The following is a 72,089-nucleotide window of genomic DNA, read 5'->3' as shown; positions in this document are numbered from 1 at the left end:
ATAATGATAATAGGATTATCTCAATTAAGTCATTAAAGTTGGACCTAATGTATGCCTCTCACTTAAAGATCATTATATGTAGTGGAACTTGTATCATAGTGCATGGAAGAGTTTATGTTAATAAAGATGATATGGAACCGCCATGACTCCTACAAGTTTTCTACATATTAATGATAACTAATGCATGCGCATTATGTTTATATGATCAACTACGTTAAGTAATTTCACTTGAGGCAAGTGGGAGAATGTAAGACATTAATCGTCTCAAATAAAATTAAATTATGATCATATTTATTGATGTAATATGAAAGGTCTTTAATATTAAATATATAATGTTATCATAATTTACAATAATGATATCTCGGAATATGAGAAGTCTATAGTTATGATAAATTATGTATATTAATTAATCATTTGATGGAAATGATTAATATATAAAGGAGGTTTGGGGCTGGTCCTATCTCAACCCAGAAAGGTTGTGCTAAGATTTCCATCAAATTAAGAAAAAGCATAAAGAAGCATAAGGTTGTAAGACAGAAACACAGTTTAAGGATATACGCTTGGAGGCTATGGATCAAGGTATGATGTTCTTTTAACGAAGGTCCTTAAAATTAAAATGTATAAATCATATTTATGTTTAAACTAACACGATATGCTTCCTGAATTTGTTCAGCAACTGCATGTGTTTATTTGTACATTCTTAGCAAATTAAGACATTCATTCCATAAAATCAGTAGCCCACAATTGTTTGGGAGAAAGACCATGTCCGGTGCCATATAGCCGAGGCACAGATGGGAGGTATATAAACTAAATTATATATATAGTTTATGATTTTCTCAAATGAAATGGACTGACTTTGTGTGTATAACCCCCAAAAGAGGCAATGTCAGCAATTGTTATATTTAGTAGAAGTTAAATTGTGTTTGATAAATTTTTAATAAGTGTGCAGAAGCTATCTTAATTCCAGTTTAATTAATTAGGGTTATGGTGGAGCAGTGTATACGTTGGATTGGGCATTGATTAATCATCAAACATACAATATATATTCCATACATGTGTGTGTGTGTGTGTAATGTATGTATAGTGTAGGTTTAAGCTAGCTAGGTTAATTTGTTTTCGTATTATAATTAATTAGGTTCCCATATAAATATAAACCCTGTTTATCTAAAGTACTGCATGTATGTAGCTAGAGGATGGAGATCATAGAAATCTGGCCGGAGATACACTCAAGCTAGTCTGATATTATATATATACATATATGTATTGCATTTATATATATATATATATATATATATATATATATATATATATATATATAAAACTTTAAAAGATTATATTAACTTGTTTGGTAGACAAGAATGTCATGGAATGGAATGGAATGGAATTAGTCATTTTTACAATTTTATAAATTCCCCATATAATTTTTCATTCCATTCCAATCTCAATCCATTCCATTCTAATGTATACCAGGATTAGTCTTTTTACATCCCCATCTCTTCTAAATATATAAACATTTTTTGATTTGGCAACAAAGCGCCTATGGTTCTTAATTAATTAAGTTTGTGTTTCACTTGTGAAATGTCTATTCTGATGACAAAATGGAATAAGATGGAAATTGAATGAAATAAAAATTGTATAGAATGAAAAGTCTTGTGTTAGTACATTGAATATTGAATAAGTTAGGTAGAAATAGACATTTCCTTAGCGATGGAAATTGGGGATTATCATTCCATTCCTATTTCATGTATGTATTTTGGATTTATAAATTTTTTGACCTTATGTTTGAATAGACCTTAGATTTGGAGTTGTATTGGATTTGGATAAAATGTATTGTGAACTTGTATTGAAATTTATCCAAATCCACCCAAGTCCAAATTCAAGGTCCGAATCCATGCTCCCAAACGCAGCGTCAATTCTCATTTGTTTCATCACGGCAAAACACAACTTTTTAATTTGCATTATAACTCACTTGCTCCTAAAAATAGATACTTTAGCATGGAAATGATTAAGTTTAGTATCCAAGGAGACTCTAAGCAATGACCAAAACTTTAGAATTTTTTGTTCTTAGATTTGAATGAGGGTGGAAAAGGGTACGTATGGAATGTGAGAGACAGACAATCTCCAATTGATAAAAGCAGGCAATGATTAAGCATATGATAATCAACTCATGTTTAACTTGGTGGACAATAGAAGAGATTGAGTGCAATTTTTTAAAGGTAGTGTTTAGGAGTATGGATTTCGGACATTTAATTTGGATTTGAGTGAATTTAGACAAATTTTAGTATAATCTTGTATTATATCGAATTCAAATCTAATACAACTCCAAGTCTAAGATCTATCCAAATATAGGGTAAAAGTATTGTCATTTGCATGATATAGAGATTCTCAATCTTTGAAATGTTTATATGTACAAAGGTATGCTTTGTGAGATGCTTCTTGTTAATGTGCTATATATTTTTGTGCCTTAGTTTAGTGAGAGATAGGAATTGGAGAATAGTTATGATCATGAAATTTTCTATATGCTATTAGACCTATAATGATACATGCAAATGCATAAGGGAAATTTTTTTTATCTTATCATCGTTCTTCTTAAATGTTTTGTTTAAAATTAAATCATTATGATGAAAATTTTTCACCTTGTCTATCTTGTTCCAGGAATGCATTACTACTTAAGATTGCAATCTTACTTGAGAAATTTAAATTAATTTTGCAGCAACACTAGGCTTCTTGAAAAAAGTATTTTTCAAGAGATATTTTTTAAACACTACAAGCAGAATGCACCTAAATCCTCAAATTTGGAAGGCCAGAAGAGCTTGAGTTGAGAGATGATATACTCTTGTTGTGTTACTAGCTAGCCTGAATTGAGTGAGTCTCCAACGAAAAAAAAAACCAAGTATGATCATCATACATCATGATTTTGTTGTTGACCTTTGATTACATATTATGATTAGAGTTTTTCACTTTATGTTGAAAGTTTGAGATTCTAATTTTAGAAAAAGGTGGGAAGGGACCTAATATTTTTGCCCACCTCTCAAAAAAGAAATGTTTTTTTTTAGGGGGGAGTGATTGGGCTTATGGCCTTTTAAAAGGACCTTACAAAAATTATTTGGTCCTCCTCATAAAAAAAAAAGTTATTAGAAAGAAAAAAAATAGTTTTGAGTCATTCCTAAAAAAAATTATTAAATGCTTAGAAGTGTTTTAAATAACTAAAATGAATATATATGTTTAGGAATTAATACTGTAGACGCCCCATTTCATCTGGGATTTTATATGGCAAAACTTAGATTTTTTTATTTTAATTTTGATGCCCTTTAGGGTCTTCTCCTAGGAGTGGTCCCTCATTTTGCTTGTCCTCACCACCCAAGTCATGCATGCATATAAGCTTATTTTATAATAAGTTTTCATCAGTGCAATCAATAATAATAATAATAATAATAATAATAATAAATACATCATAAAATAAAAAATAAAAAAAAACAGCTCTATTCTGGTGGACTATCTTCCCTATGTTTATACGTGCACACATATAAAAAGGTTTGTAATTGGTGAATAAACATAAACAAATCAAAATAAAAATCAACTCAATTTTATAAAATAAAAAAAAATTGATCGGTGGTTCTACCTTTGGCCTATAAATAGAGCTCTTCAAAGAAATGGAGAAAAAGAATAATTGATGATAAGAAAAGGGAGATAAAAGTGAGGCAAAGAAATTGGAGGAAGGACTTTGCCAAGAAGAACGGAAGGAGAAGAAGCAAGGAAGTCACATAGATGAAAGGTAGAGCAAGGAGTTTAAGGAAGAAGAGATTTAGGCTGGAGGAGTAAAATAAGAGCAAAAATGGATGAACTAAAGGTAAGTACTTGTTCTCAATTTCTCTAAATTTTGATTAATGTTTGACTAGGTTAATTAGGGTATTTTATTTTTGTGAAGGGATTTATGGGCTGCCCTAATTTCTTTTCAAATTCCCCTAGCTCCCAATCAGTACTCCAAAATTCAAAAAAGCCCAAATAGAGCCAAAATCAGCATTTAAGAAAAAAAAAAAAAAAAACTATAGAAATCCCTAACACTAGACCCAAGTGTTTGACCCGAATTCGAAAAAACAGATCCAAAAATCATACCGCTCAAAGGCTTGGATCCATAAGACCCCAAACTTGAGTTAGGGACTCAGGTGAGTCAAGGACTCAGGCTAATTTGACTTAGGTCTAAGTCAACTAATCCGAGAACCTAACTCAAGTCCAAGGACCCGGGTTTAACCCATTTACCCAAGACCCAACTCAACCTCAACTTGGGTCAATTGACCCATTAACCCAATAACCCCTTTAAACCTAAGACCCAGCTCAACCAGCCTACTTGACAGCCCAACCTTGAGTTAGGCCGAACTACCCAAACCCCAAAGTCCCAACTTGAAACCAAAAGCTACTTTGCCCAATTTGATTAAAATGAACCATGTCCCACAACCTTAGTCAAACCCTAATAGGCGCTTGGCCCAATTCAATGAACCTTGGCCTAATAGGCTTGGCCCAATTCAATGAACCCTAGTCTAATTAGATTGACCTGGCCTGACCCTTGATTAGTCAAACCCTAATTTAACCAAATTTATTCTAGCTAAACCTAGACTTCACCCAATCCCTCAAACCAGGTTAAGTTAACTTAACCTGAGCATCCATCAACCCTGTTTGGTGTGTAAGAGACACCAAGAAAATAAAAAAGAACATCAAGAAAAAGATAGGGGAACAATTGAGAAAATCACAAATGAAAATAAAGAAAAAAAGAAATTGAAAGGAGAAGGATTGGGCTTCACCTCTATTTGACTCGAGCCTAGATCTGACAGATTAGGCAAAGAGCTTGCAACTCTCTGCCATGACATGCTTTGTCCAAATTAACCTGCAAAATAGTGAAAGAGAAAGAGAGAAATACGAAGAAAACAAGATGAAAGGTAAGTTAGAGATAGTGATAGTGAAATGAGAGAGTCATAAGAAAGAAATAGATCTAAGGATGAAAAAAGAGATTAACAGAGAGAGAACAAGATAAGAAAGTCAGAGAGAGAGAGAGAGAGAGAGAGAGAGAGAGAGAGAGAGAATGAGAGAGGTTGGGGGAAGAGAAAAGAAAAAATAAAGAAAAAAAAAAAAAAAAACACACACACACACACACACACATATATATATATATATATAATTTTCAACAAAAAAAAAAAAAAGGCAACACATGTGTCACCACATGGATGGTGACATGTGGCACCACCAAGAGCATGCACTTAGAGAGTAATGTGATGCGATCTTGATAGTCCAAATTGTGTTTTCTTTAGAGTACGATCGGATCATTACCACGTCAACAATCCATTTCAAACCTCTCGCACTTGTTATCTTCTGCCACGTACATGGTGGGTGACGTCATGCTAACATCACCCTACGATGTGTCACCTCTTAATTTCAAAATAAAAAATAAAAAATATCACCCCATGTGTCATAGATGCTTACACGTGGCAACCCACCATCTCCTGCCTCTACCTCTTCCCTAAACTGGGTCAACTTAGGTTGAATCGTTGACTTGGTTCAAACCGGTTAAATCAACTTGACTTCCCTAGATCACCAATTTGTTTATTATTTAATTTTTAATGCATTTTTAATTTAACAATTGGAAAAATAGTAAAAAAATCAGGAAAAATAGAAAAAAAATAGCAAAAATAAAATAAAAAAAATCTTTGAGTCATTTTTGACTCGGGAAATTAAAAAAAAATGAAAAAATAGAATATCAAAAATAAATCAAATGGAGAAATTTCATTAAAATTATTATAAAATTGAAGAAAAATTCAAAAAAAATTCAGAAAATTCAAGATACTTTTTGGAAATTTAAGAATGCTTTAAATATCTTTTTTACTTGAATTTAGTGCATTTGCATGATCACTTTGCATGTTTAATATGTGCATGTATCATATTTTGTACGCATGTGCATGTGTGCGTCTCGATAATAAAACAAAAGGTAAAAACGTGTTTCAGACCTATAAGGGGTTTATCTAATAAGATTCCTCCTTTAGAGGTCTTATTAATTAGACATTTCTAAATCGCACTTGATATTGTATTGTCTCTTGAAATTTCAATTTTTGTTGGATTGTTTAGGAGTCAATTAAGGATTATCTAAGTCAATTTAGGACAGTTCATGGTTAATTAAGTACTGTCGTAGAACGGGTGTATAGTGAGTGCTAATACTTTCCCCTTACATAATTGTACTCCTAATCTCAGTTTTGGTAAAAGCAGACCGAAACTATTGGTTTTTGACCTTAGGATTAGCCTAAAGATCAATCAATAAGTAGTAATTAGGTGAACTAATTGTACTTAGGAAAATAACAAGTTAGTATAGTGACTCCATTATTATTGCCCTTTGCCATTCCGAACCCATTTTCGGAACGTTGCGACAAATACATTAATAATTTAGTAATATTTGAAAACAAAGCCCAAAAACAATAGTTGAATAGAATAATTTGCGAGAAAAATGTTAGCTTTTAACTTTTAAAAGTTTCAAATTCATAACTTTAAAAGTTCCCCAAAAATTTAAATTGTTGACTTTTTAAAAGTTGGAAAAGCTCATTATCAAATGCATTTACTTTTAGGAAGGTGATGTTGAAGGAAAAGTGGAGACTAAACACACCGTACGACTTAATTTGGCTCTCCTATGGATTTTTAGAGGAATTTTTAAAAAGAAATTGACGAAAAGAAGCTAATTGATATTTTTGTAAAAATTATTTGGTCCTCTTGTAAAAAATGAGTTGTTAGAAAGAAAAAATTGACTTTGACTCTATGTTTGGAGCAGTCTTGAATTTAAATTTGTGTTGGATTTGGATAAAATATAATATAAAATTGTTTGAAATTTATCCAAATTCATTCAAATCTAAATCCAACGTCTGAAATATATGCTCTCAAATGTAGCATGTGTTTGAAAAAAAGTTGTAAGATGCGTAAAAGTATTTAAAACAACTAAAATGAATATATATATATATATATATATATATATTTCTCAGAAAATGCGATTAATGATTGGAAAGTTTTTAAGGGGAGATTTCTGTCTTTTTGGAAAACCTCAGGGGAAGTTTCTAATATATTTGAAACCTCAGGGAAAGTTTGAGACATTTTTGAAACCTCAAGGGAGGTCTCTGTCTTTTTGGCAAATTTTAGGGGAGATGAGTGTCTTTTACCTTAAAAAAATATTATAATAAAATAAAAATATTATAATTATTTTTATTAATTGTTATACTTTCAAATTTTGCTTCACAATAAACATTTTATTTGACATAACAATTGAAAAATAATAAAAATATATTATAATTGACTTTGTTTTTATTTTTCAAAGTTAAGAATATTTTTATTTTAATTATATTAAAATTCATATAATCATTTTATTGTTATTTTTATTTTAAAGTGTATAAAATGAATGATTTAATTCGACAGAACTATTATTCTGAATATTAAAATTTCTAACGACAAGTTGTCAAAACAATAAAAAACCATAAAATATGATTTTCATTTTTTTAGCAAATAGTTGAAAACTAACAACGGAAACAAAAGACTAGTAACATGAACAAACAAATTTTTATAATCAGTTCTGTCACTATACAAAAATAGAAATAAAAAATTGATGACTACAAAAAAAAAACAAAAATAAATGAAAATGAAAATTTTATTGAATTCTGTTGGCTACATTTTGCATTGACACAACTGCAATTTATATACATAAACCATAATATTCTTTGTAACAAATTTCATTAGCAGCAAATGGAAGCTTTACACGCGTATAATTGAAAATTATTCTTGAGCATTCTAGCTTAGCACATCTTTAGTATTTCCCGATGAGGTGGCGGTGGAGAGCTGATCCTGTGTGGTAAAAGTAGTGTTGATACGCCCCTGCGAGCCAAGCATGTTTGGAAGAACAGTGAGACTCGATGTAAGTGTTGACAATCTGGAAATAGATAAGGGCTTGGTAAAAATATTAGCAATAAGTTGATCCTATGTGACAAAGGTAGTGTTGATACTGTAACGACCTGATTTATCATGTCATTTTTTTTTTTAATATCTAAATCTATATAACCATAAAATCTTACTGCTTTGATACATCCTAATATAAACCAGTCCATCATTTGAACCTAGAGACCACTAAAAAATGATTTCCCAATAACACTCACCCTACAGATAGGGTAGTACTGTAGTCCCCTCTATATGCAAGCCTGATCTGCTTGTCTAACTGGATCACCTGAAAAATGTTAAATCACTAGGATGAGACAACACTCAATAAGATGAAATATGCTATTGCTAGTGTGTGTCAAATGAGTTTATAGAAGTGTAAAATCTGATTTAGGAGTACCATAAATAACTGACTCTGAGAAAAATAAGTATAATATTACACAGTATAGCTCATACCTATGTTGCTTAACATAATATGATTTTCTGAATATTTTATTTATAATACTTCTAATATTTATAGGTATGTCTACAGTTTTTGTAAATCTAGATATATATATATATATATATATATATATATAATAACTGAGAAAATTTTCCTGGAAGGATAACTGAAAGTCATGATATAACCCTTCATGATAGGGTTGTGCAGCCCATAGGTGGGACCTATCACTGGCTAACTGACCAGAATAAGTCAACTGAACTCCAAAGGTCAGATCGGCCTCCTCAACCTTAACTGACGGGGAGCCTATCCACAACATAGGCATGATCGACTACTGATATCCACATACTATCTGAATTATGTGGTTGCACTCTGAACTGAAAATAGCTATGGTATCGTGCTCTACTGACTGAATCTAGTCCATCAGGGTCTGATACTATATATGTAACTAATATTTTTATATTACTGTACGTTTTACCATGATTTTGAAATAACCATAACATTGTAGAATTGATCTGAATAAATCTGAATAACTGACTGAATATTTAATATCTGAATATCTATCTGACTATCTGAGTATCTGGGTGTTATGGTTCTGAAATCATGGTATTCTGAAAATTCTGAAAATATATGTTTCTGTTAGTATACTGTAAATCATGGTATTTTGGAAATACTATAAATCATGTTTCTGAATAATCTCAAAATTTTCTATCTGTATGTATACTGAAAATCCATAATTATGTAGAACATGTATATTTCATGATATTTTCTGCTAATATATTGTAAAGCAAAGTATTTGTAAACTGTATAAATACTGTACTAATCTGTTACGAGCTTATGCCACACAATTAAATAATTAGATTCACATGCTCTAAAATCTGTATTTTTTTTGTTATACTAATATTTTATGATCTTAATAATAATCTGGTAAAACATATAATTTTTACAGATAAGAATACTAAAATTTCCTAGCATAGCATATTTTCCTTACATAACTATCTAAGTACTAACTACTATGTACAATCCCACGTGTGCGGCATTCATATTTTCAACATCCTGAGATAATACACGTATAATTTCTCAATCAACCAACTGAATTCACCTAAGTAATTATCACATACATATTCCCCAAATCCACATATGCACAATTCCTAAATTATAAACCATGTATCATTTTACCTGAGTTCCTAAAATATCACCCACTAGGGTTCTCAACCCTTGCCTACAGGGTCCCAAAACACTCTATTTTTGAAAATATAATACCTTAATTTTTACTTCACAAAACCACAACATACATATAATACAAAATCTGAGTTCAAATGAACTTGGTAATACTAACAATATCTCAATATTCTACTTATCCCAATTTTGGGATGGTTCCCAAATTTCTCAAATCAACATTTTGCCTCGGTTATGTTGTAGAGAATCTCTCCAGGATCACCATGGTAGCTTTTGATCGTCGATCCGGGGAGAGACGGATTCAAAAACCTAGAGAGAAGGCAGAGAATGCATTTTCTAGAGAGAGAAGGAAAACTAAGGTTGAATTTCCTACAGAAAAAAAATGATTTTCGAATTTATATAGAAAGCTTGTCCGCGTGGACTCGTTGACGAGACACGTCGCCTCGTTGACGAGTCAATAAAGGGATCTCATTGACGAACACTGTCTCCTCGTCGACGAGTTTCAGACCCTAGAACAATCCTCTCGGTAAGTCTCGTCAACAAGACGCACGTCCCCGTCAACGAGCCCAAGAGTCTGCTCGTTGACGAGAACTTCCACACTCGTCGATGAGGGCCTACTGCACCCTCTTATAAAAATTCCTTTTTATTTCATTTCTTTTATTATTTAATTACTATAATTCTTCGGGTCTCTACATTCTCCCCTTTTTATAAAAATTTTGTCCTCGAAATTTTCTATCTGTATTGCACACCATCCTTAGCATAAAATGGACTACTTATTTTATTACTAACCCTCACTTATGACGGAGGAATATCGTGGTTACATAAGCAGTTTTGGGAGATTACAAATATACTCATAAATAAAATTCTCCCAAAACCAAAAACACTATCTATCCTATATTCTAAATTACAATTACACATTCGTCATTCTATACTAAACAAAATAAAACTATCATTATTTGAACTATACAGACCACTATTGTATCCCACTAAAAGCATAAAATATGCTTAACACTCTGCCAATGAGATAAGCATGGGGCATGTATGAATTGACAAACATGGTTAACAGAGAAAGCAAGATCTGGCTTGGTGAAGAGCAAGTACTGCGAACTGCCAACGACAGTTCAATATAAAGTAGGATCTTCCACAGAGGTGGAGTCAAAAGAAGACAACTTAGTGGAAGGAGACATAGGGCTGCTAATTGGCTTATAGTTCAACATGTTCGTCTTCTTGAGCAAGTCCAAAATATATTTCCTTTAAGATATCATGAGTCTAGTAGAATCAAGATGACATTCAATGTAATGCCTCGAACCCTTAAACCTAGGTTCGGTGCGTTATACCTGATAATAATCCATAATCCATAACATATGCAGCGGAAAACATAAATATAATCTCCATATAACATCGTAATACCAGAGCCTACTACTACCATAGTCTCCATAAACATAATATCATACTACCCATTCATCACCTGTATTTCCAAATATACGCATATCTCCATATCATTTCAGTATTTTCACAACCATTTCATACTCAACAGACTTAAAACATAATGACATAAAACATAAATTATTACATTCCCCAAAGTATTATCAACATATACCCTTTCTTTTATAGTCCTCAAAATGCTAAAAATACCCTTGAGCTCCTAAGCCCGACCTCGAGGATATCCTGAAAAAGAAACGTTCATACTCAGGTGAGACACATCTCAGTAAGGGAAGAAATATACACATTAAAACAGCGTGTGACTAACATGAGGTATATAAATATCATTTTAAATACATTTTCAAATCATTAATGTATTATTGAAAACATTCTCTGAACCTAATCAAACACATGCAAAGGTTTAACCCACGAGATTACCTAAAGATAGGGGTGATTACCCGCTCGTACAAGTAGCACCCCTCTGCTCTGATACTTAGGCAACCCGAAGGTCACTACTGAAGCATACCAGGGCACTCACCTTACTCAGTAAGCTCTCAAGTGTTAAATTGATCTCGTACTCACACAGTTCAACAATAGTTTACCAGCAAAGGCCATAAGGGTAGGGAAATCTACCCGCCCATACAAGTAGGTTCCCTCTGCCCTAGCACGTTATGCAGCTACTGCCACATCTGAAGTTACAAGTGCACTCGCCTTACTTAGCAAGCCTTCAGGCGAAGAGTACACCCCACCCAATCACATCATGTTTTACGTACATAGGTACTTCTAATATCATAATGTATTATTCCTTCCTGTCATTATTCAATCATACACATCTGTTCATGTTCATAGCTTAAGCATTGCATTTCATTTCACTTTAAGTGACTCTTTCCTATTTACATCGTTCACATTTGTCATTTCATTCCGTGGTCATTCCATTGTCATTTCATTGCATAACGTTTTCATTTCATTCCTTTATACTACAGCTGGTCTTTAGCCATCATCAGTTAGTCCACATAGAAATGCGCTAGAATCTGCTAACACAGCTCCTTTTAGCTGTCATCAGTTAGTCCACTAGAAATGCGCTAAAATCTACTAACATGGCTGTCTTTCAGATATCTTATATTTACATGGTTGCATTTAACAAATACATGCAACATAGTCCATGTCATATTTTATTCATAATACTTTACTTACTTAACCTGCATCTTATACATTTAACATATATTTGCACAGAATCTTATGCCACACAGTTTAGCATTAAAATTCATACTTACTCCTGTAAAATAAGTCAACCCACATTTAACATTTATATGCTGAAAATACATTTCATTTCTTATATAATTCCTTAGAAATTACTTTTCACTTTCATCTATTTACTTTCACATATACATAACTATATAAGCATTCCTAGGCTCAGAAAACATAGTTTTCATGGTTGGCATTTCAAACCCACATAAAAACATATATACATAAATAACACATAATCCATTTTAATTGATGAAAACATGATTTAATACATAAATTTTCCCCTTACCTGAACTACGCTGGAAGGATCCCCAAACTGATATTCGTAGCGTTCACTTGGACCTTGAACCAAAAATCCTATTTTTAATTAGAATAAATTCCAATTAACTCAAATCTTAAGAAAACATTTATTTACTATTTCTTAGACTCCAAATAACAACATTCGTTAAGGAAATTCCAAAATAATTCACTTACCTTGATTTTGGGATGTTTCCCAAACCTCTCAAACCAACGATCAACTCCCACAGCCTTGTAGAAAATGATCCTACGAACCTCGTGGTGGTTCTGGATCGTCAAACTAGGTCAAAATCGGCCCAAAATCGAAGAGAGAAGGCTGGGAGACCGTTTTAGAGAGAGAGAAGAGAGAGTTCGTGAATTCTCGCTGAAAAATGAAGAATACTTTATTTATAGGCAGGGCTTCATCGACGAGACACGTGGATTCGTCGATGAGGCATTGTAGAGACTTTGTAGACGAGAACATACATTTGTCGACGAAATTCAGAGTTTCCAATAATGCTCTCTCGAGATTCCTTTATCGATGAGGAGTAGACTTCGTTGACGATCATAGAAGGACACTCGTCGATGAAGACAGAACATTCGTCGACGAGGCCTGCTTTTCCTTCTAAAAATCCTTCCTTTTCCCCTTATTACCCATTAATCCATTTCATTTATTATATTTTCTAATTATTTAAATTTTCAGGTCATTACATTCAAGACCCAAGAAATAATGTAAATCCCCCATATCCTTAAGGGGAACATTAGTGCTTAAAACAAAAATAAGATGAGCTGAAACACGTGGACTGGAGCTAGTAAGCACTATATCATCCACATAGACAAGGAAATATACCACCATAGATTGATGTCGATAAATGAATAGTGAGGGGTCTGATTTTGAAACAGTAAAACCCAACTATAGTAGTCGAGAGCTGAGTCACGCGTACCAGGCGCGTGGAGCTTGTTTAAAGCCATATAAAGCTCGATTGAGTTTGCAAACATAGTGGAAAAATTGAGGGTGTATAAACCCAAGTGGTTGAGTCATAAATACATCGTCATCAAGAGTGCCATGCAAAAATGCATTTTGGACATCCAACTGGTGAATCGGCCAACCAGAAGAGACTGCAATGGATAGAACTAACCTGATGGAAGTTGGCTTTATCATAGGGCTAAACGTTTCATTGCAGTCAAAACCTTCAAATTGACTGTAGCCTTTAGCAACCAGTCTCGCCTTTCGTCGTTTGATGGAACCATTGGAGAGTTGCTTGGTCTTAAAAATGCATCGATAGCCAATTATATTTTGATAAGGAGCAAGAGGTGTAACGCCCTAGAAAATTAATATGCATGGAAGTGTAAAAAAATAAATTAAATGAAATAAATAAATAATTATTATTAATTAAATAATATAATATAATATATTAATATAATATATTATATTATAATATAAGTAAGTTATATATACATATTAGTTACCTAAAGGATCTCAAATCCTTTAGGATTTTAGATTGAAATTGAACAACAAAGAGCATCCTCTTTATGTCTCTTCGTCTCTCTCGTCCGCCTTCCCTCTCTTTCTCTTCATTTTCCTGGCAAATACTCAGTCGATCGGAAAATGAAAAATATCGTTAGGTTCCATTCTCCGCCACCGACATTCCTATCGGAGTGGATTTTTCGTACGAGTGTTGTAGGCACCACACTTGGGGTAAAGTAAACCTACATTCTCTCCTCAATTCCTCTCAAATCTTCAGCCTAATTGACGATCTGAAACCATCACGTGGTTCTAGGAGCGTTTCTTTGCAAGTCTAGTGGAGTAGATTTTTGAATTGGGCTTTCTAGGAACCACTCCAAGGTTAGGTTAAGATTTAGAAAATTAAGCAAATTTGATGATTTTGGTAATTTAATTATTTATTTAGAATTTATGGACCTAGGAAATGCTAAAATAGTAATTTATTTGGGGTTTATTTGATTGAACTAGGGTTATTGAATCTGGGTTCGGGTGAGCACTGCAGGTATCATTTTGGGGTCCTTGTTGGCGTAGTTTCTGAAAACTAGGTAAGGGAAATAGATTAAGCCAGTAATTTTGTAATTCAACCGGTTAAAATGAAAATTATATTTGTATATATATATATATATATATATATATATATATATGATTATTATGTGGGTTTTGAAAAGCCAACCGTTTAAACTGTGATTTTTAGCCTAGGGTTGTGTTTTTAGTTATTATTTGCGAAAATAGAATGATTAAAGTAATGGATTTTCTGGATAAATTATGTAGATAATTTAACGTGTATTTTTAGTAAAACAGATGATGAACATGAGATGACTTATTATTTAAGATGATATAATTATGTGTACTATTCAAATCGTGTGGCATGAGTAAAATGAATATATTGTGTTAAATTATGATATATTTATGAGATGTGAGCAATATTGAAATGCGTTGAGAATATATATTGTATGTGATTGTTTAAAATAGAGCTAAATGTGAATGTTAAATTGCAAGTTATGGTTTGAGGACTCTGGTGGACCATAGTAGGCACATTACTGTTGCACGCGATTTACGAAGAGCTAGTGCACCCACACATCTTAGAGAGAGTGTGAAGACGGGATGGTCGATTGGGCTGAGAAGGGTAGAGTCCCCCTAGAGTCTAGACAGTATGGGAATAGCCAATCTGACTTATAGACTAAAGAGGTTGTTACTAATTTAACTATGGTGGGCCAACCAGGGTTAAGTCCAACCTACGGGCTGCACAATCCGTCATGGGGGGAAGCATGACCGTGTTTATCCATTTTTCAGTGAGTTTTAAATGCATAATTGTTTATTTAACTTGTGAATATTATATAATAGTGTATGTAAAATATTTGTGAATACTGAGTATGTGAATACAGAAGATGAGAAATATGATGTGGAATACAGAGAAATGTGAATAGTACAACATGAGAACAGTGAATGTGAATACAAATTATGTAATGTGAAATGTGACAACTGAGATCATGAAGAGATGATTATTACGAAGATAACAAATATAGGGTAAAGAATAAATGTATTACATATTGTAGTATTATATGTATTTGGGGCGAGATAAACTCTCCACCCGAGGGCTTGTTGAGAAAGGCGAGAGCCCTGATAGGTATCAAATGTAGTCATACCAGGCTGCATAACGTATTAGGGCAGATGGAAGCTACTTGTATGGGCAGGTAATCTTCCCTATCCTCGTGAACCTTCACTGATAAATAATTGTGTGAATGTGTGTGAATACGAGACAAACTATCCACCTAAAGGCTTACTGAGTAAGTTAAATGTCCTGATGAGCATCAGTTGTAGCCATATGCATAAGGTATTAGAGCAGAGAAGTGCTACTTGTATGAGCGGATAATCACCCCAATCCTTGTGAAACTCTCGTTAATAAAATACGTTGCATGTGTGTGAGTAGGGACATAGAATGATTTCATAATTGTGGATTAATTTGTAAATGATGATTATATTTTGTACACAAACCTCATGATAGCCACACACTGGTATTAATCTATTCCATCTTACTAAGATGTGTCTCACCCGATATGAATTTCATTTTTTTCTAGACCTCCTTGTGATCGAGCTCAATGAGCTCGGGGCTGGGTTTGTTGGTATAACATTTTTGTGAGAGGGTACAGATTTTGGTTGTATTTTTTTTTAGTTTATGTTTTTAATTTTCTAAGAAGTATATATGGATACTAGATGTTGAGAAATTATATTTTTGGGATGTTTATATAGTACTTTGGTATATTTTTTAGGATGTTTGTTTATTTTTCCGCTGCATGATTGAGGTTATGGTATTAGACACAGGTGATTGGATCACATCACACCCTAGGCCCCACTTGGCAGGTTTAGGGCGTGACAGGAGGAACCAGCGACCAAGTATTGGTGGATATAAGAGCGTCAAATTCAAGCTTGTTGGAATTGGTGTATTCTCAAGAAGGGGGAGGGGGGGAAATTGGGTATTTAAAACTTCGTAGGTTGATTCCAATTCCACAAACAATATTTCGCAACCTAAGGTTTGTCTATGCAATCCCAAATGCACAGATAAATATAAAATGTAGAAATTATTTCATGCGCAACATTCACAGACTATTGAAAGTAACATACACGTGCAGTAAATAATTTGCAGAAATATAAATTGCACACACGATATGTTTCGGGGTTCGGCCAATATTGCCTACGTCCTCGCCTCTAGCTCGCAAGCCTGAGGATTCCAGTTGTTGCTCACTTCACGGGAGGAGTGACACTGTTTACAATATCTTACCAGGATGGTGCACCTAGTTCTCTTAACCAGGTCTGAACCAGTCCGGGACTATTCACAGGGTTAGTCTCCTTCTTCCGACCATATGTTGGGAATACAACAGATAATCAAATAAAATATTTTGTATAACGATATGTGCTTCTAATACAAGCATATTATGTACCAATACGCACAACCAATAATCAACGCACGTCAAATGATAGAATTATAAGCTCAGTGCAGATATGTGCAATAACACTCAATCTAATGTCAATGAGTAGTCTAATGCAAGAATGTATTACCAATCTATCTTTGAAACAATATGTAAATATATTTCAACCGCAAGTAGGGTTTCAAATATTTTCAGAGAATATAATCAAAATATATCTAAGATGATTTTTTCAAAAATTCTAGCACAAGAGATATTTGAAATTAAGCTTGTTTGAAAAATATTTCACAAAGCACAAAAACAAGCCTTTGAATACTTGCAACAATAATGCAAGATTCACAAGCTCTAAAGAGTATTCTCACTAAAGACTTATGAATTAAATTACAAGGGGACTCTCAAGCTCACTCTCAAAAAATCAACATCAAACACGTACAATGAGAGTGTAAGCCAATATAAACAATCTCAATAATACTCTTACCAAAGGATTTTAGCAAGTAGGATGAGTAAGAGATGGATTTATGTCTTGTATATGATAAAACAAGGGTTTTGAAATTCATAGAGTTTTGGCTAATGATATTTGCTAATTCATGCTTAATCTTTCCAAATGAACTGGTATTTATAGACATTCATAAAAATATAACCGCCGGGGGAAATAGATGGAATTTTTGAAAAGATTAAGTATGGTTAATAAAAAATAACCCCGTTTTAACCTCGATAAAATTTGAGCAACCCGAGAGGTTCGGTCGACCACTTTTGAGGTTCGGTCGATCAAGTTGCTCAATTCGGTTGACCAAAGTGTTTTTGAACTGCAGTGATGGTTGACCAGACTTGTGGCGATTTCAGAACCTCCAAGGTTCAATCGATCGAGCTAAGTTCGGTTGATCGAAGATGAACATTCGGTCGACTGGGCCATTTTACAACTAGGAGCTCGGTCGACCAGAGCATTGGGATTTCTCACGTGCTAGTTCAGTCGACCAGGGCGTTGCAGTTCCTTTTAGAAATGGTTGACCAACTGGTCAACTTTTTGACCCTTCTGAGGTTCGGTCGACTGAAGGTCTTAGTATGTTTTGGTTCAGTCGACCAAATGGTCAATTATTGACCTGGGGAGGTTCGGTCGACCAAAATTGTTCTATATGTTAGGGTTTGGTCGACCGAATACACTAACTTTGTGCGTTCAATTCCTAACTCTCTTTTAAAGACACCACTGTTCACATAAATGTTAATTCTAAGTTATATGAGACTTTTCATGTGATAATTTGGGACCTAAAGCCAGTCTATGGTCATTGAGCTAATCCCTTAAAATCTAGCGTCAGTTAACCGAAGGGTGATCCCTAAGGTCATTTTATGGTCTTTGAGCTTATAGTCCCTACCATGCATGACATGCATTAATTATTACAAATCGATAGATAATTAATATTACAAACCCTGAATGAATCAATACAAAGAAAATAAACACTTTGGGTCTTCTTTTTCTTCAAGTCAATAGCCATATGATTTCGCCAATTTGATCCTGCACATAAAGTCGACAAACATTAATTACCTTATTTTTGTCATTATAAAAAACGAGATATGACTCAAAAAATCAACAAAGCTGCATCCCACGCCTCCATTCGGGAAATTTAATGGCTTGAGTAACAAAGGAGGGTTCCTCTAGAATAGCATTGGAAGTGACATGGGCACGAGGCAGAGGCCGTGAAACAGTGCCGTTAGTCCTTATTTTAGGGCAAGTTTTGTTGGATTTGGCTCTGATTTGCATGGGATGAATAAAGGTGGAAGGGATTGTAGAGGAGGGAGGGATCGCGGCCAGGAAAGAGGATGCTAGAGAGGATGATTTTAAGGGTGCCCTAGATGAGGTCATGGATGGGCTTGATGTATAGGAGGATTCGACTAAGACACATGGAATTAATGTGGGCTCGTGGGCTAGGAGTAAGAGAATGAGTTGGTGACGAAATGATGTGGGGATTAGGAGATGCACTGGGCTGAGTAGAGTGTTGGTCAGGAAAATAAGAAGGCCCATGAGATTGAGATGGAGAAAGGAAGGGTAAATGGACATGGGACGAGTTGGGTCGATATGGACATTCCGGAAAAGGAACTTGAATTAGAAGCAGAAAATAGAAAGGTTTTTTCATCAAATAAGACATCCCGTGATATATACATTCTGGAAATAGCAACATGGAAGCACATATAGCCATGGTGAGAAGAACTATATCCAAGAAATACACACAGGAGAGACCTGAAACTCATTTTGTGATGATTATATGGCCTAAGATTAGGTTAGCAGAGGCAACCAAAAGTTTTTAAAAACATGTAATTTGGTTTGTGATGAAATAAAATTTCAAATGGTGATTTGTGATTTAAAGTGAGAGTAGGAAGTCAGTTGATTAATAAAACAACAGTGACAAAGGCATCAAACTAGTAAGAATGAGGTAAAGAATAATGAGCTAGAAGTGCAAGATTTGTTTCCACAATATGTCCGTGTTTTCTTTCAATTGAGCCATTTTGTGAGTGAGCATAGGGATAAGAAATGCGATGATAAATTTTGAAAGATTGTAACACATTACTAAGGGATCTAGATTCGCCACCCCAATCTTATTGTAAGGAACGAATTTTTGTAATAAAGAAAGTTTCTACATGACGCTTGAAAGATAGAAAAACTGGGACTACATTGAATTTACATTTTAATGGAAAAAGCCAGGTAAACCGAATGTAGTCATCAACAAAAGAAAGGTAATATCTAAAACCACCACGAGAAAGTATCAGTGCAGGACCCTAGACATTTGAAAATAAAACGCATGTGATCGATAGGAGGATCAGTCATATGGGAGTTGGTGGAGTTTGGCCTTGCAACATGAGGAGCATAAACCTGAGGAGGTAGAAGACCTAATAGGCAGAGAGACTTGTGAAATTATTTTGTCAACTAGTTACATGGAGGGATGACCTAGTCGAATATGCCATTGAAATGAGGGGACACGTTCACCAACATTAGCTTGAGGAGATGGAGATGGTTGTGGAAACACATTCATTCCTTCTTTAGTAGGACCTTGGAGAAGAACTTGCTAGGTTCGAGAATCTTTCATATAGAAAAAGGAAGAGTGAAATTCAAAATAAACAGAATTTTCTTCACACAATTGTTGGACATAAATTAAATTCTTAGAAATTAAAGGCACATGATATAGTTTATAAAGAAGAAGATTGCCATAAGTGGAAGAGATGGAGGAACTGCCAACATGATGTATTGGAAGAGAAGTACCATCACCTACATGAACTTGTTCATCACCCTTGTACTCAGAAGGATTAAGAGTGTTGACCCTATGGGTCATATCCTGTTTTGATTATGACAAATACTCTAGTATTTAATGGTTTGATGAGTTTGTGTGCACGACCGATCGAACGTATTCTATGGTGCACGCACACGACACATGAAGTGAAAACCTGAAGACCCTATTTATGTTGTATTGTAATTTAATCATTTATTTGGGTCTGTAATAGTAATTAGGAGAATATGGTTTGTAATAATTAATGTCTTACCTGCATGGTAGGATCGATAAGCTCAAGACCATAAATGGACCTTAGGGAACACCCTTCGGTCAACCTGACACCGGACTTTTTTGATGTCTTCAAATTGGACTTCAAGTGCCCCTAGGACACACACACTTTCACATATATTTGTTAGGCACTTCAATAGGGCTTATATGTTTTGAAAAGTGACTGAAATGCACACACGATGCACTTTCGGTCGACCAGCCAAGTCAGTTCATTTTGGCCTAGTCGACCGAGACACCCTAGGTCAAAGTTTGACCATCCGGTCGACCAGCAAAGGTAGTTCAAAAGGCCCTAGTCGACCAAAACTCCCTTGGGTCAAAGTTTGACCACCCGATCGACCAACAAAGGTAGTTCAAAAGGCCCTGGTCGACTGAAACTCCCTGGGGTCAAAAGTTTGACCAACTGGTCGACCGAAACTGGTAGTTCAAAAGGCCCTGGTCGACCGAAACCCTCCTGGGTCAACAGTTGACCATTTGGTCGACCGAGAACATTTGTTCTCCAACTACCTGGTCGACCGAAGGGTCCTCGGGAGAATTCCCAGTGGTCTGGTCGACCGAACCAGGAAGTTCAAAATGCCCTGGTCGACGGAAACTCGGAAAATTAGGAAATCGCCCTCTCCTAGTCGACCAAGACCTTAGTTCAAAAGTCCCCTGGTCAACCGAACCATATGTGACTTGGTCGACCGAAACCTTTCTGATCAACCGGACCTCTCAAGTTACCCCTTAATTTTTACCGTGGTTAATATTTTTAAACGGGGTTAACTTGGTTAAAATATAATAAAACTTTCCTAATAATCCCATATATGTCCTTAACGGTTATATTTTAAGGGTAGTCTATATATACCCCCTCATTTGGAATAATTAGCAAGAGATTAGCAAATATAATTAGCCAAAATCCTCTCAATCTCAAAAAGCCCATATTTCATATTCAAGCTTTAAACTCCTACTCTTACTCATTTATATTGCAAATACCTCCTTGTAAGAGTATTCGTGTGCTTATCTCACCTAGCTTAAACTCGCTTTTGGTTGTTTTATTTGTGATCTATATTTCATAGAAAGTAAGCTACAAGTTCTCCTAGGGGGCTTCATAAATAAGCTTTCCATAGGAAAACTTCCTCGGGCTTCTGAGTTTTGCATTTTCATTGCGATACTCAAGAATTCATATTGAGTTTTGGTTGCGAAAAATATTTTACAAATCGTTTTTCAAATATCTCTTGTGATTTATCTTGAGAAAAATATTTTGAGATATTTGCTTGTGTGCTGAAGATCTTTGTTACTATACTTTTTGATTGAGAATATCTTCTTAATACAAAGATCAAATAATATTTTTGCAAACCATCTTTGAATATTTCTCGTGGTTTATATTGAGAAATATTATTTGTTGAGATATTTGAAGTGTGTTTGTGATCTTTGTTTGTGCATTGTGACTGAAATATTATTTTGACACAAAGATCATACCATTTACACTCTCACGCACTGATTGTTATATTTGCATAAATATTTGAGAGTAAACACTTAGACTACATCGAGCTTATCAAATCCTATCTTTCGGTAGTGTATTGATTATACTGTACGTAACTGGGTACATATCTGCTTTACACGAAAGCACAATCACTGTACCATTTGATTGTATTTCAAATCTATTGTATTTCCAGGCACGAGCCTGAAGAGGGAGACTAGCCCTGGAATAGTCCCGGATTGGCTTAGACCCGATTAGGAAAGCTTGGTGCGTCATCCTGTTAAGGCGTGTAGGTTGAAGTCAGCCCCTCTAATTGACCTGGTTAAGGTTGAGGTCAGCCCTATGTTAATTTGACCTGGTTGTAAATGGTGCGCTCCACCTTTAAGTGAGCTATTAGTGGAATCCTCTGGCTTGCGAGTTAGAGGTGGGGACGTAGGCACTGTTGGGCGAACCTTGATAACATATCGTGCATGTTCATTTACATTTGCACAATTTACTTACTGCACGTGTATGTTATATTGTGAATGATTAGGTTTACATTTGCATAAACAAACCCTAGGTTAAGTAATACTGTTTATCTGGTTTAACCTAGGTGATAAATTTTAAATATCCAATTCACCCCCCCCCCCCCGGTCTTGGGATTGCACCAAAGCTAACAAAGAGAGATGTTAGAAAAATCATGAGTGAAGTGGTGAGTAGCAGCAAAATCAGGGTACCAGTTAGTGTCTGTAGGGGTGGGAGGAGGCTGAGGGTAATGTGGTCCTGAAGTGAAATGGATTGAAAGAGAGGGTGGATGAGGAGATTGAAAACTGAATTCATACGTGTGATAGCATGTTTGGCTATGTGGCCTTGCTTATGACACACTTGACAAGTGGGTTGGTTAGGTGCAAAGAAGGATAGGGAGGGGGCAAAACCACGACCATCATTTCTGCCACGACTACCATGCCCTTTGAACCTTCCCTTGCCATGAGAGAAACCATGACCTCGGGAGGAATTGATGCTAGATTGTTTCAAATTGGTAATAGTATGGAATTCAGGTGCTACGATAAGACTAGTAACTTGATGAGTTAATTTGGACTCATGAATAAGGAGATGACTGTAGACTTGGGTAGGAGTGAGGGGATCCACATGCGTAGTAATATAAGTGACCACTAAATCATAGTCTAAGCCTAAGCCAGCCAAGAGAAAAGTGATGAATTCAGAAGATGCTAAGATTTTACCAGCCATAACAAGAGTATCTCGGAGGAGCTTGGCACATCTATAGTAACCAAAAATGGAGTCCGAACCCTTTTTGAGGGTGGTGAGTTGCACAAGCACTTGCATAATGCATGCTTGCGATGTTGTAACAAATAATGATTCAAGAATAGCCCATACTTCATAATAAGGGGATGCCTCGAGAACATGTGCAATCAAAGGTTCAGATAGAGAGGAAATGAGGACACTCATGATGGCTTAATCCTGTTGTTGCCAAGCTAGAAAAGCATAAGTTGGTTTGGAACTTTCGTCGGGCAGTTTGGGGGGGGGGGACAATAGTGCCATGAACATACCCAAAGAGGTTCTAGCCTCGAAGGTAAGGTACGATTTGCGCCTTCCATGGAAGATAATTGTCATTGTTTAATTTGATAGTAATCAAATTGGTGGGGGAGGGAAGAGAGACAGGAAAAGTTCAGTTAGAAAAGATTGGTGCATCATGAGATTCAACCATGGAAGCAGGCAATGGAAGCTTAGGAAAGCAAACAGAGAAGATGGACGTGAGTCCTAAAAAGCTCTGATACCATGATGAAAATAGAAAAATAAAAAGAAATGAAAAAATGAAAGTTTTATTGAATTTTGTTGGCTGCATTTTACATTGATGCAATTGCAATTTATTTACATAAACTAGAATATTCTTTGTAAAAAATTTCATCAGCAGCAAATGGAAGTTTTACATGTGTATAACTAAAAATTATTCTTGAGCATTCTAGCTTGACACATCTTCAGTATTTCTTGATGAGGTGGTGGGGGAGAGCTGATCCTGTGGCAAAGGTAGTGCTTATGAAATCTTTTGATTTGCCAAAGGCAAAAAAATCAAGCTAGTTGTGAGTAGCTTGATAATTTGGCTTGGCAATCACTCACTTGACTTATTCGTTTATACAAATAAGAAATTGCAAACTTATTTTGAGGCTAGTTTAAACAAACTAAGCCTAAAAGAGGTTGAGTTTGACTCATTTAAATAAATTTGTAAACACTTCATTTATATAAGATTGTATGGACCATAAGTTTAGATTAGGCTCTTTTAAAAGTTTGCTGGTGAACTCATTTAAAGGCTCAAATACGAGTGTAACAAAGATGTCAATTTATAGTCCACTTAATCTAACTCTCATTTGATATTCATCTTTCAATCTTTTGCATCTCTAAATTTCTAATTTGACAAAGATAATTATACCTCTCTACTTTTCTACCTCTCTATTTCAATATGTAATAACTTAAGTGACAAGAATTATAAACTCATTCACTTTCATAAATTGTTGTTGTTGATATGATAAAAAAAAAATGTTGAAAATTGCATCACTCCATCTTTGTGTTTGTGCTTATTTGTTTAATAAATTTATAATAAACTTTTTTTAGACTATAAATCAACCAAATCTTAGTGGCAAACTCCAGTTCAACTAAAACTTAGTTAATATTTTAATCAATAAATTTGAATAAGTACAATCACGATCAATTTGATCTCAAATCAACCTATGTAGTTATTTTAAACACGTAACTAATAAACTTGAGCAAAGTTTGATACTATTAATAATATTTAAAATATTATTATATATTTTAATTTAAACATTAAACCAACATAATTCATATTTTTTTATTATACCTAGTTAGTTGCGTCTTGACAAAGACGACTTAACTACTGACAACAGACATAATTAAAAGGTGACAGCACATGGGCGGCTGCATTTGTGCGGGAGTGACCCACCACCTTTAATCATGTAACAACTTTTGACTCTTCATACAAACTTGTCATACAAGCAGACATAAGAAGGCCCACCAATGTGGACTTTAGTGACAATAATACATAAAGTAGTCATAAAGTAGCCTGCCATTATGGACTTCGGTGAGATGGTGAGAGATTGAGGTTGACGTAATCTTCATCCGTGATTTCTCCATGGATCAGATGGTAGCAAGTTTTCTCTTTCCAAGGATTGTCTTCATCTGTGTCCATAGAGTCTGGATCTGGAGGGTCTTTGTCAGGTGGCTTAGGAGCTGGGATCTCATCTGGAATGGCTGTGACGAGCTCAGAACAGAACTTCAAGTCGTTCATTTCACATAGGTGATTCAGCAGTGAAGGCTTGTAGCTGGGCCAAGTGCTAGGGAAGTTGTATAGCGTATCCCATTCGTAAACTTGATTCTGAGACCATAGGAGGTTCCTGTTTGGATTGTAGAAATACGGACTATGCAGAATGAAGATACTATGTACTGCGGATGCTTCAGCTGGGTCCATCTTCCAGAAGTTGTGATTACCCATGAGGGTAGTCAGCTTCTTTCTCCATGTGAACAGAGGATCAAACAGCTAGAGGAAGGTCCAGAACAGGGATTTCTGGTTGGCTGGATCATCAAGGTGAGCGTACGTCTCCTGAAGAGGGAGAAAAACAACATGTACCTACAAAACAGAGAAATACAATAGATACCATAATACATGAGTATTGAAAGATGATGGTTTGATGACGTAAGGATTGAGAAAGGGTATGCTGGGAAAGTCAGGTGATGGTCTATAGTCTGAGCATAGTGGTAATAGAAAGGTTTTGCACAGAATTTGATTTTGGAGACATCAGTTGTTTCTAGAGGTATTTCTGGCGGGAAATGTATCTGGGTAGAGGCTCCAAGGTAGAGGATATCTGAAGGTGAGGATGAGGATGAGGATGAGGCCATGAGGATTAATGGAATGGCTCGGTGCTTGGATATGAGGAAGGATGTTTTTCAAGGGCGAGATAACATATCAGCGAGGACATTGTGATCACCTTTTATATGCTTCACAGAGAAGTCATATCTGGAAAACCAGTCTTTCAATATGAGAATCTGTGGATCAGGGAGAATCTTGTTTCGAAATTCAAGCATCTTTGGGAAAGATGAATTGTCCATTTCAACTGTGAAGTGCTTTGATCTGACGTAGAAGTCAAATTTCTGAATTCCATTTTTTACTGCAATAATTTCTTTTGAGAATCTTTGAATTCTCCACTGGCGTGTCCACAATAGGACCTCTTGTTATCCTTATCTTCAAGCAGTAAGGCACCCCAATAATGGTCACTTGCGTCTGACTAAAGAATAAGATTTCCTGTGGATGGAATAGTAAGAGGTGGTGGATCCTTTGCAGGTTTTTAAAGATATTTAATAGCCTGTGTCTGGTCAGGGCCCCATGGAGGTAGTTTCTTTTTCAACAGCTGTGACAGGGCATTGGTGAATCGACTTGCATGCGAGATAAAGTCTCTGATGTAGTTAATGATGCCAAGAAATTGTTGTATTTCTTTGACAGAAAGATTATCATCAGGAAACTGTAATAATTGCTCGAGGAGATGTGGACCTAGGCAAATTGTTAGCTTTACCGTGATCCCAAGAAGGGGGGTGAATTGGTATTTTTAAATTTTATCTCCTAGGTATTCCACCTACCAGCAGTATGTTCACAAGCCTAGGGTCAATCTAGTGCAAATAATGTAAATATACCAGAAATAAAATAAAGCAGTTTAAACAACCATACAAGCACCAGAAAGCAGTAAAGAGAGGATGACACGTAGATATGTTATCGAGGTTCGGCCAACTGCCTACGTCCCCGCCTTGGCTAACCAGCACAAGGATTATCACAATACCTTGCTCACTTAAACAGGTGGAGCAGCACCTATACAAACTAGGTCAAATTAACACAGGGCTGACCTCAACCTTTACACCAATCCTTACCGGGCTGGATTACCGCCCCCTCAGGCCACGCCTAGAATCTCTCAGATATACAATCAAAGGTACAATACAAGAGTGCTTTCACGTAAAGCAGATTTGTACCACAAGTGCGCACAAACACAAACACCACAGATGATTTAATAATGTAAGCTCTGTGTGGTCTAAATATGTCAACTCTCAACAATGTTTTCTATCTGTGTAGCAAGTACGTGAGAGTGTCAATAATAATCTGTGTACTTCAAAATATTCAATCAAGAGTGTTCACACAGAATATCAAACAAGCCTCAATATTATCAATCAATAGAATGCGTATATGCTTGGATTGCAAAATAGATAATCTTTGTTTTCGGCAAATGATATATATACTTGTATAAATAATACCACAAAGATTGATATATCACACACACGAATATCTTTTCACAAATATATCAATATGAACACCACAAGATATTCGAATATGTTTGAAAGTATTTTTGCAATCTCCAAACAAAAACGAACTTCCTAAGATATTGCAACGAGAATGCAATACTTGGGATGTCACAACAAGTCTTTCTTAGGGTAGGCTTATTGGCAAAGCCTCCTAAGAAAACTTAGGTTATGCTCTCAAAAATCGATTCAAATATGCAACAATATGGAGAGCTAACCTAAGTAAAAGTATTCAATACACTTACAAATGATTTAGATGGATGAAGAGTGTAAGCTTGAGTAGGTTTCAAAAGAAGTGTGAGTAATGAGAGGCAAAAATGAGTATTTTGACTTGAGAGAAATTTTGTTAATCTTTTTGCTAATCCGTGCTTAAATCACCAAATGAAGGAATATATATAGACATACTAAAAATTTTGACTGTTGGGGACTTATTAGGGATTTTTGGAAAAGATTAATGACACTTAAGATAATTTAACCCCGTTAAAAAATTATTAACTGCGGTAAAAAATGGGAGCAACCCGAGAGGTCCGGTCGACCAGAAATGGTTCGGTCGACCAGGACTCAAGTAGCTCGGTCGACCAGGGCAATTTTGAACTGAGTGGCTCGGTCGACCGGAGAGGGCGATTTGCCAAATTTCTGAGGTTCGGTCGACCGGGGCCTTTTTGAACTACAGGGCTCGGCCGACTAGGCAGTTGGGAATTCTCCCAAGACCCCTCGGTCGACCAGGTCGCTGGAGTACAAATCTGGTCGGTCGACCGGGAGGTCAAAAAGTTGACTCCCAGGAGGTTCGGTCGACCGAGGTCAAATGACCTATAAGGGCTCGGTCGACCGGGCCTGGGTCAAACAGTTGACCCGGACCGGTTTCGGTCGACCAGGCCAGATTGAACTGAGTTGGCCGGTCGACCGAAAGTGCACCAAGTGTGCATTTCGGTCCCGAATTGACCCAAATAAGTCTATTTCAAGTGCCTAATAAACATATGTGCATATGTGTGTGTCCTAAGGTCACTTGGGGTCCAATTTGGAAACACTGAAAAAGTCCGGTGTCGGTCGACCGAAGGTCGACCGATGGTTCACCCTAAGGTCTTTCTATGGTTCGGTTTGAGCTTACAAATTAAATCATGCATGTGATGTGTGTGAGCTTACTACAAACCGAAAACCCTAATTACTATTACAGACAAATTTCATTTAAAAACTATTACAATTAAGAGTATGAAATTGTCTTCAAGTCTTTAAGCTTTTCACGTGCCACTGAAGATATGCTAATATGAACCTGCACATGAACTAGATATTTATTAAATACAATTGTATTTGTCATTATCAAAACCAGGGTGTGACCTATAAGGTCAACACAAATAGTTCCATGGGATATTTTCATCCCCAGAAAATCAATTTTATTTTGTCCAATCATGCTTTTCTTTTCTGACAACATTATCCCATACTGTAATGCCGGCTGGTGGAAATGATCAAGAAGGTGATGATGATCTGCAAGATTTTTTGAGAATAATAATATATCATCAATATAAATCAAAGTACTATGCAGAATCGGATTAAAAATCCTAGTCATCGCCTTTTGAAACAGTGATGGTGCGATCTTTAAGCTGAAGGGCAAAACAGTCCATTGGAACTGTTCATTCGGAATACAAAAAATTGTCTTGTATCTATCATTTGGATGAATCCAGAGTTGCTAAAAGGCACCTTTCAGATCAAACTTTGAAAATATTTCTACTTAAGCGAGATGGATGAATTGTGTCCTGGCTTTTGGAATAGGGAATTTATCATCCCTGATGAACACGTTCAACGACTCGTAATCAATCACCAATCTCTTTTTCCCTCTAATTTTCTCTGATTTTTTTCAACATAAAATGCTTGACATGCCCAAGAGGAAATGGTTGGTTCAATTAGACCTTGCTTTAATAAAGAATAACATTCTTCTCTGGCAAGTTTTAGGTCTGAAGGAGTCATTCCCGGATGGGTAGCCTTGGTCGGACTAATATCTTCATTGAGCTTGAAGGGAATGTGAATGAAAAAGTCTAGATTTTTCCAGAGTGGATGATCATGAATGAACTGGTCATGACTTTCTACACACAGCTAAAGGAGTTTGTTTTGAATGGGCTGGAAATTTGGAGAAGAATACGAAAAAGAATAAATCTTCTTTGTCTGGGTGAAAGGCTTGAATTCTCTTTCGTACTTAATTCCAGTGGGAAGAATCCTCAAGGATTTCGAAAGACAATAAACATCCCAACCCAATAAATCATCTTTTTTAGGAAGTGGACTAACGATGACATGAGTCCAAATGATGCAATTAGGAAGGAGTTTAATTCCAATTTTCTTTTTCGAAATCAAAGTAGTGGTAAAAATTTGATCATTTGCAGCTCTAAAGAATTGAGTCTTGGGAGACCAACAATCTGATGGTAGAACTTTTGGATTAACCATGGTCTTATGGGATCCCGTATCAATGAATGCAACAACAGGAATGGGTTTACCATATTTTTCAGGGAGGAGCTGAATTTCAACATAAGGACTTATCTGAGAATCTTGAGAAGAGAGAATAGGTTGAACTTGAAGAGTTTCATCTGAATGATAATCATCTTCTGAATCGGAATTTTCTAAATCAGTTAGAACGAGAATAGTCTCTTCAGTCATCTCTTCTTGTTCTGAAAGAACAAATTCAGCATCTGCATCAAGTTCTTCATTCTGTAGTTGTTGGGCAAGCTTTGCAGATTTTGTCCTATTCATTGGGCATTGCTTTACATAGTGTCCTTTCTTCTTGCAAATGAAACAGCGAGGAGATTTATCATGTCCTCGTCGGAACTTCTTTTTGAAGAATTTGAATTTTTTCTTTTTTCTGGGATTTTCCCTGAAATGCTTGTCAGAACCATAGTCTTTAAAGTGCGTTTCCTTTTTAGGACTGCAGATGCAATCCTTTTCTTTGCATTTGATCTGCAAGTAAGGCTTCTTGCATTGCTTAGTGAACTTATGATTCTGTTTCATCATCTTTGAGAACAACTGATGGGTATCACACAATTTCTCAAGAGCAAAGAGTGCCAGTTGATGAATTTCTCCTAAGGAGATATCTCTGAGTGGTTATGAGAGAGATGCAATCTTTCTCTGTAACTCTGGATGGATATCTTATGGTAAAGAATTAATATAAACTTGTCTAAGATTATCATCATGAAATCCACCAAGAAGATAATATCGTCTGGACATCTTTTCTTTTCAAAGAACAGCATCTCATTTCAAAATATTCTTGTCGAACTTCATTGGCATGAATGTTTGGATCTCCAACGAATTCTCGATAAAGTGTTCCCAAAGCAAAAGAGGGAGTCTGGGATTTAATAAATGTTACTTGTCTATATTCACCAAGACTTTGAAACCAGTCTCTTAAAGTTCCAGTAAATCTGGATGTGAATTCAACAAGAACTGTTTCCAAATTATTCCTGTGCTTTGAAAGTTGAAGGTCAATCCATGCACCAAATTCACTAATTCGATCTCTCCATTTAGTTGGAGGTAATCCATCAAAGGAGAACCAAGAACCATTGGTTGAATGATGAGGAACCGATTGTGGAATAGCCAAAGTGGCTTCAGAAGGTTCTTCCACAATGGGAACTGTGGTGTCAGTCTCTTCATGGAATTCTTGGGTTCTGGATGATCCTGGATCAGTGTGAGATGCCATCATCATATTGGTCGTATTGGTGAGGTCAGTAATCTCTTGATCTGAGGAGGAAGAGGATATTTCAGTGGAAACATCACTGTTATCATCAATGGGTACTTCAGGGACAAAGTCAGCAAGGAAAGATGAAGATTGATCAGGTGAAACAAATGGACTTTTGAGTTTATGATCAACAGGCTCAGCGGGCAAAGGTTTTGTCGGAATTGGAGATCTCAGAGAAATAGGTGTGGATGGAATAAGAGAATGTCTCTTAAAATTCTCAGCAGTGGATTTGAAATGCTTGGAATAATCTAGCTGTTGGTAGGATGGAGTTGGTGGTGACTAAGGAGTGAAAGAGTATGGTGGAGCATATGGAAAGGCTTTAGGAATATAGGTTGGTGAGGGAATTGGACGATGATCTCGTTCAATCTGAGATACTTGATCTTTGAACCTTCTGATTTCTGCTTCTTTATCATTAAACATTGATCCAAAATATCCTGCAGAAATGAATTTCCTAAGCTCAGCATCAAGACAATCAATTCTTCTTTTGAAATCAGTGTATAAAGCTTCAATTATGGAATCAAGGTTGCCAAATCGTTGGTCCATCTGAGTGCCATGGTGTATGAGTTTATCAACCTAGTGATCAATGGCAGTCAACGTTGTATTCTGTGATCTGGCATTCTGAGTTTACCAGTTCAGAACTTGTTCAGCTTATGATTGAAGCTTTCTGGAACCGTCTGGTTGGATTTTAGAGGATTGGACAAAAGGTCTGGTATGAAGGTTGGAGTCTGTGTATGATCTTGGTTCCAAGGGTGGAAATTGTTTATCATACGGAGAAGCCATGAAACAGGGAATAAGTTGTGAATGGGGCAGTTTAGAAACTAGAGTTTGGTAAGGTTCTGGTTCAGGTTCTTCTGAAGGAAGGAGTCCTTCTTTAGGAAGAATCTCAAGGGCTCTGTCGTAGATCCATAAGGGTTTAGGTTTTGGATCTGGACGTCGGATTCCTATCCATGGGCTACTTGGGTTATCAGGCTTTCTCTGTGGAGAAAAGGATTGACAAGATGGTTTGGTTTCTCTTTGTTTTAATTGGCGGCAAGTACAATCTGGATCACACATCGAGGGATCAACATCCCATATGAAATGTCCTTCAATTTTATCAGTATAGATGGGGGGTTCGTCTGCTTCAACGTGGCTGATTGGAATGTCATCTTCAAAAGTTACAGGCCTAATCATCAAGGATTGGAACACCGGAGGAGTGCTAGATGAAGCTGTATCTTTTGGGTTGAACACCGTCCTTACCGTTCCATCTGGAAGTCTCTGAAACTTGGGATCTAAGAAATGGATGGATGACGATTGCTGATGAAGTTGTTCATAGCAGGAAATCCACTCCAGAGGAATGAGTTGCTTTAACTCTTCCCTGGGAATCTGTCGTGGAATCTGAAGAATAGTGGGAACTTCATCTTCTCTTTCAGCAGTGATCAAGATTGTATCCTCAGACTGTCCCAGAAGGGGAAGATCAACAGCATGATCTTGAAGTCTGTAAATGAGTTGATGATGCAGTGTAGCCATGTAGGCTGAAGAAACTTGTGGAGCACTAGTAATCTGTAGTTGAACCTTTATGCAGTTCCTCAGACTTTTGTCTCTTAGAGGAATATTAAAGTTGGGAAAGAATGTGAGACAGACACTACCAGCTTGGAGAGTGGTAAGCGAAGTGCCAATTTCTGCATGCTCATACTGGGTGTATGTTGTGTTGAGAAGAGTGATCCTGGCTGTGACATGAAGTCCTTTTCGGCCATGGAGGGTCAGAAGAAGTCTGACAGCGCCGAAATGGAGATGGGTATAGCCTTCTCTGATCCATTGATTGATCAGATCTTGATCTAGCTCAAGATCAACATATTGTTCTTTGGAAGAGGCTGGAATGAGACATTTGTCAAGAGCTGTAGTCAGGACGAACTCCTTGACTTGTGGTCTGTTGTGAGATATAAGAAGAGTACGAACTTGATTGGCCAAAGATCTTTTTCTTCTGAAAATATTGTAGGGATTTACAAGTAGAAGGGAGGTTTCCTAGATCTGAGCAGAGTCAGGAATATAGGAGTACTCTACTGGGTTGGTAATTTTGGAAGAAGTGGTTCTTTTTATGGAAGGAGGGAGAGAAATGGAAGAAGAAAGTCGAGCAGGTGTAATCTCTATATTTTGAGAGTGAGATTCCATGGTTTGCAAGTTTCCCCTTTTAACTATTTGTACCTCGTTCTTCTAAAAATTAATTCTATAATCTTAACTCTCCTGGACTCCAGGCAAGGACATGGCTCTGATACCACACGAGAGTCGAGAGCCCTAAGACCTTCCAAAGGAAAGCAACCAATCTAGGACCAATCTCCAACACAGGCCTTCCCATGGCCACTCAAACGGAGAACTCAGGTCCTTCAACCAAATACTTTACCAGAGGAGGTCTTCGGGGACCGTACAACCTTTCTGATGTACAGGATCCTCCTTAGAGGCAAGCATAGAGCATACTCGGTACCATGTTATGATCATTAAAGGAACCCATTACAGTTTCGTCCCATGGCCACTCAAACGGAGAACTCAGGTCCTTCAACCAAATACTTTACCAGAGGAGGTCTTCGGGGACCGTACAACCTTTCTGATGTGCAGGATCCTCCTTAGAGGCAAGCATAGAGCATACTCGGTACCATGTTATGATCATTAAAGGAACCCATTACAGTTTCGTTAAACTAGAGGTTTGTCTTGTACCACATATATATATAATAACATTATAAGATATTAAAATATTACGATATACTTATGGTATACATAATAATAAAATCTAATAAATATATATTTTAGAAAAAAATATAATACTATTGTATATTAAATATACGCAGGCACATATATATTATAATGTAATATTATATATAATATAATAAAATGTATTATATAAATATAAAAAAATAATATTAATATTATGATATCATTAAAATATATTATATATTATAATATAAAATATTTTAATCATTATTATTAATATTTACATTGTATATAATAATGTTATAACACATAAAAAGTAATAAAATAATAGTAAATTACAAAATACTATGATGTAATTGTGGCATGATTATTCATTTATTATATTATTATATAGAACCTTAAAATAAGATAAAATTAAGATTCTTAATATCATTATAAAAATATATAATAGTAAATTTTACTAATTTATAATAAGTAAAAAAAAAATACTTTTGTATAATAAAATAAAATGCTATGGTAGTTGTTTTATTATATTATTAATTAATATTATTAATATCATTAATAAAAATATATAAAAATAAATTTTACTAATTATATAATATACAAAAAAGAATAAAATACTATTGTGTAAGAAAATATAATGCTATGGTGGTTGTTTTATTATATTATTATTATTTTGTATTAAAGAATAAATTATGTTATAGCACTATTGTAACGACCTGCCAAATTTTTTTTCTTTTTAAATTACTTATATACTATATTGTAATTTACACTGCTTTGATACCTTCTAGTTTAAATTTAACCATTAAACTAAGGAGCGAGAAGCTGAGTTCATATAATCATAATCACAAATACACAATACCAGAGTGCTAAAATGCTCTCAAAATATACGTATACAACTGAACTAAAACTATACAAAAGTATTCCCTTCTCTCTGCGAGCTTGATCTACTCGCTTAACTGGATCATCTGAAAAATGTAAATTTATTAGGATGAGACAACGCTCAGTAAGACAAAACATGCTATTGCTAGTGTGTGATAAATGAGTTACAATTCTATAAAAGTCTGATTCTATATTGTAGTGACCCAAAGAATAATAGCTTTTTAATAATAAGAGGGAGAGAAAATAGATACAAAAACAGAAGGAGGCTGTAGATTTCATCGACGAACACAGGGTTTTGTCGACGAAGGTCTTCATAATTTCGTCGACGAGAAAATACCGAGAGAGGGTCTGGGCGGTCTGAATTTCGTTGACGAATACAGGGCTTCGTCGACGAATTTTGTGAAGGACTTGTCGACGAGGTGACGTGTCTCATCGACGAATCCGGTAGTATATAAGGAGGAAAAATCGGAATAATTTCATTTCTCTCGCCGCTCTCTCTCTCTCTCCTACGACTCTCTCTCCCTTCTCTCTTCATTTTCGGCCCCACCAGTTGCCGGATCGACGATCCAAGGCTACCACGACGCTCCTGGAGGAGTTCTCCATGCATCTACCGGAGCGAATCGTCAGGAAATCGGAGTTGAAAATCATCCCAAATTTAGGGTAAGACCTTTTAGTCTCCTTTTGGCCTTGTGGTAGTTATAGGAAATGATACAGGCAGAAAAATATTGATGTTTAGTTTTGGAAAATGTTGGTTTCAGGGTGTTTTGTAGGAGGCCCTACGGGTATCAGGCTAGAGTAGAGTAAGGGCTTATCAAGATTTAGGTAAGGGAAATATGCTATGCTATGAAAATCCCAAATATTATACAGTGTATGTATTTACGAAAATTATATATTTTAGTATGGTGTGGCTTATGATTATGTATATGGTACGGGGATATGTTTATGAATTTAGTTTCATGATTTTACGAATTTCAGTATTATGATTATACGCATTTCAGTACCATGATTATACAGATTCCAATACCATGATTTTACGATATTTTAGTACCATGATCTTATGAATTTCAGTACCATGATAACACGAATTCTAGTATTACGAATATGTAGTTCCATGTTATGATTATTCAGATTTCAGTACGTTATGCAGTATCATGGTTATTTCAGTACTTCAAAATCATGGTAAATCAGATAGACATGTATATAGAAATATATTATACGATATCAGACCCTGTTGGACTTGCAGCTACAGAGCACGGTACTATTGCTACAAATACTATGTTACTATATGAGTGCAACCACCTATTCAGATATACATGGTACGGTCGACCACCTAGGCCCTTGAAGAGGTTAGGCTCCCCATCCAGATATGGGTTGAGGTGGGCAGGTCGATTGACGGAGTTCAGTGATTTATTCCTAGTTGGCCAGTCAGGGAAAATCCAACCTACGGGCCGCACAACCTCGTCATGAGGGGCATGTCATGACACAGATAGACACAGGGAATAGTTTCAGTTACTATTACTTACGTATTGATTTACAGAAACAGGGATCCTACTATTTACACTAAAAGTATTTTGAATTATAACCATAATACTGATATGTTAAGCAATAGGGAAAAGGGGTGGTGTTTTTTATTATTTATACTGTACTTTTGTACCTAGTTATTCATGTTTATATGAAACAGATTTCATGATATGTAGTAGCTCATTTGCCACACAATAGTAATAACATATTATCTCTTACTGAGTGTTGGCTCATCCCAGTGTTGATATATTTTTCAGGTGATCCAAGTAGGCGAGTAGATCAAGCTCGCAAATAGAAGGGCTTCAGTAGTGCCCTGAAAGAGAGTGAGTATCATTTTTGGGAGCATTTTTGTATTACCCTAGCTCGTTGAGGGCAATTTTTGGGGATACAATTATCTTTGTATATTTTGGAAAACATTTCAGCACTCTAGTATTGGTTCTGGTATTGTATGTAATAGTCTAGGTTTTGTTTATATGATTATGCTTCTCGCTGCTTAGGATAATGTTATGGTATCAGAATATGATATTTATTACAGTGGGAAAAAAAATCAATTAATTAAGTAGGTCGTTACATATATAATCATGTATAACTGAATCTGTAAATACGGTACAAATAATATAAACCACCACCTATATCCATGTTGCTTAACATATCCGTATTTTAGGTTTATACTCATAATACTTCTAATATACATAAGTATATTCTTTGTTTCTGTATAACTGGAAAAAAAAACTTCCCTGGATGGATAGTTGTATGTCATGATTTAACCCCTCATGACAAGGTTGTGCGACCCGTAGGTGGGATTTATCACTAGTTGGCCTACTAGGATAAACCACTATACTCCGTCAGTCAGATCGACCCTCCTCAACCTATATCTGATGGGGAGCCTGTCCACAACATAAGCACAATCGACTTATCTACAACTTATTATCTGAATATGTGGTTACACTCTGAACTGTATATAACTACGATACCGTACTCTATAAACTGTATCTGTAATGGTCCATCAGGGTCTGATACTATATAATATATTTCTGTATACAACTACCTGTTTTACCATGATTATGTAATAACTGTATTAACCATGACGCTGTAATAAACTGTAACTATATTAATTGTATTTTTGAGATAAACTGTAAATTTGTATGTCATGGTACTGTAAAATTAAATAATCATGTATTCTGAAAAATACTGTAAAACATGTTCCCTATCTGCATATTCTGTAAAGCACAATCCTGAAAATATTGTAAAACATATTTTTGTACTGTATTCATATTCTCATGCCACACAGTAATTAAAACATCTTAAACATAATTGATAATTGTATAAAATTCCTACTGTGAATAATAATCTAGTAAAAATATATATTTTATACTGAAAATCGTAGTAGAACTACCTAGCATAGCATATTTTCTTTACCCGATTGCTGCTAAAATCTCCTACTGTATGGGCCTTATACCTGCACGGCTCCCCACTCAGTACCCTGAACACGATATTTTCCAGAACAGAACATTACTACTTCTTTCCCTACTACATTTCTTACAACTGTTGGAAAGCCAAATTTTGACAAAAAGGCCTTACCCTGAATATGTGATGAAATCCAACTTCGTCCCACCAACGATCTGCTCCGGCAGACTTAGGGAGAACTTTCCTAGGAGCGTCGTAGTGGCCTCAGATTGTCGATCCAGCTTTCGATGGGGCCAAAATCGAGGAGAGAGGGAGGAGAAACCGTAGAGAGAGAAGAGAGAGAGTCCCATTGAATTTCTGCGTAAAAATCCTCGTTTAACACTATTTATACACTGACCTTTGTCAATGAGCTACGTCACCTCGTCGACGAGGTCAAGAAGGAAACTCGTTGACGAACTTCCCCCCTCATCAATGAAATTTAGAGTCACCCAGATATATTTTCGATATCTACTCGTCGACGAAGGACACCCTCGTCGATGAACTCAAAGTGCAACGCGTTCGTCGATGAAGTTTGCTGCCTCAATCTGTTTCTATTTCCATTTTTCTCACTCTTTATTATTTAAATACCATTATTTTCGGGTCATTAAAATTATAATATATGAGATTTCATTTACATTTAATAAATTACATATTAACATATAATATTTATAAAATGTAAGATAAAATATAATATCAATAATATAGTTAAAATAAAATAATAATAATAATTAAAAATATGATAAAATGTAATGCACAAAGTATGATCAAGTACATGATTATTAAAATAATTTTCTTGTAAAAATTTATTTATTATATAGCTTAATAAAATAATATTATATAAAAATTATATTTATAATATTATTATTTTATATTAAATTAATTAAATAAATTTTTTATACTAATTAGACTTATTTTTGCTTCTTATATATATATATATATATATATATATAACGTTATAAAATATTATAAAATAATTTTGATTTTCAATTCTATATCCAATCAAACATAGCAAGAGCATGACATTATCAATACTGAAAAATAAGAATAATGGGCCTTAAGCCCACATCAACTGTCGACATGGCCGCTTGCATAACATCTATTAAATAAAAAACCTCATGGGCCTGAAAGTCCACGTGTGGCCCACTGCATAGACATATCCCCTCACTCCTCCCTCCTCCTTCCTCCCAAAACCCTACCTTGTCACCTCTCTCTCCCTCTGAAGCCCAAACATGGTGGGATTCGAGGTGGGTGCAGTGCCGTTCAACCCTGACGGCTGGGGGCCGCCGGAATCGTCGTCCCCGGTCCTCGCAAACCACCCTATCAATGTCCCCTTCGCTCCGTTCTCTCGTTCCGAGAAGCTTGGTCGGATCGCCGACTGGACTCGCAACTACAACCACCCCTCACGCGCTGGCAACCCCCGCAACCCCGCCGATTCCGTCTTCGACTTCACCGGGGATGAGTCTTTCGGTGGTGGCTACGCTGCCGACGAGGACTCCACCTTCCGTCTCGTGGATGGAAAGCCCCCTCCGCGCCCCAAGTTCGGCCCCAGGTGGCGGTTCCAGCAGCAGCGTCAGCTCCCGCAGCGCCGCGACGAGGAGGTCGAGGCCCGCAAGCGCGATGCCGAGAAGGACCGCGCTCGCCGCGATCGCATGTACAATCTCAACCGTGCCGGCGGCAACGCCTCCCGCCGCGAGGCCGCCGTATTCAAATCGTCTGTCGATATCCAGCCCGAATGGAACATGCTCGACCAGATCCCCTTCTCCACCTTCTCCAAGCTCTCTTTCTCCGTTCCCGAGCCTGAGGATCTTCTCCTCTGTGGTGCCCTCGAGTTCTACGACAGAACTTACGATCGCGTTACCCCTAAGAACGAGCGGCGGCTCGAGCGTTTCAAAAACCGGAATTTCTTCAAGGTCACTACCACGGACGATCCCGTCATTCGGCGCCTCGCTAACGAGGATAAAGCTACTGTCTTTGCCACCGATTCCATTCTTTCGACACTTATGTGCGCACCCAGATCGGTTTACTCCTGGGATATCGTGATTCAGAGGGTTGGGAACAAGTTGTTCTTCGATAAGCGAGATGGGTCGCAGCTCGATTTGCTTTCTGTGCACGAGACCTCACAGGAACCCCTGCCTGAAGCCAAAGATGACATTAATTCTGCGTACTCGTTGAGTGTGGAGGCAGCTTATATTAATCAGAATTTTTCACAGCAGGCTCTGATCAGGGATGGGAATAAGGTTACGTTTGAGGAGCCGAACCCATTTGCCAATGAAGGAGAGGAGGTTGCTTCAGTTGCATACAGGTACAGGAGGTGGAAGCTTGATGATGACATGTATCTTGTTGCTCGTTGTGAGGTTCAGAGTGTCATTGAGGTTAACAACCAAAGGTCCTTCCTTACACTGAATGCCCTTAATGAGTTTGATCCAAAGTACTCCGGCGTTGATTGGAGGCAGAAGTTAGAGACCCAAAGAGGTGCTGTACTGGCCACTGAGCTGAAGAACAATGCAAATAAGCTGGCCAAGTGGACTGCTCAAGCATTGTTGGCGAGTGCAGATTTAATGAAGTTGGGATATGTTTCGAGGGTTCATCCCCGGGATCATTTCAACCATGTTATATTGTCTGTGGTCGGGTACAAACCAAGAGAGTTTGCTGCACAAATCAATCTTAACACTTCAAACATGTGGGGAATAGTCAAGTCTATTGTGGACTTGTGCATGAAGTTGAACGAAGGGAAGTATGTTCTTGTGAAGGATCCATCTAAACCACAAGTTAGGATATATGAGGTTCCTCCTGATGCTTTTGACAATGACTATGTTGAGGAGCCGTTGCCAGAGGAGGAGCAGGTGCAGCCACCTACAGAGGATGCAAATGGCGGGGAGACTAATGTGCCCACAAATGAAGTAGAGCAGAAGGAGGTTGAAAATGGAGTCTGAAGGGTAATTATTTCTGGTCCTACCATACCTACTAAATATGAGATCCACAGGTATCTGATTTACTATAATAGATTTTCCCTCTTTGTTCATGGTATGAAGTCTTTCGTTATTCAGGTAGAGACTTCACTTATTTGTGGGTAATAATTTATATGACAAAAATGATGTTCATCAAGGTTCTTAAAATTGGGATCCTACAAGATATTGCTGGAAGGATTAGTAGATTCGGATGGATCACAAGATTCTGCTAATAACATAAAAAAAATGCATGTTATGTTATTTTTGATATATTTAGATATTATAAACCTAAAAGGTAATGTTGGTAAGTGTTCAGGACTAGGAAAAGAATAAGTAGCGTATATAGTTACTCTTGTGTGAATAAGTAGCTTATATTGTAACTCTTGTGTAACAAGGACACTGAGTATTCAAATTGTTGCATTCCTAGGTCAATCAAACCTTCTTATAATGGAAAAGGATTACATGCTTATAAAAAAAGGAAGGAAAAAAACATAATTTTAACACAAGCCAGCCAACAAACAGCCATACACATGAAATGGCCAAACTATCCAACTAGTTCATTAACATTTATGCCAACATCCAAAACACTATTTACTTCTTTAGCATCATTTAGACCATGCCATCATCAAAATCATCATTTCCGTCATCATTATGCTCATTAAATGCATTAGTACTAAAGAGACCCTGGCTTTAGTACTAAATTAATTTTAAAAACATAATTTATAGTAGAATCTTAAGATTCTACCACAATCCTACTACGATCCTACCAATTCAATCGATCCTACTGATCTTTCTTTGATACTACTCCAATCCTATCAATTCACGATTTTATATTGTACTAGGGTCGCTTTGGTAAAGTAGGATTGCAGTCTGGATCATGATTTTAACAATCATAATGTTTTTGTGGTAAAACCCTGTATACATTGCAGACCCTTTATTATAGCTGGGATTGCTTTGGTAAAGTAGGATTGAAGCCTAGGTGTTTGACTGTGGTTCTAAAAATGTGAATTAAGTGCTAAGGCCGGTGGAAATGTGTGATAGGGCCATAGGAAATTGATTTTTCCATCCTATGAATACAGGTCCCTTGGCAGTGGTGATGGAGGGCTTTGTGGTTGGTAGGGAAGCTAAGATTTCAACAATGGTATCTTGGTCAAAGCAAGAAGGATCTATTTCTATGACGGGGGATAATTCAAATTCAATGCTCAGTATAGTAGTTTGGGCAGAGAAACATGTTCAGCCCAATTTGGGGGGGGGGGGGGATTCTTATTTGGGCTGGTGGCAGGAAATTAGAGCATATTGTATGACATGGATATAATTTTCTATCCCTAATTTAAGTTGAGATATATATATGCCCACAGTGCCTTTTATATTTATGTGCAAGTGTCGGTGTATGAACCATTGTAGTATTTTGCATTTTATAATAGGGGGTAAAGTAGATGCAAAGTGTTTGGAATAAAATGACTAACTCTATCGTAAGGATAATGAATGAGATATTTGGTGACTTCAAAGGAAGACACTCGAGTAGTTAAGAAAGTTGGTAGTGAGATCAAGAAGTCCAAAAAGATTAAGACAAAAAAAATGGTACAAAATATGAAAAAATTGTAGAAATTTAGAAAATATTGAAAAGTATAAAGAGACAATAAAAAATGGAAAAGAAGGCTATTGGTGAAGCTAAACATAGAACTTATTATACTTTATATACTAGACACAAAAAAAAGGAGAAATAGACATTATAAACTTGATAGAGTTAGAGAAAAGAAATGTAAAGTTTTAGGTGATGTAAAATTTATGAAGGATGAGAATGATAATGTCTTAATTAGAGAAGAAGACATAAAAGAGAGATGGCGAAGATTCTTTGATAAGTTGTTTAATGAAAACCAAAATGAAAGATTGAACTTGAAAGTAACAAATAAGGAGAAGACTAAAAATAGGAGATTTATTCACAGAATTAGAGTCCTTGAAATTAAGATGTCGTTAAAAAAGATGAAAAGCGGGAAATCTATAGGACCAGATAACATACCAATTGAAGTTTGGAAATGTTTAGGGGATAAAGGAAATATTTGGCTAACTAATCTTTTCAACATTATTATAAAAATCAAGAAAATGCCAGAAAATGGAGGAAAAACATGTTAATACCTTTATACAAATACAAAGACAATATTCAAAATTGTAATAATTATCGTGGAATTAAGATAATGAGTTATACCATGAAATTATGGGAAAGGGTAATTGAACGAAGAATAAGACTAAAAACGAGGATTTTAGAGAATCAATTTGGTTTTATGCCGAGGAGATTAACAACAAAAGCTATTTATTTTTTAAGAAGGTTATGGAAAAGTTTAGGGGAAAAAAGAGGGACTTACATATGGTTTTTATTGACCTAGAGAAAACATATAATAGAGTACCTAGGAAAGTTCTTTGATGAGCGTTAGAAAAAGAAAGGGGGTTGTAGTAGATATGCTAAGGTCATTAAGGATATGTATGATAGAGTAGTAACTAGTGTTAGAATTGTAGGAGGGGATTCTAGAGACCTTTCAATCACAATAGGTGCACATCAAGGTTTTAATTTGAGTCCTTGTCTTTTTACTTTAGTAATTGATGAACTTATTAGTAATATCCAAAACGAGATTTCTTGGTGTATGTTGTTTGCAGATGGTATTGTGTTGATTGATGAAAGTAGGAACGAAGTAGAATCTAAGTTAGAACTTTGGAGAATTGCATTAGAGTCCAAAGATTTTAGGATAAGTAGGAATAAGACAGAATATATGAAATGTAATTTTAATAACGTAGCGGAGAGAAGATTAAACTTGATAATAAAAAAATTATTAGCACTAATAGATTTTAATATCTTGGATCTATTATGCATGCGGAAGGAGAAATTGAAGATGTAACACATAAAATTAAAGCAAGTTGGGTAAAATGGAGGGATGCATCACGTATGTTGTGTCATCGTAGAATAACTTTAAAATTAAAAAGAAAGTTTTATAAGATGGCTATTAGGCTGGCTATGCTTTATGGTTCAGATTTCAAAATGTTGGGCAACTAAAATGCAACATGTACAAAAAGTAAATGTTGTCGAAATGCGAATGTTAATATGGACGAGTGATATAACATTAAAAGATAAACTAAGGAATGAACATATACGCAATAATTTAAACGTAGTATTGGTAGAAGATAGGATAAGGGAGGGGTGAATCAAATGGTCTAGGCATTTGAAACGAAGGCATAGTACAACACCTGTGAGGAGCATAGTAGTTAAAAGCGCGCTTGAGGCGCGCTTAGGCGCAAGGCGCAGTGAAGCGAAGAGGCTTGCGCCTCAAACCAGGTGAGGCGAGGTGACCTGCAAGAGACGACGCTAGGCGAGAAGAGGCGCACTGGGGCGACAAGCGCAGTGAGTCGCGCCTTGTGAATTTTTAGTCATTTAAAGTAGAGAAATAGCCACAACCAGACCCGTACCCCTCATTCGACTCGAACGAACATAGCCCCTAGCCCCTCTCGGCCCTTCGAAGCCCTTCGTGAGTTCGTTTTGCACATTCGAACCAGCAGGAACCTTCACGATCCTTCGAACCAGCAACGTGAGCTCGTCTGCGAGCCTTCGAACCAGCCGGAAGCCTTCGCTACTTCGTCTTCGAGCTTCGAACCAGGATCGTGAGTTCGTCTTCGACATTTTGAAGAAGCACGACCCTTCGCGACTTCGTTTCCAACCAGCAGGAGCCCTCGCGAGTTCTTCTTCTTCTTCTTCCTGCTGCCTGCTGCCTGTTGCCTTCTGCTTCTCTTCTTCTTCTTCTTCTGCTTCTTCTTCTTCTTCCTGCTGCCTGCTTGTTGCGTGCTGCGTGCTGCCTGCTGCTTCTCCTTTTCTTCTTCTTTATATTTAAGCTTATAAATTAAATATTTTCTTTAATTAATCTAAGCTTATAAATTATAACTAATACATAATATTTATTGTTTTTACTGAAATTTACCTACTGTTTTTAAATTTGTAATATTTAGTTTAATTAATGTAAGTTTATAAATTATAACTAATACATAATATTTATTCTTTTTATTGAAATTTGGCTACTTTTTTTCCTCTTCTTCTTTATATGTAATTACTAATTAAATATTTAGTTTAATTAATGCAAGTTTATAAATTATAACTAATACATAATATTTATTCTTTTTACTGAAATTTAGCTACTATTTTTTAATTTGTAATATTTAGTTTAATTAATGTGAGTTTATAAATTATAATTAATACATAATATTTATTTTTTTATTGAAATTTAGCTACTATTTTTTGATTTGTACTCTTTTCTTTTGATGTTGAACTATGTTGAATTGTTGATGCTTTTGGGCTAAATTTTCAATTTTGTAATTGAATTTTTTGGCATTTTAAATTCTAATATTACTAGATATTCATATGTTCATATATCAATTACCCCAAATAGACATTTTACACCATTTTAATAATTGTGCGCCTCACCTTCATGAGGCGCGCACCTTCGCCTCGCGCCTCGGCTTTAAAGACCCTTTGCGCCTCGGCTCGCCTCGCGCCTCTAACTACTATGGTGAGGAGTGAGCTAATTATTGTTTTTGGCATGAAAAGTGATTGGTGTAAGCATAAAATAACTTGGAATGAGGTAGTGAGGAAGGATTTAAAAGCCCTTAATAGTAGAGGAAAATATTCTCGGTTGGATGAATTGGAAAAAAAGAACTCATGTAGCTGACCCCACTTAGTGGGACCTAAGGCTTGTTGTCTTTGTTGATGTTTTGAGCATGCCTCACCTCAATGCAAGCCTTGATTGAGCCTTCTAAAACATTACTTGAAAAAAAGGTTCTTACAAAGCATTTGAATATCTTTCAAGATTTGTATTATCCCAAGGTTATTTCCAAGTAGGTTAGGAAGTGAAGTAACATGTCTTATTTGTTGTTTTATCAATTGCTTAGTTTTTAAATATATGTAACAATGTTAATGATTTTGACAATGTATTCCTTTCTGACTGCATTGTGTTTGTGTGCGCAGAGTTTTCAATTGTTATCATCCATCTGTTTTTGTTTAACTTTTTTATTTACTTGAAATTTGGTCTACTATATGATCCAGGGTAATATCTTCTAACTATTGGAGAGATGTCATACCCTTAATCTCTATAATAATCCAAGTTATTCTAGGTGTACCCCATCCATGCTTTATTTGGCTTGAATTGTCCAAACCATTTAACTATCCTTCCCTTATCTTTCGTTCTTCCCTTACATTCTATTGGAGCCACCCCCAACTTATTTACCTTGAGTGTTCATTCCTTAATTTCTCTTTTAGAGTTCTGCCATTCATCTACCTTAGCATTCTCATTTCAATTACTTTAATTTTTGGTTATGTTGTTTTTTAGTTGCCCAATATTCTAATCTAACAGTCTTGTAAAATTTTTCTTTTCAATTTAAAGGTTTAACCTATGATCCCGCAGCACGCGCAAATCACTTCTCCATTTTTTCCAACTTGGTTTAATTCCATGAATTATTTTCTCCTTCATCTTGCTTAATAGATCGGTAGATATAAGGAATTGAAAGTGCTAATAATATTTTTTACCATAATGTTTTCTCTAATATTATTTCTAAAATAACTGAAATTATTTCTCATGCTTTTCATCTTATTTGTACTTACCTTAAAATATCTATATTCTTAATCTTCTCTCCATGTTTTTGACTTGCATTTTATTCCACATCTAGTTTCATCAATCAAGACCATATCATTTGCTAACAAGATACAGACCTAAACCTCGTTTGGACATTTGTAGCAAGTTTATCCATCACCAATTGGGGAAAAAAAATATGCACGGCATACCCTTGAAGCACACCTTTTGTGATTCAAAATTCTCTGGCCTTTCCACTTGTAGTTACAACACTAATCATTACTTTCTTTGACATGTCCTTAATGACATATAGATACCTATTACATACTGCCTTTTTTTTTCCCTAGAACCTACAATAGAACTTTCCTTGATACTCAATCATAGGCTTTTTCTATGTCAATAAAAACCAAGTGTAAGTCGCTCTTCTTTTCCCCATATTTTTTCATTGACCATCTAAATAAGATATAGTTTTTTTAAGTGATTTTCTGTGCATAGAACCAAACTAATTTTTGAAACTCTTGTTTCTTGCCTTAGTCTTTGTTCATTACCTTTTCCCTAAGTTTCATTGTGACTCCTAAGTCTAATTCTGTGATAGTTATGACAATTTTAAATCTTTTTTATTTTTGGAATGTTATCTAATCGTATAGCTTTTTCACTTTTTATCTTCTTTAATGCATACTTTTCTTCATAGACTCTAATCTTGCTGATAAATCTCAATTTTGTTTGGCCTTTTCCTTATATGTTAATTCTAAGTTTAAGCAAGCCTTTAGTAGTTCTACTTCGTTTTCATTACATAGTTTGTTAAAACTATTGAAATAAATTTGCCATTTTTTAAAAATCTCCTCTTGATTAAAACACTTTCATTCCCATTTCCTTATGTTTGATATTTTCAAAGTCTATGCACTTTCTTTCTCTAGCAGCAAGTTTTTAAATGTCTTTTCCGCATTAGGTATTTAGTATAGTTTACAAATTATAATATGCTTTATGTTTGGCTTTAACAAAATTTTCATTTCCATCTTTTCTTGCCTTTATAATTTCTAAGTTATACATGTTTTTAAATTTTTGTGATGTTTCTCGAGTGACATTATTTTTGTCTTAATTGCTTTTTGGATATCTTGATTCCACTATCAACTCTCTTTATTAGTCTTCATTGTCCTTTAGATTCACTTGAAACATCATGTGCTATCTCTTTAATTGAACCAGCTATCTTACTCCAAAGAGTATTCGCGTTCACGTTATATCCTATTGTCTAGTTACCATCTTTTAGCATTTTTCTTTAAATTATATTATATATTCTACCTCTAGGTTCTATCTACTAGTTTTCTTACATTTATCTACATTACCCTTTTTCTTATATTTTTAAATGCTTATATCTAACGCTAATACTCTTTGTTTTATAGTTAAACTTTGACTTGGAATAATTTAAAATACTTGCACGACAAATGATCTATCCTCTTGGTTAAAAAAGTATATATATTTGACTTTTCTTTTGTAATTTTTGAAGATTATTAAGTGTTTTTCTTTCTTATAAAATCACCTAATCATTGTTATAAGATCGTTTGACGCAGTGAAGTTTAAGATCATACTTGAACTCAGTTTCATCTTCATATCCATGTCCTCCATGTATCCTCATATAATTTATATTATTTTTCTAAATGTGACCATTCAATATGCTCCTATGAATATTTTCACTCTTCGGTATCCCTTATGTATAATATTGTTCCATATGTTCTTGAAATTGCCTAAATCTCCATTTTTTCAATTTGTTTAGCTTTTTCATTGACCCTTTTAGTTTCTTGAAGGCAAATTATGTTTAACTCTTCATCTATTTTGGGCAGGGAAGGATCTCTATGTTCTAAGCTGCTAATTTAGCCCTGGTCCCAAAACTACTCTTTAGCTATCCCTGTCAAGAATGACATAGGAAATTTTGCATATTTGATATTATACCATGGTGTCTACATTTAACGTCACTATGGGGTGATGACCTAGACCACCCTTTAGACTTGGAAAAATGGATAAAAATCTATTAATGTGAACCGAATCCAATCCACGTAGACTGGATCATATCCGACCTTCTTGTTAAACAAGTTGGATGTGGATTTCACTTTGGTCATCCAATTATCTGCCTAGTTTGCCATGGATTATGCAATCCAATCTGTTTTGTTAGTTTTTGTGGTGGACACTATGATGTGACAAATCAAAATACTACAATTGATTATAGGGACTTCCATGGTTTAAAGTTATTAAGGAACATCCGTTGGTCAATTTGTTTAAGAATTAGTTTTCAAAATAGATATGCTTTTTATATTTAAAGTTATTTTTGGAGAATTACATTTTGAATTGGGGTTTTTTTTTGTCAATTTTTAGAATTATGTTTAAGAATAGTTATATTTTCTATTTAAATTTAGATGGATTTTAAATTTATCATTGTAGTTTTAAGAATAGTTATGTTTTCTATTTGGTAAATGTTTTAAAATTTACCAAATTATAAATTCAAACACAACTTCAATTATTATGTTACAAAATAAGTTATTGGTTAAATCTGAAAAAAAAAAAAATTCTGAGGAATGACAGATTATTCGCCAACTGCCATAGATTATCTGATCTAATCCAGGACTTAATTAATATGGACTGTAATTTGCCCACCTTGCCAACCACATTGTAATTTGCTCACTTGATAATCTGCCTACTCTGTTGTAGATTGTTCAATCCGATCCGCTTTGCTAAGTCTACCACCCTTGCTTATTTCTCATTACACTTGGGCAGAAAAAGTGCATTGTATTGCTCATAAGGGATGTCCTAGTGAATAATTCATTTCATGGATACACAAGTTTTACGCTTGCTGCCTTCTACATAGTGCAACTTTTATCCCAGCTCTTGGTGAAAAGAATTAAGACAAATAAGTGCATCACAGGCAGTGTTTTTATTCACTTGAATATGTAATTTGAAATACAAAAAATATTGTGGCTTAAGCCTCAAATCTTGCAGAATGCCCGGGGATGGTAAAAGCTCTAAACTTACATCTTGGAAAAGATTGATGTCCAGTCAGTTATATGATTCTATTATGATCATTACAATGGTAGCTAGGTGTTATAAGTTTGAAGAAAGGATATTGCAATTTTTTTCTTAATTTTTTCCTGCTGTTGGTTATTTACGTTTTTTTTTGGCTTTTGGAAAAAGAGGAGTGAGTGAGTGGCTGTGTGCTGCAAAGTTTTTGTAAATAATAGATATCATATAGTACCATCCTATCTATTAGGGGACTGTTAATTTTGACAGCAATTTGGGGTTATGTTTTATTTGATATCATTTTCAGATGACCTACTTAATATTGCTTTCTTAAGTTAAAAAAAAGTCGAACAATTAAAAGACATAGATGCTAAAAACTTACATTGATTTGTCATCAACTCATCATTAATATTGCCAGTCTGATATTATATTAAAAAAATTCCCATGTTCTGCTAATATCTCACACTTGCATGTTTAGAACACTCCAAGTTCTGAAATGCGGGATGTCTCTCTTAATGGTTATCCTATTCGGTTGGTCAAAAAGGGAATCCAAAAATTTTTGACAGCCTGGTAAGCATTTCTAGTTGGATCAACAGTAAGGTTGCTCCTGTGTGACCAGTTAGTCACGGGTTTGAGTTCAAAGAAATAGTCTCTCTGCATAAGTAAAAAAAAAAAAAGTAGGGGAAGGTTGCGTACACTGTGATGACCCTCCCCCCTATCCTTGCAAAGGGGGGAGCCTTGTGGCCTGGGGGCGCACTTTAAGCATTTCTATCAGGCTGTAAATTGTTACTTTTGATTTGGGGATTGCTAAATATTGTGTTTGTAACATAATCTAGTTCTGAGCTCTAATGGCTCCTTGTAAAATGAAAGAATTTGGGTAATTCTCAAGGTTTTATGTTCAATTGATGGCTTTATATTTATTTGGCATGAATGCCTCCTAGCTGTTGAAGTATGCAGACAAGCTCTGGATGATTTGCCTTTTATTCTGACCTGTCCTTACTTAGATTGCTTGATGTTCTATATCAATTCATTGTTTTCTTTGAATCTGGAAAAGTTGGTGAGTGGAGCCCTTGTAAGCCTTCTATGTTATGGTGGTTTTGGCTCAACTATATTTTGTTTTGGATTTTGGGAAGCACATATTTTGTATAGTTGCTATATTTAATTGTATTATTTTAAGACAAGGGCACCGACTTTGGTGTTCAAAATTCATCCTTCCATTAGGTCTGGGCTGTCTTGTCTAAACTCTGGTGTGCTAGCAGGTGGATCTCAGAAGTAGGTCTAGGTTTATCATAGTACACACTACTATCCACACCTTCACATGCACCTTTACTCGGTGTACCAGGAAGGATTATTATGTTAGGCTGTTAAACGACGTCAAATAGTAGACAGTTTTTAACTTGTAGTTGTCCATTTGAGTGAAACTGTCCATAATCAAGGTTGTATAAAATCTTATGTGTTTTAGGCTGTCTGCCCCAACAATTTTCTCCCTCCTGCAGGGGCTCCCCGGGGAGAGCATTGAACTGTGGGGAAAAATTCTAGTCTGATAAGTAGTTCATGCATTATTGACTTTCAACAGACCATTAGATCCTTCTCATGGCATACCCTTGGTGTCTTTTGGATGCATTGACTGTGTTTTGACCTTTTCTCAGTTATTTCTCATGAATTTATGTACAGCAGGATTTCTAATTCAAAAGTAAAAAGCATTACATTTTATTAATCATAGCATTCAAACGAGTCTTCTAAAAATTCTAAAAAAAAAAGCACCATGACAATTACACTAGTTAAATTTGTTTTTAAATTTCTAGTAGTTTTGCATTTAGAACTTACATTTTGTTAATAGCAACATTGTATCAATTTCACATTGTGAATGAGTAGTAGGATGTGCTCTGTTTTTAACTGCCTCTGCTTCTCTGCCTCACTTGTCTTTCTTCCTCATCCTAGTTTTACCAAAATGCATATATTTATTCTCTTTGCTCATGTTTGCATGTTATGTGCAGTCCAATATGTACTGTGGAGCAAGGCTTTTGTCAACCAATGTTAATCCTTATGTCAAATGATAATTAAGCAACAATGGACGAGAAGTGCAGCTGGAATCTCAAGACCTCTGTTGCTGAGAGCAGGCAGTTTTTTTCTCTGCAGTGAAATTTTTAGTTCTCTTATTTTGTGCTTGGGGCTTCCTCTTTTTACCCCACTGAATGTTCAGTATCTTGAGAATCAATTTATGTTGCAAGGACATGTATCCTGTTTTGGAGTGAATGAGCGCCAACTTTCTTTGTTTTTTGTTTTTTTAAATGGTAATTGCTTAAATTATTTGGGAACTATGTGGTAACTCGTGGTCATTCCTTCTCAGATTCTTGAGGCCCTGCAGAGTCCTTGTCTGTGACCATTAAACAAAGATGGTAAGCAGGGCCGCCTTGGGTGGGCTGGCGAAGTCTCTTAACCAATGAATTGGATTTTGCTTGATCAATTGTGGCTGTGATTGGTAGAGTAAGGGAAAAAAGGTACAAAGTAGGGAAAGAGAAAACTGTGCTTTTACACCCTTGATATTTGCTTAGAAAGAAAAAACAAATTGATCAACTTGATGTAATGGTGCAAGGTTTTCTTCCCGCAGAAACAGAAAAAAAGAAAAAGGAACTTGAGTCACTGTTTTCTGTCTACCGGATTCAATTAAGATGTAATTTTACTAGAAGTAGTACTAGTTTGTGGGATTTGAAATTGAAATTCCTGCTGTCAGACACTATTGAAGGATTAAACAATGCAAACTATGTTGGACAGAACTAGGAAACTGCTCGTGCCATTATTAATATATTAAACTATGGTCCTAGAATAGAAATGGGGGTCCTCCCAGCCCACAGCCTCTGACTAATCTGATAGCTTGGACCCGTGGTTTTGGAGATGCCAAGCGTCAACACCTCCAAAAGCCAGAAGCCATGACCAAATCAATAAATAAGGTTAAAAAATTGCATCACAGCAACCAGAATACTCCAACCAGCGGCGGTCACTCCAAGGAGTCAATTAAAGAGAGAGCGGCCAACAGCTTTCGGTAAAATCCAACCCTCCTCCTCAATCCCCCATAGATAATAATTAGACCTGTAATAAATACAACGGTGCAGAGGTGGGTGGTCGGTTGCAGCGGCTATATGCTGGTAATGATATAAACCAATCGGGCTCCTCTTTTTCTTTAATACACCCCGGCATCCATCTCCTACCCCCATCCAGTACTCCCCTCCGTTCTGCACATTTCTGTCTTGCTTTATCCAGTTAACCAGTCCCTTCCAAAGCCACACTTTGCTTGCTCCAGTAATCGCCCTCCCCATCCCAACCTCTTCCATGGCTTCTCTGGTTCTTCTGCTGTCCGAGTTCCTTCGTACACGCAAGACAGACCCATTGGCGTCGCTGCTTTCTTCTTCTTCCTCCTCCTCCTGTGCCGCCGCCGCCGCTGCCACCAAACGTTTTATTATAAAAAGGGATTCCACGTCGGAGCACCGTGGTAGGGAGGCGGAGGTGGAGGTAGTCGCAGAAGAGGTGCCTGAGTTGAGGTTTGCGGCGGACCTGGTTTGGCCTTAACTACCAATTAATGATGCTCTTTCTCTGCATCATTCTTTTTTTTTTTTTGTTGCTGAATGGATATTGCAGCAAATGTAAAACTTCCCCCTTTGTTTTTTTTTTTTTTTGATTGCCATGTATGTGAGATGTCTCTCTCTCCCCTTGCTCGTGATGCGCAACGAATTTACTGCATGGTAATGTAAATGCCATTTTGTCTGAGCTCCAACGTAGAACTTGCCCCTGCACAGTCCTCAAAAATATATTTTATGTTCATCACCACCACTTCCAAAAAAAATAAATTAAATAGTAATCGATATTCGATAACATGAGTTTCGAGACTTAGAATTAGATTTGAATGTAATTCACAAAAATTTAAGCCGACAACATAAAATTTAAATTTTATAATAAGAGGTTTTGTGTGAAATATGATTGAGAAAGAAAAAGACATATTCGTCATTTAATGGGTGGATGGTAACCATAGATCATAGCGCTTCACATTATATATGTTGTAGTACTCAAATTTTTTTTTTTTGGTCACGAGAAATAATTTGTTTGAACTGTTTTTATTGTGTGCATATTATGTTATTATCCTTTCAATTTTCTCGTCACGATGAGAATTTTTATTACTCTAAACATGGGTTTCAATTTTCTCACACCAAAAGTTCAAATCCTTAGGCTCCATTTCTAAATTTGAAAATATTGGATATCATTACTATTTAATTTTTATTAATTTTAAATTATATGATTACATATTTTTATTTTCAATACTATTTGATACAATATATATATATATATATATATATATATATATATAAAATAAAAAATAAATTTCTCTCCTGAATCATTCTTAGAAATACTTGAAGGCTGATAAATCTCTTTTCTTAAAGGAGAGGAGATAGGACTTTTATTTTACCAATTAAATGGACATTATGCAGGAGACTTGTTGCTCTGTATCTGTAATTGACTATATTTTATATGTAGAGGTATGATAAATTAGTTTTATATTTATTAATATTAGACATATAAAGAGGGACTTAATTTCAATATGTTTAGAATTTAGGAAATAGAAGTAGACACGTAGAAGGGAAAGCCAACTGTATAGTTTCTCCTATTAAACAATATGACTTCTTTACACGATCATTGAAAACATTCATATCAAAACTATTCATTGATTTATCTGAAAAGAGTTGTGGAGTTGGTTATGCCTTTACCCAATTACTATTCCTTGAATTATCCGAAAAGAGTTGTAGAGTTGGTTGTCTTCATCGGATTTGATATCATTAAAAAAATCTAAAAATTAGACTAGGTTGAAACTTTGGTCTTCAAAAGAAAAGAACGTAGACACCCTATTTGGTCCGATCATTATATAGCAAAAATCAACTATTTTTTTTTATACCTTTGTTAATTTTTAATTTTAGGCATATTTAGGTGGTTTTTGTTTTGGTCATCTTAATTCTTTTCCTAGAGGTGGTCTCTCATTTCACTCACCCGGTTTAAATATGCATGCATTAGATATTGTACAATAATGCATTTTTCATTAATAAAATAAAAAAAAAATGATAAATACACAAAAAAAAAAAATAGCACGCATCATTGGGCCAACCTCCCAATTTCCTGCACCTGCATAAAAAAAAAAAGAAAAAGAAAAAAGAATCCAGTTAGTTGAGCTTGATAGAGGGCCTAATTTTGGGCCTAGCATTTCATTTGGACCCACAGTGGGCATGGGTTCCATTGAAGGCCCATTTTGAGGCCCACTGTGGGCCTGTGCCAGCATTAAGCTCATTATGGGCTTGTCTTGAGATTGCAGGAAGTGGGTCTGGCCAAGCCTGAGGCCCAGCCTAGGGAGATGGGTTTAAATAAATAATATATAAATGATTAAATTAATAAATAAATAAAAATCCAGTTTGGGTAGCCCACCATAGCCTACCTCCTATTCACTCCCCTTCTAAGCAAATTTAATTTTTCCCACTAACTCCCCCTCTGCAGCTGTAGAATGGAGCAGGCTCCCCATAGAGCATGCCTCCTTTTATTGGCTTGTTGGGATTGGGGTATTCCCAATAGGGGGATGAATTGGGTATTTAAAATTTTTTTAGGTGAAATTAGAGTCACAACCAATATTTCACAACCTAGGATCTGTCTATGCAAATATCAATCACCCAACAATATAAAACTGAGTAGAAGTTATAACAGATATAGCAAGCTCAGTACTTCCCAATCATTCACAATAATAAAATCATAAACATTTAAGTGTAGAAATTAAATAGTGTAGGGAAGAAAAAACGAACACGATATTTCTTATCGAGGTTTGACTAACATTGCCTACGTCCCCGCCTCAAGTTAACAAGTAAGAAGATTCCATTATTTTTGCTCACTTACCGATGGAGCGTCACCGATTACAATACCCTTTCCTTATTGGGTAAGGGAACCTAGATTAGATTACAAAACTGACCCTAACCTTTACAACCACACCTTAGAAAGGTATACCTAGTTTTCTTAACCAGGTCTAAACCATCTAGTGCTTTCTTAACCAGGTCTAGGCAATCCGATGCACATTATAGGTCAATGCAATCATCTTCTAACCACATGTTGGGAATATAACAGATATTAAAATTTGCATACAAATGAATGCTTCTAAACTAAGCAGATGTGTACAACAATGAAACCTAAATATGCACTCTAATATGATAAAGATTTATGCTCAGTAGAGAATATGTGCAAATATCTCTCCAAAGATAGTTTATGAAATATGTGAGAGATATTGATCTTTGAGTTAACAAAATATGTATATCAAGAACACTTCAAATATCTAGTGCTTTAAAAAATCATTTCCAAATATTATTTTCAAGATTAAGTGCAGAAGATATTTGATATAACTAAAAAGAAATAGTTTAGAAATAAGCACAAAGTATAGCTCTTGAGTCTTGTAATGAAGATGCTAAAGACTCAAAAGTAAGAATGAGATTTTCCCAATAATATTTATCAATATGAAATGATATGGAAAAACTCTCTAAGCTGACTCTCAAGAAATATTTTCAAAAGATTATGCAAGGTCAGAGTTTAAGCTTTAACAATAATATATACGTGAGCACATAACACTAGAAATCAAGCTCTCTCAAAGTTGCAATGGATTTGCAAAAGATGCAACACTCTTTTTGTAAATGATTTTAGCAAGAAGTAAATAAGGAGAGTATAAAATATGCTTAAGATATGGGGTAAGACACTTCTCAATAAGGATGAAATAAATTATTATCAAGGTGTGACAGCATAAGTTTTAGTGTATACAAAATATACTCATTTTTTAAACAACAACAACAACAACAACTGTTAATACAGTTACAGACTATACTCACACATACATTATTATTTATAAGCGAGAGTTCCCGAAGATTGGGGAGATTACACGTCCATACATGTAACGCCCATTTGCTTTAATACCTTATGTAACTTTGCCCTTTTAGTTGGGTGAGGCTACAACCGATACTTTTCAGAGCATTCACCTTACTCAGTAAGTCCTCGGGCGGAGAATTTTACCTCACTGTAATTTGTTTATGCATCTTAATTCACATACATGTACTCACACATATTCAACATCAATCATACCATAGAATCCACATACACGTACTTTTCATAATAACACAGTATATCGAAAATCATAATGTATTTAATTCACCTACACATACTCACACCCACCAAGGATAATGCACAAGTACTTTAGTATTCATCGTTCTCACTACGTACCGAGCAGATCTCAATGCATGGTCAACACAGGGACTTTCACAGATATAATACACACAACACCATTCATAGCACATCGATAGAAACGAACTTCTTATTCATCTTGCCAAAGTTTTTACCTCATTTATATAAATGACAATATAACGAACTCCTCATAATCCTGCCAACGTTATATCGCAACTTATATCATGGATAATATAACGAACTCCTCATTTGCCTGCCAACATTATATTGCGATATATATGAAGGACATTAAATCACACAAACATATAAGTACCTGTACCACAACAATCACAACCAGTTTATTAAAATAAAATATTAATCTCATGCCACACGATTTATGTATTTAACCATACTTTACTAAACTGTCTGTGAATAATAAATCATACTTTAATAATCCAAGACCATTAATTTCATTTGTTTAATTTATTCAGAAAATCCGTTATAATCATCCAGAAATCAAATACTTTAATTGAATTTGTTCAACTTTATAATAATAATTATTATAAAATCCTTAAGCTCACAAACACCAATTTAATTAACTCCTAATAATAATAATAATCCAAAATCCAATTTCCATATGTCAAAATATTTAGAAAAACGCGTATATAATTCTTGTAACCTCATATTACAATTTAATTGCTTAATTTATAAAAAATCCCGACGTAATTTATTTCCCTTACCTTTTCCTAGGAGCGGTGCCTAGGATCCCCAAATCACGAATTTGCTCTGATTAACTTACTAAAGATCGAAGCTGTGACCCTATGGTGGTGTCTGATCGTCAATTTGACTGAATATTGGGGAGAAATTGAAAAAAGAGAGAGAGTTTACCTTATTCCAGGAGTGGTGCCTACGACGTCTTAATCACAAATCCACTTTAGTTAAAATATCGGTGGCCGAGATAGGAACTTAGTGGTATTTTTCTTTCTTCGATCGGCGCACGTTTGGCTAAGAAAATTGATGAGAGAGAGAGAGAGAGAGGTGGCGGAGGAGAGAGAGACAGGAGAGACGCTCTCTATTTTGTTTCCAAGAAGATAACTTTGATTTATATATATATATATATATAATATTATTTAAATTAATAATAATAATAATTAATTAATTAATTATTTTAAAATTTTAATTTTAATTTTTATATATTTTCTTTAACTTTTTTTTACACTTCCATGCGTATAAGTTTTGGGATCGTTACATTCTTCCCTCTTTATTAAAATTCCGTCTTTGAAATTTACTAATCAATCACTTAGCACACCTATGAGATTTTCCTTTAAATAGATATCTAACTCTAAGATTGGTAGCTCGAGTTTTTTGGTCATCCTCATATTGAAATACTTAAATTTTCCCTTATGAATTTCTCCCGAACAATTTGCCAGTTTAACTTTCAAATCCTCAAGCACAACTATGAGATTTTCCTTTAAATGAATATCTAACTCTAAGATTGGTAGCTCGAGTTTTTTGGTAATCCTCATATTGAAATACTTAAATTTTCCCTTATGAATTTCTCCCGAACAATTTACCAGTTTAACTTTCAAATCCTAAATTTAAACATTAAACCCCCAACTTGACCATAAACCGTCAAATCACAACACATAAATTGAAAGTCAAGATGTTACCCCAAGAGGAGGGGGGGTGAATTGGGTTTATAAAAATTCTTTTAAGTGTTATTACAAATTAACAGAGTTTTGCTATACTTAAGCAAACACACAAGAATGGTTTGAATTTAAATTACTCAATTAAACCAACCATGTTGACTTTGGTGCAATCCCAAGAGGGGGGGGGGGGGTGAATTAGAAATTTAAAAAATTCTTCCTAGGTTTATCTAAGCCAGCAGCAGTAATGCACAACCTAGGGTTAGTCTAAATATGTACCAAGTTGCAGAGATGATAAATCAATCTATTTTTAGCACATGCAACACAATTCCAGTATTTCTCAATCAAATACAGTTATGTGTCAACTAGATATGTAGTATATCCAATAAAGAAATTGGATCATGCAAGAAGTAGAATATAAAGCAAGTAAAGTAAAAGTAACACCGAATACGTTATCAAGGTTCGGAAAACGTGCCTACGTCCCCGCCTCAGCTCGCAAGCCTGGGGATTACACTACGACTCACTTAACGAGTGGAGCAGCACCAAAATACAATCAGGTCAAATTAAAGTAAGACTGACCTCAACCTTTACAACCAATCCTTCCAGACTGGATTAACGCCTCCTCAGGCCACGCTTGGAATATAACTAATTCACAATATGAATTTTGTGTACAAAATATATGCTTCTCCGATAAGCAAATTTGTACCAGTATTAACCAATGCACATCAACTAGGTAAGAATTATAGCTCAATGCAACAATGTGTATAAACACTCAATCAAATGTCAATTAGCAATCAATGGTAAGAGTGTATTCTCAATCTAACTTTGAAACACTTTATCAATATATATCAATCAAAAGTAGAGTTTCAAAGATTTCCAAAGAGTGTAATCAAAATATCTCAAAACGATTTTCTCAAAATTTTAACACGAGATATTTGAACACAAGCTTATCAAAAATATTTTTGCAAGAACACAATACAAGACAAGTTTAATAAGTCTTGCAATAATAGTGCAAAGACTCACAAGTTAAAAGTTTCCCTAACCAATAGATTTATTAATTAAATCGGGGGAAAACTTTTGACTAAAACTCTCAATTAAAATCAATCAAATTATCAAAGACAATGAGAGTTATAGCTTTTGTAAGTACTGTTGGATGGTTTGGAACACTTTCACTCAAAAGGATTTTTCTAGATATTGAACAATGAAAGAGTATTTGGGGCTTGAACGAGTAAAATGAGCTTTCAAAAATTCAGAGGATTTTTCAGCTAATCAAATCACCAATCTTCTGTTAATCTTGCGAATGAGCTCATATATATAGATATACCCAAAAAAAATAACTGTTGGGGACAGAAGGGTAATATTTAAAATTATTTTAAACATGTTTAATCAAAATAACCCTGATTTACCCTTAATTACCTGCGGTAAAATTTGGTCAACCCGAGAGTTTTGGGCGCCAGACCCTTGGGTTCGGTCGCCCGAACAAACACATGAAGAAAAGTGAACTTCATGCATTAGGGGTGCCTGGTGAGAAGTTCAATTTGTTGGCATTAGGCGATTTTCCAACTTGGGTTTGATCACCCGACCCTAGTTCGGTTTGCCAAACTTCAATATTATGTCGCTCGAGGTCAAAATAAGCATGACGTTCGGGTGCCTAAGGCAGATGAAAAAATCCTAAATACAGGTTCGGTCAACCGAGAACACTCAGTTCTTTTTGGTTCGGTAGGCCGAACTTTAGTCAATATTTTGAGTATTCACACTTGTGGTCGACCAAGGCATTTTCAATGCCAAGATTCGGTCGCTCGAACCCCTTACATATTTAAGACCTAAGTCATATTTTAAATCATGAGTTACCCCTGATTACATAGTTGATAGTGGGGATTTTCCTAAGTGCTAGTGCAAGGACCTAGGGTCTTTCTAAGGTCGTTTTGAGCTTTAGTTCCTATATGCATGATATGCATTAATTATTACAAATTTTGGCTTAATAAATATTATAGACCTGAATAAAAATTAATATAAAATACAAGTGTTAAATATTTTGGGTCTTCATTTCCCTTCAAGTCTTCGTACGACGCCATATGATTTTGCCAATACATGCATGACTGATTCTGCACACAAACTCGACAAATATTAAACACGAAGGTATTTGTCATAATCAAAACGAGAGATGACCTATAAGGTCAACAAACCACAATCACAAACACAACTCTAATCACAAACCAAATAATAAACAATCAACCAATCACAATACTTAACCAATTTGTGAAAGCTTGCAGCACTTTCTTATTTCAGCATTTGCCAAATTTCAGTTTGTAACCCTATATGAATGAATTTTTAAATGCTTCTTTTAATCAAGATTTTTGTAAGCGGTTAATCAACGTACTCCCTTGAAGGTTTCCGAAAAATATTAACTAATGTACTTTCTTAGATTAAAAGGTCTTTTCAATCTTAGTTTTTCAGTAATCTGACACTTTGAAACACAATTGTATATGTTTGAATTTAAATAGAAAAGGGTAAAGAGTGAGATCGAGATTTTTTACGAGGTTCTGCTTATCCCCGGCCTACGTTCTCGCCTAAGGCAAGACCACCTAAGGATTCCACTAACTTGTTCCTTTGTAGACGGAACAAATCGATTACAACCCTCCTTTAGGGTGGAGCCCCCTCTCCAAGCGATACCCCACACTTAGTTACAACAATCCAATGACCTGAATCGTCAAAGAAACAAGAAACAAGAAAAAAGTTTCTTTTGTACAAAGATTGCTCTTAAATAGAGTTTATTTGTACAATTGAAAGCACTATATACTTCAATAACAAATATCAAAAGAAATAGAGTTGAAGCTCAAGAACAATTTCACCGAAATACTTCTCAAGATGAAAATCACCAATTCAAATTGTAGAGCTCAAAGACGAATGATCAGTAGATTAGAATTTTAGTAATTCCCAGATTGTAAGAGTGAGTAAGAGAGAGCTTTGAGAGAACAAGAGAGCTTTCAACTTAAGAGCAGATTTTCAATTGTTTGGTGTGTGTTTGATTTGTGAAAACATGTAATTTATAGGCTCAAAAGGTTAATTCATGTTACCCAAGTTTAATTGGAGTATTTCCCAAGTTTTTAAAAAATTTGGGGTACAAGAAACTTAATTTTGAATTTTAAAATTTCTAAAAAATATAGCCGTTAACAGTGTTCAGGCGCTTGAAGTCTCGGGGTCAGTCGCCTGAGGTTCATTAAAATTGTGTATTTTCAACTGAAACAAAGTTAGGTGCCTGAGGTGACAAGGGTCAATCGACTGAGCCTACACTGCCTCTTTAGAAATTCATCAAGAAAATCTTTAGGCGTCTGAACTTATTCTTCAGTCGCCTAAGGAAAATCTTCAGGCGCCTGAGCTTACACTTCAGTTATCTTGTTGTAGAATTTTTTTTAAGAAAAGAAAAATAAAGAGGCTACCACATGGCGGGTGACGTCATGCTGACGTTACCCTACTATAATGAATTAAAATAATAATAATAATAATAATAAGATAACCATGTTCCACAGTTGTGGGTGGACATGTGGCCTACTTAGCCTAACCAGGTTGAACTCAGTTCAAACCGGTTTGAACTAGTCTAATTTCTGAACCATTAGTTTTATTTTTATTTTTTAAATTCTTAATTATTTTTTAATTTTTAAAAATTGAAAAAAAAATAGGAAAAATATTTTAAAATTTTGAAAAAATAAATAAATAATATTTTTGTTATTTTGACTTAGATTTTTTTTATAAAAAATGGAAAAATAAAAATACCAAAAAATGTGAAAAAGTCTTTAGAAATCTCAGAAAATTTTAAAATAAAAAATGTTGGAAATTTAAAAAATTTTCTATAAAATTTTTTAAAAAATCTAGGAATGTTTTAAAGACTTTGTTTGCTCAAATTTGATGATTTTATTTGATTTTTGTGTGTGTGCATCCTAATGATTTAACAAAGTGTAAAGAGGTATTTCATACGTCACCTATATTAGTTCTAAGGGGGATTTATATAACAAGATTCCCTCCTTTGGAGGTTTTATTATACATTCCTAAAATCGCACTTTATTTTTCATTTTTATTTTTAAATTTTTATTTATTTGTTTGTTTATTTTTTAAGGAATTAATTAAAAACCATTTAGGGATAATTCCAGATTAATTAGGTATAAATCGTAGAACGGGTCTGTAGGGGTTGCTGATACCTTCCTCTCACATAACTAAACTCCCAATCCCAATTTTGTTTAAATCAGACTAAGACTATTGGTTTCTTGGCCTAAGATTAGTTTAAAGACCAATTAATGGGTAGTAATCAGGTGAACTAGTCACACGTAGGTAAATAACAGGTTAGTGACGACTCCACTAAATTTTCAATATTATTATTCCTCTCCATTTCGGACCCTTATCCGAGACGTTACAACAATATATATAGCATTAATGAACAAAAAATTGGTTTTACATGCCATTGGCATTTGATTTTTTGATTTCTAATTATATAAAATAAAATTTTATCTTTAATAGTATTTAATATTGAGAGAAGATATAAAGAAAAATAAATTTATTTCTTATTTTTCTTTTTTTTTTCTTTCTCCAATAAAAATTTCATTAATTTGAGAACACTGTCAGTGTTAATGACAGTTCATCAATTTAAGTAGACCTAATAGTATTACTGCATTTGGGAGCATGAATTTCGGATTTTGAATTTGAGTGAATTTAAACAAATTTCAATATAAGTTTATTTTACATCTTATTCAAATCCATTACAACTCCAAACTTAAGGTCTTTTCAAACATAGGATATGAGTCGATATTGAAGAACTTATCAAGGATGATGGCCGGGATTGGATATTGGGTTTCTTGAGGTTTGTTGGAGATTGGTTTCTTTGGAAGGAAAGGGCCTTTGGGAGTAGGAAAACATAAAGAAAGATAGGAAGCAATTGACTTTTATATATATATATATATATATATATATATACATATATTAGATTGTCAATAAAAATAAGAAGAAATTAAAAATATATTAAATAAATAAAAAAGTTAATTTTAGGTATGATTAACGTTTTATTTTTTATAATTTTTAATAATGTAAAAATAAATGTTTTGAAATAATATTTGTATACAAAAATGTAATAAAAAAAATGTATGTTTTTCTTTTTTTTCCTTTCTTAAATAAAATCCTTAATCTAAATTGATGCTTGAGGGAAATTACTCCTTTTAAAAAGTTTTCATGGACATTGTAGATACCCTATTTTTGCCATAACCAAATAAAACAAGGGGTCCCCTCTTATTTTTTTCATTATTATTATTATTATTATTATTATTATTATTATTATTATTATTATTATTATTATTACTTTCTTATAATTATTTTTATTTATTATTATTTATTACCAGTAGTATTATTAGTATTACTTTACTATTATTATTTTAGATATATTTATTATTATTATTATTATTATTATTATTATTATTATTTTTATCACTTTTATTATTATTATTATTATTTTATTATTGTCATTATTTTTAGTATTTTTTACTATTACTATTAGTATTATTATTATTATTATTATTAGTATTATTTTACTGATAGTATCTTTATTATAATTATTTATTATTAGTATTATTATTATTATTATTACCTTATTGATCCTTGTATTATTATTATAATAATAATTATTATTATTAAAGCAAAAAAAGAAAAGAAAAGAAAAAGAAAATCAAAAAAGGAAGTTTTTTTTTTAGGGTTTTTAGAATTGTTTTTTATATAAGGGGGCAGCGGAGGCCAAACGAAGGGCGAGCCATTCAGAAAAAAAAAAAAAAAAAAAACCTAAGGCCTCCCAGTAGGGCGCTGCCCCCAGCCAATCATTCTCTCTTCTCTTCTTCTTCTTCTTCTTGTATCTCTCTCTTTACCTATCTCTTTGCCATATTCTTTTTCAGTTTCTTTTTCTTTCTTTCTCTTAGTTTTTCTCTTGGTTTCCCCTCTCTGTTTTCTTCTCTCTGATTCCCCTCAGCCTCGCCACCATGGCACAGACCCGAAGCTTTGCTGTGTGCCTTTGCTGCCATCTAAGACCTAACCTACTGCAAACTCCGACGGGTGCTCCGCGGCCGCCATTCCAGCTTCCTACCAGCAGGCCCTCAGAACCCAGCGAGCATACCAGTCGTGACCGCTCAGCCCCAACCTCCAGCTCCTTCATCTGCTCCGAGGACCAACCTGCAGCAACCATTGAAGCCTCTCTCCCGAGCCTCCATAGCAGAAGCCAGACCAACTCTCCTCGGCCAATCTTCTCCGGCAACTCCTCCCTGCAACCCGAGACTCCAGCAAGTAGCAGAGCAATCTCCAGCCACTGCCTCAACTCTCCTCTGCATGTAGACACACAAAACACACACACACACACAGCACATACAGCCACACACACACTGCACACATAGTAAAACACACACAGCACACACACGTTTTTATAATAAAGTTTAAATTTTGCTTGGTTATTGTTTTAGAATTTTTAATAATTAATGTCCATATTTATAAATGCTAATTTGTTTATCTTCATTATTTTAAGATTTTTTTTTCTTTTTATTGCCAAGGTAAGATTTCATTTGTAATATTTAACTGTAATAATTTCTGTTGTCATATTTTATTTTATTTTTTTAGTGCGCAATATTCAAGTTGTATGTGTAATATGTATTCTTAGGTTTCAGGTTATTATCTTGTTGTGGTTCTTATGTGTAAGATATTTTATTATTATTATTTTATTCATGGTTATATTGTATGTTAACTTTATATTATATTATTAGTATTTTAGAATTTTGGTCATGTTATATATCATGTTAGGATTTTTAGTAGATTAGTTGTAGTATATGTGGTATTTTAGAACTATAGTTGTATGTGTATTTAGTATTTTAGAACGTTAGTCATATTAGGAATTTAACAACTTAGGATTTATAAGTAACATCATACATTTAATTTAGTATTTTAGGTAACTTTTAATATAGCATCTTGAGTAATACTATATATTTATTATTATTATGATACTTTTAGTATGTTAATATATAAGGTATTATTTATTATGGTAAGTTTAATATTTTAGGTAATATAATATATTTGGTGCTTTGGAATCATGCTATGTTTAGTTTATATAGTGTTATAGTATTTGTGGATATTTATTATTATTATTATCGTGATTATGTGCATTATGGTATGTTTGAGTATTTTTTTTTATAACATACATATAGTATTTTAATATTATGATATGTTCATTATCTTAGTCTATATTATATATTTTATATTCTACTATTATTGGTATGTTGGATATTTTAGCTGGTTATATATTTAGTCTTATAGTATGGCGGTATATTTAGAATCTTAGCAAATACCATAAATTTATATCTAGTATTTTGTATTGTGCTAGTTTTAGTATTTTAGCTTGTATTATATACGTTGATTAGTATGTATTGTGGTATTCTAATATTCTAGTTTATTACTATTTTTTTTATCTTTATTATTATGTTTAAATTATTATATCTATTATCCAAAACCTCCAAAACTAGTATTTTCATACTTAGGAAAACCCATTAAATTTCTAAAATTTGGGAGTGTATTTTATAAAATATTTTTGATTTTAATCCCTATGATTTTAATGTTAGGGTATTAACCTTTGGGCTTCACGTACCTTAAGCTCTGAGGGAATATATATGTATATATTACATTTATTTATCTATTTTTCATGTGTATTTATAAATTCATAAAAGGAGTAATTTAAAGACTTTTTAAAATTAACTTAGGGATAATTCTAAATTAATTAGGTACCGTTCGTAAGAACGGGCGCGTAGGGGGTGCTCGTACCTTCCCCTCGTGTAACCGAACTCACGACCCCAGCTCTGGTAACGTAGGCCCATTCTACCCCTAACGGGGTAGTAATCATGTGTTCTAACCACACTAAAGGTTAGTGGCGACTCCGATATTCTTGTTTTTCCCAAAAAATTTAAAATTAATTTTTATTATTCGCTGCCCGAGGCACACACGATCCGGGACGTCACGACAGACATTAAATATCTTGAATGAATTAAAGTCTTTATCTGCGGGTGAGAATGGGAAATCAATGCCCAAACTTTTTGGACAAAGTTGAGATACAATAAATATAATAAATTAGTAGATTTAATAGTTTCTCTTAGTAGTTTGCATATTTTTCTAGTAAATCTATCTTTCTAGTGCTATTTGGAGACTTACCCCACTAGAATTTTAGAAAAATTCTACGTCAGGTAGCAACTTAGTCTTATATTTACTTAGGCTAGGTGCTTGAAATTTTGACAAAAGAGATTTGAATCTTAGGTTTATTCACTAATTGATGCATAGATTTTTTCGAGACTTACATTTATGAAGTATATTCATTTACACATTTTTATTTTTGCACGATTTAGGGAGTTCTTATACGCATATAAATTAACCTTTTGCATTCTTCTTTCCTTTTTTTTTTTAATTGAAGAATATTAGGAGAAATCATGCACTCTCCACACATACTCACTATATAGTCTATTTTTCTAAAACTTAGCGCAAGATATTACTAAATTATGGTTAAAGATTGAGTTATGACTCATATTGAGTGGGGTTATCTACTTAAAGACTATTATAACTAGAAGAGCTCAGGAATCCACAAAGCGCAATATAATTATATTATAATACGAAGGTATTTTATGGGTTTTCATATGGGGCTATATATAAGCTATACGTAGCTAAGTGTAAAAAATCTAAGATAATTTTTGTTTGGTAGTAAAAATTATGTAGGGATTATGTGGACATGGGCAAATTAACAAATTATATAAATTTTGTATTCTTCTTCTCTTTGTTATTTTTATTTACTTTTTGTATTGATTGTGTGTGCGCGCACATAACCTTAGGGCGTGATTTCACAACACATACATATACATATGTTCAATATTTTGTACACTTGCTCCCACGAGCATGGCGCGATGAAAAGACATCAGCAAGTAAGGAGTATCGGAGGTTCAATTCCAGGTAAATACACTCACGGAGCCAACAGTACCTGTGGATGGTGAGAGTTTATTTTGTGAACCAGTGGTGACCGTGGATGGTGAGAGCTCGTTTTGTGAGTCAGCAGGGACAATGGATGGTGAGAGTTATATGTGAGCCAGCAGAAATCGTGGATGGTAATGGAGATGCGTCCCGGGGGTCGGGTTGTCCGAATGTCCAACTGATGCACAGAAGTCGTGTCTGCATTCTGAACTTTATCCTGATCAGCGAGACCTGGGGGCGGAGGACGCTGATCCGTAGGTTTGGTGCCGCATCAGGGGGTCCGAAGGGCTCATTGGAGGTTGGAGTTCCTGTGTAATAAAAAAAAAAAATTTGTACACTTAAATGAAATGAATAAAAAAACTATATGATGAATATACGAATAAAAAAAAATGTCAATTGATCCAATTGAAAGTAAGTGTACAAATATAGAGCATGAAGTTCAAAGAATGTTGGTAAGTAGGATATTTGAAAGTGTGGTGTAGGACACTTAACTAGCATTTGGTGTTTTTTGAGGCCTTCCAAGCTGCCGGAATTAATGGAAAAAATGGGATGCTAGGAATAAACACGGCAAGAAATTTCAGATCTCCTCTAAATGTGGAATTTGATTTCCTATCATTTCTTTTACGTTAGTAATTTCACTTTAAACATCTCTACATTCAACACAAAATGATGACTATAAAAGCCTATAGATTACATATTTATTAAATATTGATAGGCATTCACATCTTCAATAATCTTTTCTCTTAAAATACAAATGCTAACATCATGTGCAAGTAAACAAAACAAGGTTCTTCAAAATAGAATATATATAAATTAAATGAAGTAAAATCTAGTAATGCCCCTTGAATTTTCTAAATATGCATGATACTCTATCCTCTAATTTTAAAAAAATTATCAAAAAAAATCTTGAAATTTAATTTTATTGACAAAAGGAACCTCCTATTAATCAATTGCTAGTCACCCGTTAATTTTATGAGAAAAATGAATTTTACCTTTGGAAAAATGACACTAATTTAATAAATTAAGTTGAGAAAATTGGTTATAAAAGTATAATGCATTGAAAATTGAATTGATAAACAAATCAGAGACACAACTAGTTCTCGATTTGACTGGTTCAGTGGTATGGGTCAACTAGTTTGATACCAACATGATATCATAATCCTATTATTATTTCAATTTTTCAAAAAAGATACATAAAAATTTTGGAATTACTAGTACATCATAAAAAATATCTAGTGATTATAATGCTACATTCAAAATATTTGTTACCTACAAATTTCATACAAATCAATTTAGTTCAATAAATTAAGATGAGAAAACTAGTTAGATAAACATAATGTCTCAAAAATTGAACCGATAAAAAAAATCAGAGATGTAATTGGTTCTCGACTTGACTAGTTCAACGGTTTGGATCAACTAATTTGACATCAATATGACATCATTCTATTATTATTTCAAAATTTTTAAAAAATATGAAAATTTGAAATTGCTAATGTATCATAAAAAATCTTAACGTTACATGCAAAGTGTTTGTTATCTACAATTTTCATACAAATTAAATGATGCAACACATCATAGAACAAATGAAGTTTAATAGTTTTAAGTTTATGAAACCCATCAAAATATAGTGCCAAAAAAAATGTAACTAAAATTTCAAAACTCATACTTTATAAATTAAAATTATTAAAAAAAATGTCACTTATTTTTTTGCGTAAAATGTGAATGTTAAATGGATAAAAAAATCAAATTTATATTAACTGGTTGATCATTGTTCAAGTTGATTCACTGATTTTTCTTAATTATATTTAGATTACTATGTTATTAAATATGACATTTAATTTAGCAATTTTTATAATAGTAGTAAAGTCTAGGTTTCTGTGTTATATTCTAACTTTTTGGAATATCCAAAGAAAGTCATTGTGATTTTGGTGGCACAATTATACATATAGATATTATGATGCAATTAGTGTATTCCCACGAGGGGAGTGAATTGAAATTTTAAAAATATCCTAGGTTAATTTAACTCAATTTTAAGATTCACAATCAGTATACCACAACCTAGGTTCTTTTCTAATCAAGTATTAAATCAACATATATATGAATGTATAAATAAATTACACAGGCGGAGTTAGAAGGAGTGAACTTCATGGTGATCCATCAATATAGAGAAGACAATAATGCAGCTGATTTTCTCGCTAAAGAAGGAGAAATGCGAAACAATGTCATCTACGGAGAACAACATCTTTTACCACGTTCTCTGAAATGTATCATTTGGATGGATAGGTTGGATCTCACTTCTCTTCGTCATTAGTTCATCCTCTCAATTTTTGTTTAGTTCTTTTAGATTTTTTGATTTTAGTTTATTTTAGTATTTTTGTTTTGTTAGACCTGCTTAGATTTGTTTCTTATTTATCTTTTTTTGGATTTGTAGTCCTGTTTTGGTTGGTTGTTGGTATTGTTTTTGGGAGGCCTTTAATGTCTATTTTATCTGTAATTTTCCAATGCTTGTTATGTAATCACAGTAATTTTCTGCCAAAAGTGAGGGTATATCGATAAATAATTTGAGGTGTCGCCCTCCTTTAGTTAAAAAAATAAATAAATAAATTACACAGTTATTACAGTTCCAGTATATCCCAATCAGAAAAAGATAAATATCTAAATTCCACAAGCAATAATATCAGCAGATAAGTATAAACAAGAATATACTGGAATGTAAAAAGTGCAAGGGAAAGAGTGACACAAGATATGTTATTGAGGTTCGGCAACTGTGCCTATGTCCCCGCCTCAAGCAAAAACCGCTTAGAGGATTCACTACCTTTGCTTACTTACTAGGTGGAGCGATACCGTTTACATCCTCTCCTTACGGGGCAAGGAATACCCCAACTCACATTACAAGGTCAAGTCCAACCTTTACAACCACTCCTTCATAAGGCAGAGTACACTCTCTTCAGGACACACCTGGAATACAACAATATCAAATTTTTTACATACAAATAAACTTACTTCTACAATAAGCAGATGATGTACAAAGTTAAGCTTAAATGCACTTTTGTATGATGTGAGTTTATACTCAGTAAAGCATATGAATTTTATCTCTAAAAAATGTGTTTAACAAGTAATGTGAGAGATGATGGTAGAGATGATCTTTGATTCCAATATATAAAAATCAGTAAGTGTATTTCAAAGATCTATACTTCAAATAATCTTATCTCCACAAAATATTTTTCAATAATAAAATAAGAAGATAATGAAGATTAGTTTCTCAAAAGTATTTTTGCAATAAGTACAAAAGCAAGCTTTTGAATCTTGCAACGATGATGCAAAGATTCACAAGATGTAGAGAGTTTTCCCAAGTAATGTTTATCAAAGAAATAATATGGGAAAAATTCAAGCTAACTCTCTAAAAACAATTTTCAATAATAAATGAATGAGAGAGAGTATCAGCTTTTAAGTAAATATAGTATGCCCACAATAATGGATTCACTTAAACTTCAAGTTGCAATCAATGTGCAAAATGAAGAGAATGAATTTAAGAACTCTTTCTAAGATGATTTTGCAAAGGAATAAATGAATGAGTATATGTGTATGCTTGTGTATGTGATTAATAGAAACTATAGCACAATAAAATTTGAGAGTATTTTAAGCTAATCAAAAGTTGCTAGTTGTGTTTTGGAATGGGCTATATATAGAGCTCCCATAAAATATGACCGTTAGGGGCATGCTCGTCATTTTCAGAAATGTTTAATTGCAAAATTAATGACGATTAGTGTTGAAAAATTAGGCTAACCTGAGAGCCTTGGTCGACTGAGCACATTGCTAGTCGGTTGATAAAAGGCAATTTACAATCGTTTGATTCTCGGTCGACGGTCATTCTTAGACGGTCAGTTGAGCACCAATTGTCAATCGGCTGAGCACAAAATGTGCTTATTTTGTAGGTCAGTTGAGCGCTGAAATAAGGTCAAATGAAGACCTTGGGTCGACCGAGCAAAGTGTTGGTCGACTGGCCAAAAAGTAAACATAGATATTATAGGCCGTCGGTCGATTGAGGAAGAAGTAGTTCAAAAAGTGTTCGGTAAACTGATGGTTGGTCGACTGAGCTCAATAAGGCTATTATGGGTTAGTTGACTGAGCATGAAATAAAATTGTGTATTTGACCTGTTTTGTCTTTGTGCTTTGTCAACAAGATTTTCTATGAAAACTTTGGTTCCCTAGGGTCAATCTATGGTCTTTACTTTGAGCATCCACTCACACCATGCATGATATGCACGTTTTATAGACCAAACAAGAATGCAATAAAGAATAAAAATTTCTTCAATCCTTGCTTCTATATATAGCCATCAAAAAGTGTGAACTTTGAGTTTCCCATGGCTTCCATTGTACCCCCAACTTTTCGTGCCTCCTTAAGAATATATTTGTACAAGCACTAGGTGCACAAGTGGGATAGGACTCATAGAGACAACCTTATCCCCCTTTTTGATGACGACAAGTACAATAAGTAAAAGTGGGTAAGTTTAAAGAGGCTCCCCCTAAGAATATGCATAAATTAAAAAACTAGAACAGTCAAGGCATATCCATGACAAAAGTCATTTTAAAACAATATGCATTCAACTTTGATATTGAAGCTCAAACACCAAGTGTAGATAAAAGCATATACATGGGAGAATAAATAAATAAAAAAAAATACTTAGTTAGATCACTCCCAATTTTTACCTAGTTTTTACCCAGTTTTTCTTTTACTCTCCCCCTTCAAGCATCAGAAAAAGGATTAAAAAAATTCTTTAGATAAGAATATTTTAGAAATAATCTGAGCCCTTAAGTTTTTGGGAAAAAAAAAAAATCCCCTTTTAATGTTATCAAGGGATTTATGTCACGACTTTACTAAAAAAGAAACTTTTAAAGAATAATTGAAAGAAGCCTGCATTTCTCTGGTTTAACCAATTAAGCACATGACATAAGAATATCTATCTAGAAAAGAGAACCAACATGATCTTTAAAATTAAATTTAAAAAAAATTAGTTCTAGATCACATGGCCACACAGGTTACTGTGGGCGAAAAGATTAATGCTTTAAATACAACAAGCGACAGTAATTTGATGAACTTAAGCTAAGGTA

The 72,089-nt window shown here is 34.6% G+C and overlaps 1 protein-coding gene across 2 annotated transcripts; it reads left to right on the top strand.

Moving 5' to 3' along the window:
* Nucleotides 1-38,662: 38,662 nt before the first annotated feature.
* Nucleotides 38,663-51,410, top strand: LOC131144191 (eukaryotic translation initiation factor 3 subunit D-like). 2 transcript variants are annotated; one of them, XM_058092657.1, is made up of 2 exons: nt 38,663-40,468; nt 51,087-51,410. In XM_058092657.1, exon 1 carries the CDS (start codon nt 38,762-38,764, stop codon nt 40,463-40,465), a length of 1,704 nt encoding a protein of 567 aa, XP_057948640.1. In that variant the 5' UTR covers nt 38,663-38,761; the 3' UTR covers nt 40,466-40,468; nt 51,087-51,410. The 2 variants fall into 2 exon arrangements, 1 of the variants encoding a protein (XP_057948640.1); XR_009133764.1 differs by having other exon boundaries at nt 38,666-40,515.
* Nucleotides 51,411-72,089: the final 20,679 nt, after the last annotated feature.

Source organism: Malania oleifera, chromosome 12 (genome assembly GCF_029873635.1).
Source record: "Malania oleifera isolate guangnan ecotype guangnan chromosome 12, ASM2987363v1, whole genome shotgun sequence".
Taxonomy (NCBI): Eukaryota; Viridiplantae; Streptophyta; class Magnoliopsida; order Santalales; family Ximeniaceae; genus Malania; species Malania oleifera.
This window is presented reverse-complemented; position numbering and strand designations above follow the sequence as displayed.

What these genes read in the sequence shown, in the direction of transcription:
- LOC131144191 (XM_058092657.1), top strand. Translation starts at nt 38,762, where the DNA reads ATGGTGGGATTCGAGGTGGGTGCAGTGCCGTTCAACCCTGACGGCTGG.